At 40.8% G+C, this 72,089-nt stretch overlaps 4 protein-coding genes and 1 pseudogene across 5 annotated transcripts; 3 read left to right on the forward strand and 2 right to left on the reverse strand.

Annotated features, from left to right (window-relative positions):
- Positions 1–431: 431 nt before the first annotated feature.
- Positions 432–14,327, reverse strand: DDX43 (DEAD-box helicase 43; the record flags this gene model as incomplete). The annotated part of the gene is made up of 16 exons (XM_081044402.1): positions 432–548; positions 1,147–1,234; positions 1,852–1,990; positions 2,488–2,597; positions 2,801–2,928; positions 3,970–4,057; positions 5,596–5,696; positions 6,135–6,276; positions 6,626–6,736; positions 7,204–7,322; positions 7,571–7,727; positions 8,704–8,785; positions 9,927–10,055; positions 10,908–11,034; positions 11,706–11,761; positions 14,078–14,327. 16 exons carry the CDS (start codon positions 14,325–14,327, stop codon positions 432–434), a joined length of 1,944 nt encoding a protein of 647 aa, XP_080900528.1.
- Positions 14,328–15,594: 1,267 nt separating this feature from the next.
- On the forward strand, positions 15,595–16,076 carry LOC308495012 (large ribosomal subunit protein uL11-like; annotated as a pseudogene). Its single transcript has one exon. The product of its transcript is annotated as a large ribosomal subunit protein uL11-like (transcript).
- A 7,110-nt stretch (positions 16,077–23,186) lies between these two features.
- Positions 23,187–24,206, forward strand: OOEP (oocyte expressed protein; the record flags this gene model as incomplete). Its single annotated transcript, XM_081042056.1, has 3 exons — positions 23,187–23,373; positions 23,589–23,768; positions 24,127–24,206. 3 exons carry the CDS (start codon positions 23,187–23,189, stop codon positions 24,204–24,206), a joined length of 447 nt encoding a protein of 148 aa, XP_080898182.1.
- Positions 24,207–28,250: 4,044 nt separating this feature from the next.
- Positions 28,251–30,092, reverse strand: KHDC3L (KH domain containing 3 like, subcortical maternal complex member; the record flags this gene model as incomplete). Its single annotated transcript, XM_081042073.1, is given in 7 exon segments — positions 28,251–28,317; positions 28,319–28,401; positions 28,403–28,471; positions 28,473–28,536; positions 28,538–29,291; positions 29,561–29,740; positions 29,924–30,092. Coding segments are annotated over 7 exon segments (1,386 nt in total).
- Positions 30,093–39,140: 9,048 nt separating this feature from the next.
- DPPA5 (developmental pluripotency associated 5) lies at positions 39,141–40,039 on the forward strand (the record flags this gene model as incomplete). Its single annotated transcript, XM_081044561.1, has 3 exons — positions 39,141–39,255; positions 39,351–39,530; positions 39,981–40,039. 3 exons carry the CDS (start codon positions 39,141–39,143, stop codon positions 40,037–40,039), a joined length of 354 nt encoding a protein of 117 aa, XP_080900687.1.
- Positions 40,040–72,089: the final 32,050 nt, after the last annotated feature.

A 72,089-nucleotide genomic window follows, 5' to 3' on the forward strand; every position in this document is an offset into this window, starting at 1 on the left:
CCTACTACAAATATTGCTATAATAAATCTTTACTTGTACTTGCAGACATACTTATAGAATACATTCCTCGAAGAAGAATTGCTGGATCAAAAGGTATATGCATTTTAATTGGTACATTACCAAATTGCTCAGAAGAGGTTATGACAATTTATACCTCCATCAATCCATTACACTCTTGGTCTTTCTGTCCAATTTAAAGTTTATTTTCTCAACTCTGAATTAATACTTCTAACTCTAAAGATATTAACTGGAATTTAGGTAACAAATAAAGAATAACACCTAATAATTTATTATGCTAAAAGACTCAGAGATAATGCTGATTGCAGTAAACATACTAACAAAGCCTCATTAAGGAAAACAGGCATCTGAAAGTCCATGTGTTATGCAAATTTTACCTTCTATAAATAGGCTGGTACCACGTTTCAAAGACATTAATAAGAAAACTTCTTGGGTTTTCCTTGGGATCTTCCCAACTTTTTTTCCATTTCTTTTTTCAGTTTGTTTGCCTTGTATCTCTCAGCCATTGACACAAGATCCTCTGGGATGCTCTGAAACCATTAAATGTGTTATTAGTATTGAGATTTTTCTTGTGGTATAACAGCTTTTCTACAATGTGCTAAAATGCCTCCAAATCATTTCAATCAGAGAATCTTCTCCGTAACGGATTACATGGTATCTTTCAAACAGAATGAAATATGTCTCCCTGCATATTAAACTGTGAATTTACCTTCAAGCTAAGGTATCAGACTGATCTTGAAAACACCCATCATTATACTAACCCATTGCTTGTATAGCCCCCAGTTGCTTCCCAGTGACCTTAACGTGCCTCACCTGGTGCTACTCTGTGCCCTTTCTCATCTCTAGGCCTGAGTATGTTCCCCTGCTGGAACACTTATCCCGTTTTTCTACAATTCTCTCAACCCACTGTTTCTTCCTCAGCAGGCTTTTCAGTGATGCTCACCCCCATTAGATCAGGTTCCGCAATTATATGATATTATAGTTGCTTATCATTGCCCTCATGTTCAATTACTTGTTAAATATCTGTCTTTCCTGGTAAGTAGTAAGCCCCAGTACTTAGAATAAATGAAATTATTTGAACATTAGAAAAGTGACATGAGGTAGAATTCTAATGAATTTTATTCTTACCTGATTTGCTCTTTCCAGAATGTTAATTAATTCGTTGGCAACCCTCCAATCATTTCTAGTGATAAGGGTAACAGACACTCCAGTCCTCCTTTAATGGAGGAAAAAACTCAGGTAATTTGATTTACAATTTATCTTATTCAGTTAGCAACTTAAAATAAAAACAGCAGCAGTAAAACCTCAACTCTTTCACAAGACCAAATATGTATTGTATATCAGGATTTAGCATCATTCAAAAAACAATTTGGGAGAGCATTTGAGATCTTGCTTCCCAGTAGTTGTCGTCAGCTTGGCTTAAAATAAATTCTAATACAAATTTAAAAAAATAAAAAAGCAATTTGGAATCTAAATAATCTGCAGTTGTTTAAACAGCACGTTAGAAGGGGTTTATGATAGTAGTGCTCTCAGGGAGAGAAAAGGTAGTCTTACACAAGCCAGCTTTGACAACGGAGTAACCACTGGTTGTAAATCAGTTTATACTCTAGGTAGAAAGCAAAGAGTGGACGGAAAGTTACATGCACCTGGTCATAGACAGGTCGGGCTGAACCTGGAACAGGCCAACTGGATAGGAATCAAGTAGCAAAGCATGTTCTTAGGCAGCTCAATTTACAGGCAAGAGAACAAAGCCATTTTCTAGGTCAAAATGACTGACGGGAGTAATGAGGAGCCAGGGCTGGCTTCTTTCATGGGCAGACTCCGCTTACTTACCCTGCCCTTCCAGTGCGCCCTACTCTGTGCACATATTCTTCAATGTTGCGGGGAAAATCATAATTATAGACATGTGTGACATCATGGACATCGAGACCTCGAGATGCTAAGTCAGTAGCAATCAGTATTCTCACTTTACCTAAAGAGTAAAGCCAAAAGAATATAGACATTTTCCAACCCTAGACCGATCAGAAAGTCTATTTTCCCCTAATATCTAGTCAGGTGAACTATTATTGCCTTTAATATTAAAGCACTTGAGGAAGTGAAAATGGGAAAGGGATAGTTATTCTTTTTAACTGCTGGCAAGTTACAAGACAATAGATACCACGGTTCAGCAAACGGTTCCTGAATCATCTGAGCCATGTCACAGAGATATAAGCCTTTCAGGTAAATTAATAGAAATAATTGCCCATTGCAAATTATTACCTTGACATCCAGGTCTAAACATTAGCTCTTTGTGTTTGGATTGTTCTGACACTCTGATTAATATTTAGAGCTCTAACAAGGAAAGTTTTGGGACCTGTAAGCTGAGGACAGATCTTAGAAATGGGTTCCATGAAAAGGAGCTATCACTTAGCCAACCACATGCATTTGTATACTCTTACAATGCAACAAATAATAATTGTGGAAATGTACCTGTTTTAAAGTTTTCTAATGCTCTCTCTCGATCACTCTGTTCTCTGTTACCATGCAAAGACTCGACTGATATATGTCGGAGAATCAGGTCACTTGATAAGTGATCAGCACTGAAACAAAAGATAGTCAGTGATTGTAAGTGCTTATTCTAACACCATCATCAATTCACTATTTTACTTTTATTAGCAAAAGTCTGAAATAACATACTGTAAGACATATACATCCCCACTTGAAATTAGCATACAAATAGAAATAATGTTAAATAAATCAATTTGACTGATGATTAAGGATGTAAAAGAAAAAAAATACCTACACAGCTTTTCTGCTGACAAACACTATAACTTTGTCTTTGGGAGATATGCTCTCTAGGAAAGTTTGGATATGAGATCGTTTTTCTTCTTCTGTAGTGACAATTATATTTTGTTTCACAGTACTTACAGCCTAAAAGATTCAAAGATCATAGTACATCAACATCGATGGGGAAATCCCATACCGTGGCTCAAAATATATCTTATTTCTATCATTGGTTAAAGTTTTAATAAACCGCTAACAAGAAAAAAGGCAGAGCCTTGCAAAATTACCTGTTTCTACTCAAGGATTTTCAGCTTGGCCTTTCACTTTTTATTACTTATTCACTCAAGAGATGTTGGAAACTCTTGAATGTTGAAAGTAATTGGTTATCATTATAGGAAAAGAAATAACCATGGGGTGAGGCTAAGCTTACAGAAACATTCATAAATTTTGGGTATAGCCCTTACAATGAAAGATGATTACCTTATACACAAGAATTTCCATTCAATGAGTATTTTGACAATATAATGCAAAATTTCAAAATATCATTGGTACCACTTTTTGACACAGAGATAAAATAGATTTTAATAACATTTAATGAAAGGAAGGAACCAGACATTTATCCTGCCTGTCATGAAACCTAATGAAATGAGCCTAGGCAATGACCCGTTATTATTACTAGTGAGTAAGTAAAAAAGGTCAATTCTCATTAATGATTAATTGAAAGGCAAATTACAACTATTAAGTGAAAGGCCAGAGAAATTCATAGAGGAAGAAAGATATAATGGATATCTTTAATTATAAATTGTATAATTACTAACAACATCTTCACCCACTGATCTATCCTAACTTCACAGAGAACACCAGTTAAATATATGCACAGATGTAGACCTTGTTTAGAACTTGATTCTAACAGGGTTAATTAAAATGAGATATGAAATACGAAGAAAATAAAAACATTGATCGTATATTTGATGGTATTAAAAGATTATTAAAATTTCAGGTGTGAGATAATTGTACTATAGATATGTTTAAACTAGTCTTTTAGACATATATACTGAGTTACAGATAAAATCATGTATCTAGTATTTGCTGTAAAATTAAGGCAGAGGAGATATGCCAAAACAAAATGTATTAAAATTTCTATAATTAATAAGAAACATTTTGAATAATAATAAAAAACAGGCTTACAACTAGATCCAAAGTATCAACATAAACAATCATGGGCTCTTTCAAATAAGATTGTGCAAGTCGACGGACAGCACATGGCCATGTTGCACTGGAAACAAAACATGACACACAAACATTAAATATTTATTGTACGCAGCCATAAAGAAGAAAGAAATCTTATCATTTGCAACAACATGGATAAATCTAGAGAACATTATGTTAAGTGAAATAAGTCAGAAAGAGAAAGACAAGTACTATATGATCTCACTTATATGCGGAATCTAAAGAAAAGAATATGTGAATGAACTAATCAGAAATAGTTTTGAGGACACAAAGAAAAAACCGAGAGTTGTTAGATGGTCGGGGGGGGGGGGGGTTGGGGATAAGGGGGAAGGTGAAGGGATTAGGAAGCAGCTGGTAACCACAAGATGGCCTCAGGGTTTTTTGAAAATTAATTTGGGGAACTTATTCAATAATGTTGTAAAGATTTTGTTGGGTATCCGATGGACATGCGTCCTATTTGGGAGACCACCTCAGGGATACTGTGGATGCCTGATCATGGCATTGTACACCAGAAGCTGAACATTAATGAATGCCAACTATAATTTTATATATATAATGTGATGGCTCGGTGTGAGGTCGGAGGGATAGTGGATGGCAGGAGGGGGGTTCACAGTGTGAGGGATATAAATGATGAACGTCTAAAAAAAAAATAGTAAAAAAAAAAATTTTATTGTAAGTCAAACGTGACTAAGTTTCCCTAAGAATGCTATGAACCACACTGACCATGAAAGACAAATTTAGTATTTTTCCATAAGACAGATTTTACAGAAAATGTATACTTCACAAAAATTTGCTCAAGTACAGTGAAGCTACCGGATAAAACCTTTAAATATGTTTAATAAATAGGTTTATAAACCAAAGGTAAAGGAGACTTATACTTTAAATTCCAACCATTGAAAAAGTAAAATGAATTCAAGTGTTACTTTTCTCTTGGTCTTCATAAACAAAGAAACAAACAAACAAAAAAACCAAAGAACCTTGTATTTTTCATACGTCAGCAGGCAAAACTAAGTGCTTATGCCAAATAAAAACATTTTAAAGTGTACTGATGAAAGGATATGTAAATTCATATGTTCCTTCAAGTAAGTAACCACCTTTTATACTTTCATAGCAGTGACTGATGAAAAGATTAATAAGAAAACAGGAATTTCTGTACATTTCCTCAATTATGTACTATTCTTTTTTATGTTAATGATACAAAGGAGAAAATAGTGCACAGATCACTCTGCATTTAAATAGCAATCATTACTTCCTCAGTTTTATCTTGGGCAAAAACATATTCAGTAATCAAATGTTGACCTCTAAAGACAGGTGATCACTTATTCAAATATGAGACCCCACTATGAAACAGTTTCCCCTCCAGGAGTCCCCTCTATGTTTTTATAGAAGTCTCTATCTGTAACTTAGGAAACCCAATAGTCCTTGTTACACTGTTACATTGAATTGCTATGTAAGTGATGACACGGTATCTTTCACCTAGGGATCTCAAAATACTTTCAAGTAATGCTCTAAAAATCCTGTGGGAAAAATCAACCAAAAAGAACAGATTCTATTCCGCAGACTAGCAATTAGGCATATATCTACCTTGTCATAATAGTCTGCCTGTCTGGGCGCACATCTAATAAAATCTTCGTTATCTGGGGTTCAAATCCCATATCCAGCATCTTGTCAGCTTCATCTAATACCTGCATTAAAAATGTTTGTGGCTAGATTAGATGTGAGAGGTAGCTAATATGTATGCTCTTTCTTCATAACACTAAGAGGTAATTTTTTTTCTCATTTCCCCTATTATCTAAGCCACTGTTTTAATTTCTCTAGGAGAAAAAAAGCTGTCTGTAGCTGTAACATAAATTGATTTTTTTAAGTTGGCTAATAAATTCTAAATCTATTTAATGAAAAAAATTACGTCTAAAATATCTATGTGGATTTTAATAATCTTGATATCTGTATTTCCCAGCTTTTATAAAGAAACATTAAAATACAATTGTCTTAAAATCTTTAACATATGAGAGGGAATGGGAAATATTCCTAGGATAAAAAACCATTATAAAATGGACAGCCATTCTAAAAGACTGTTTCAGTTCTTCCTCCCAGTATCCCACACCCCTACTCCATTTGGTTACCAAGTAGGTTATGCTTTTCAAGTTGACAAAGTTATTCATTTGCAGATCATTCAATCTTCCGGGAGTTGCAATAATGATATCTACACCTTTTGTCAGGTCTTGTATTTGTCCATATCTATCTCCACCACCATATATACAAACACTTTAAAAAAAATAGAGGTTAATAATGTTCAGGTAACAAATATCCCATCACAACTCAAAATCCCAACCAACCGAAGCATTTTGGGTATAACAAAATAAGACGTATATAAAATCAAAAAAAGTGTCCGAAGCCTTTGGTAGTATGTGCCCCTTTTTGAGAACTATCCACAGCCATCAACCCACAATGATGTGTCCCCGAAAGAGCCATATCTGCATCATTGTTATTGACCCCACCCCTGATCCATGCTGAGCCAATCAGATTCTTGAAATGTGTGAAAAAGAATGGGAGAATGAATAAAGCTACAAATGATTAAGATGCTGGTGCAGAGATGGCCAAAGAAATGACTTACTTTTTAAGACCTTTATATGAATACTTAGAACATTCAGCTTGCACTTGAAGAGCTAATTCTCGGGTAGGTGTAAGGACTAACATGCCTGGTCCATTCCTTTTCTCTCTGGCTCTTAGGAGAGAAAACAGATTTAAGTACTTGTCTCAGATACATGGCACATTCCTTCGGTGTTTGAAAATTTGTAGAAATGAGTGTCAAAGTCACATACATTCACCATTAAAAGTGGAGAAATATAGAAAAATAGCCATACAAAAAAAATCCAAGGGCCCAGAGAAAGCCTTTTCATTCAACATGGCCAATGCTTTCCTGTGTCAACCATTCTCTCACACAATTGTACGGGACGTAATTTAAAAAATTTCTTTCCAGTGTTTCACTATTAAGACTTTTGGTAGATACCACCTATTGCTTCCCAAAATGTTTTGTCAATTTATACTTTGATGAGCACAATACAAGTGCATTTCCCTGCATTATCTTTTGACCAAAGCAATATATGAAAGAAACTTTTATTGCATTTTTTTTTTTTGGTATCCCTATCAATTAAACCCCTACAAAGAGAACCCAGTTGTAGAAAGTCTTACACTGGTTGAGAGTCAAGGTGAATAAATCCAGGCATTAAGTAGGACAATGTCTTCCCTGTTCCAGTTTGGGCTACTCCTATAAGATCTATTCCTTGTAGAACTACCGGCCATGCCTGTGACTGAAACAGAATGATAAATAGTAAATTAAGAAGTGCATTTCTTTTTGTTAAGTGTCCCTTTTCTCCCAACCCCTAACTTCTTTCCACAAATATTTTCTGAATGCTAGGTACTGGTGCTGTAGGAGGTGCTGGGGGAGTGCTCATTAGAGACAGTTGCTTCCCGATGATTTAACTTCTAATAATCAGATATTGTTTGGGGGGCAAAAATGGTCAGTGAAATATTAGAATTAAAAAATTATTCAGCATACCTGAATTGGTGTTGGCTTTTGAAAACCTGCCTTTTTAATGTTTTCCATAACTTCAGGATAACATTGAAAGGCATCCTCAAATTTACAAGTAGGATTGGGGATAGGACGTTTCTCACCAACTTTCAAGTCGTCACACGTTATATTATAATTTTCCTTCCTTTAAGGAGAAATAGAACAAACATTAGTGGCTTTGGTCACTTTACTCCTAAGCAAGAAATCTTCCGGCATTAGTTCAGGTCATATCTAGATATTCAACTGCAACTAATTAAAACCAGACTGTTAGTAAAGTTATAATAAAATGTAACTACTCAGAAATAGAAGTGAGCCCATTTTTTTTCTTATCAAAATAGTTGCAGAGAAAAGAAAAAATATTACATTGTATGTATGAAAGGGCCAAGGAAAGTTTCATGGGAAGGTTAAGAATAGAGCCTGAAAAATATACGCTTCATGATTCAAAATCGGATTTGGCAAATACTTGAGGGCCCACAATGTTCCACACGTATTTCCTTAAGTTATCCTCAACAATCCTATGAAGTGGGAATTATTCTCATTTGATAGGTGATCATTAGTTACTTGTCCAAGGTCTGAGCCCTACTCCAACCCCAGAATAACTGTTCTTTATGGTATACCATACTATCTTAGTTTTATAACACATATTAATAGACAAAAAATGTTCCCATTAGGACCTTTTAATTTCAGATAATAAGGACTGACGAGTAAGAAATTATTCTCTTATTCAGATATCAGATCAATTCCTTATGATTTCCAACAGCTGTACAAAAATAATTCTCTAAAACTGTTTGATACAGCAGGCACTCACCACGTCTTTAAATTTAAAATTTTAAATTGAAAATTCAGTTCCTCAATTATACTAGCCATATTTTAAGTGTTCAATACCTATGTATGGATAACAACTACTCTAGCAGACACACAAATATAGTCCATTCTCCATCTCTGCAGCAAGTTTTATTGGATAGCAATGCTCTAAAACATACCATGCAGGATGCAATCAAGTTTTCATTTGAATATGAAAGATATAAACTTCAAATGCAATCATCTCAAATCTTTGCCTACTGAGTTAATTTAATAACATAACTACACAAATACTCACTTAAAGTAATCGAACTACCCACCTCCAATTGTCTATTTGTGCTTGTGACATTGAACTTGTTGTTTCTGACTCCACGTAAAAGTTTTTCCTAATTGGAGGTAAATCTGGGACAAACGTGAAAATTCAAACTCCAATAAATAATGAGAACTTACACTTCACTAACACTTATTCAATTAACAGAAATCAAATTAAAATGCATATCAAGTCTCTTTGCACACATACAGTTTTACACAGTTGCTCTACACTTTGCCAGACAGGCTTATGCCAGACTCTAGGAGATCTCCCATTTTGGTTTGTGTTTCAGTTACGTTTTTTCACCCAAGAAAGAGATCTTTAAGTATAAAATTAATTAAGTATAAAATAAAAGGAACTATGCTTTACAAGAACCATCACAATTGATAAATCTTCTCTCAAACATAGTAAACTGATTTTATCTTTTCTTCAAAGGTCTGTCTCATTACTGTTTAGAAATAAAATATATATCCTTACTCTAATCTCAGAAGCTACTTTGTCTTCTTTCTTAAATGCCTATCATACGTCCTCCAAACTTAAATCCTTTCTCTCGTCTCCCATCCCAAATCTCCCCAACACATATACTGTTGAGGTGGCAATGAAAAAAAATAATGTGCAGACAGGCTGACCACCACAGCTGTATTAATCATCATTAATATTTGTCACATATTAGTGCATTTGCTTTTTTATTTTGAACGATGTTGTATTGCTGCCTCATTCTGACGGTCAAATTTACTCTGGAATTTGGTAACTATAATGTGGAACATTATACTCCATATATTATTCCAAGTGAGAATTTCATTTAAAATTAAACAAATTCTAAAAACCTGTGTCTTCTCAAGAACAGTATGCTCTATTAAATGTTGTTCCCTTTTTATTTTGCACTTGCAAGCCAGGATACTCCAAGATCAACTTTTGCTTATTCACAGCAACAATGTTAACAACTTATAGTCAGAAAGTTAATTCCCTTCATTTTCGACCTTGGGCCCAATTTTCTTTCTATTTTGTTAAACTTTTGCAACCTCAAATAAGGTGTAAATAAGTTTAATATTCTATAGCATAAATCATAACACAGAAAGTATCACCCCCTAGGGACTAATTGCAGCATTGCAAATTTTACTATCATTTTTCATATAGAGTTTATTACTGAAAGTAACACATTTTACAGAGGATAAAAATCTCAATTAAGGGAAACATCAACACTACATGTAAATGTTAGAATGCAGCACTAACCTGCCCACTTTTTTTCCTCCCATTTCAAAGCATCTTCTCGAATTTGATCCCAATCAATCAATGGCTGATCTGTAACACTGCCGTCTGTCCTTACATCTCTTCGAACAGAAGGTTGGAATGGAACAAAATCTGTTAAAATATTTTTACCAAATTAGTTTCAAAATAAATCCTACCAATACAAAATCCCCAAAACTATTTTACTATGTTGTGTTTTAACAACCAGACAATAATGTTTGCAATATTTAGAGTTTTACTGTTACATTACCATGACAATTCTGGTCATGGTTTCTGGCATCAGTTATATACTTCAGGTTTATGAAATGGAAACATTTTTAACTTACTGGAGAAGAAAAGTTAAATAGCATGAGAGCCTAGTGTCTACTAATAAATCACACATTTCACTTAATCTTTACAATAATCCTGTGAGGCAGATGTTACTCCAGGTTAACAGATGAAGAAATGGAGTCTTACAGGCTTCTTAGAGGTTTCTTCCCAAGAAACACTAAGAGTCAATGCTGCCATTTGAACCCAAGACTTTATTCATTTTACTACCTTGTTGCTTCTGGAAGTGGTTCAATAGTGGCTTTTTCTCTAGTCCAAGTAGATCTGAGATTTTTAAAATACCAAACAATTAGGCAATTTTCAAAGTCAGTTATGTCCCAGGGAAGAGACCATAGAGACAGGATGGCAGGACTAATCCTTGCTCTATCATTAAGAGAAGTATACTGGAAAGGTTAGTTTGGTTTTTCACTCATCAGTTGCTACAAGTAAAACTGCTTGGCTTAATCACAGAGATCAAGTGTTTTCATTTGAGGAAAAAGTATTCTGGGATTCCACAGAAAAAAGTCCTACAACAGACTAGATTTAATGATGACAACCTAAAGCTTTGTATCAGTAAGAATATCACCTATAATATGGCTTATAACAATGAATGAATTTTCAAAAAATTTTACAGGGCTCTAATGGGCAAAAATTACTTACCCACTCTGTGTTGTGAGTTGTAATTTTCTTGTTTTTTAACAAGATTATCGATCACTGCTTTTGCTTTTGTCTGCATTATCTTGCTGCCAAAAATTTTGACTTCTGCTTCAGGACACCCTTTTATTATCTAGATATAAGGGGAAAAATAGGTGACTGAAGTCCCTCACCTTTACTCCCTCCAACAATCATTCAACTTCAAATAGTACAAAAGTATAAAGTAAACATAGGATTGCTATCAATCCGTGTCTGAGATACCATGAAAGGCTTTTATACAGGAAAAGGTCATGAATAGCCATAACTTGTATTTTAGAAAAACTGCTCTGGACACAGTGGAGAATAGTCAGAGGACATACACTGGAAGCAGTATGATTCACTAAGGGGAAAATGCCACCAAATGATGTGATTTCCCTTGAAATCATATTTCTATACAGGAAATATGAAAGGACTCAATGATGGACTGGTTTTAGGATATGGAGAATTTCTGGCTTGGGAACTTGGTGAATGATATGGCTGCTACCTGAGATTGGAAACAGGAACAGCTCAAGGTTTGAGGAATGGGGGTCAGGAATGGGGGCATGATAAATAGTCCCCAGAGACCTCATTCTTCAGATTATCTCTAAAAATTTTTACCTCTATGAGTCAAAGGACCTGGAATGCACCACAGCTTAGGTGAGCTCTTGAAAAGAATGGCAGTATGAAGAGCTTTAGCAACTCATCTAACTTAACAGAACTGAGCAGAAACTAGAGTTAGGAATGAACTATATACTCTTTAAGGATTTAAGAACACAGATCACTTACCTCTATTTTGGTATTTGTTGTACTCTGGATGTCTCTTATTTTTGACCCACCACGACCTGTTTTTAAAAATAAAGAATTTTTTTTAAAGGGAGGGGTGTACCTACTTTCCTCAAAGAACCTTCTCTAGTTCTTTCCCAAATCATCCAAACAAAAGCTCCGAAGGTCCAATAATCACTTTTAGTTTGGAAAAAGGGAAGCAAGAGTTTTCTATTCCAAATTTTAGTGGGTGGTAGGAGGCTCCTCTTCTGGAGGTAGATACTAAGGATTTGTCAGCAGCCCAAGCAAACTAATTAGATCCAAAGTGTTGGCAAGAATGTGGAGAAATTGGAAACCTTGCACAGTACAACTTAACAACAAAAAATTCCAATTAAAAAAATGGTCAAAGTTTTTCAATAGACATTTCTCTACAGAAGACATACAAATGTCCAACAAGTATATATGGTAAGATGCTGAAATCATCAGGGAAATGCAAACCAAAACCACAATGAGAAATCACCTCATACATGTTGCAATGGCCATCATCAAAAAGAAGAGATAACACGTGTTCAGGAGGACATGGAGTAAAGGAAACCCTTGTGCGCTGTTGATGGGAATGTAAATTGGTACAGCCACTATGGAAACAGTACAGAGGTTCCTCAAAAAATTAAAAATAAAACTACCGTATGACCCAGCAATCCCACTTCTGGGCATTTATGCAAAATAATGGAAGTCAGGATCTCAAAATGAAATCTGCACTCCTAGGTTCACTTCAACATTATTCACAATAGTTAAGAGGTGGAAACAATTCTAAATGTCAACAGATTATTGGATGAAGAAAATGGGGCATATATGTACACTGGAAGTTTTCAGCCTTAAAAAAGAAATCTTGCCATTTGTGACAACATGGATGAATCTTAAGGACATTATGCTAAGTGAAATAAGGCAATCATGAAAAAACAAATAATGCATGATTCTACTTCTACGGGGTATCTAATGTAATCATATTTAGAGAAACATATCAGAATAGTGGTTCCCAGGGATGGGGATGGAGGAAATGGAGAGATATTCAATGGGTAGGTTCAGTCATGCAAGATGAAAACATTTTAGACAGCTACTACACAACATTACTCTTATAATTAATACTGTACTGTAACTGTACACTTAAAATTATGTGTAAAGTTGAATTTATCACAATTTTTAAAAATTGGATCCAAAACCAACACCCAATGACTTCTGCTTCAAGACACCCTTTTCAGTGAGTGCTCTCTAGCACAGTGCTTGTGCTTCACAGGTGCTTAAGTGATTTTTTTTTTTAAATTTTATTGAGGAACAGTGTATTTTTCCAGGATCCATCAGCTCCAAGTCAAGTCGTTCTTTTTCAATCTAGTTGTGGAAGGCTTAGCTCACTGACCCATGTGGGGCTCAGACCGGTGACCCTGGAGTCTTGAGCACTGCACTCTAAGCAACTGAGCCAACCAGACACCACTTAAGTGATTTTTTTATTGCAAACCTACTGGCTTTTGTTTAAGGAGCATCATTCTTCAGATCTTTGAGACTGAGCCATCTTGAGGGGTCAATTAATCTCTGGCTGTTCTAGCAATCAGTCTTGGTAGTGCTCTACGTAGTAGCAGCCTACATAAGCTGCAAAGCTGTTATTCGTTGGAGCATTGGAAATCCTGCTCCCTAGCATATGTTGTAAATTGGGCTCAAACAAGCTATTATAAAACTTAAAAAAAAATAAAAGAAAGAAAAAACAGCCTACAAAATCTGTTCATGTATTCAAAGCAACTTAAAAGGGGGTAAAATAAAATATTAGATGCCTCCTAATGGGCAAATGTTGGAATTTATCCTGACTTAATGGTAATAAATGGGGCAATTCTAATCCTTTCTAAACGCTTGTCAAAAATGAATTTGTAAGCCTCAAGATATACTAAGAAAACAACAGCCTGTTTTTCAGCAGATAAATCACATTCAAGTTAAACTACGTTAAGTACAAGACATGGCTAATGCTTTGAGCACCCTATAATAATATCATACACTTTCTTATCTTTGGTTAATGACTATACGGTGTTCAGATTGATTTCAGCACCCGTTTTGTTCATTTCCGGATAATCTGTCAAAGGCCTGATCTTTTAGCCCAAAGATTTCCAAAGTCTTCTAAGAATTTGCTCTCCCAAAATATCGTCTCTATAAACATCAAAAGGTGCGTTAAGTGACACCATTCCAGTACCGGCGGGTATTAAAATATCACTGGGAGAGACCTGAGTCTCACTAGGGGGCAGCAGCTTGGAGGTGAGGAGAGTTAGGCGGCCGCCCTTGCTCAGGCTCCGCCCCTGGCCCCACCCATTCTCCTCTCCGGGCCCCGCCCAGCACACCCATCCTCTTGCTCTCACCAATCACTACGCCAACCCAGTCTTGCTTCAATCCAAAGCAGAGCGGCGGTTCCCCGGCACCATCGGCTACAGGCTGCTGGGGGCCGGAGGGATCCCTCCAGCCGCCACCTCTGCCGCCCCTACGGCCGCCCCGACCTCTTCGATTCGGCTCCTCCGCCGGCTTCCTTGCCGGAGCCTGGGACAGTGCCGAACTTCGACGGGAAGCAACGACCCAGGAAGAGGCGTTGGCGCCTGCTTCTTTCCTAGACATGGTTCCGTGAAGAAGATCCGGCGCGTCGGACGTCGTTCCGTCCGGTTCTGCACCACCCTGCTGTGCGTCGCACGGCTAGTATACAAGGGCATCACACAGCCGCTACTTAAGGAGCCCGCTCGAGGCTCGCCCCGCCCCTCCGTGGCCTCACAGCCATTGGCGGACAAGATGTTGTGGGCGGGGGGGCTGCACGGTTTGACCAATCCTCTCTCTTAACCATGCGAGCTCACCGAAATGAGTCAATGCGCCGACGTCTGTACCTTCTTAGGCGTGGGACTTCGCTGGAGGTCTTTGCGCTTTGCCGCACTAAATTCCCGCCCGTGATACTCCACGTCTCAGTGTCTCTGAAACGTTTTTAACTATGAGTCTGAAATATCAGTCACTTTTACAACGTGACCCAACACATACATAAAACATTTGAAACAAAAAGTTGACGAAACAGCATTTGCCATTGCTATGTGAGTAGCACTTGGGTATATTTAAGCCTATATTAGTTTTTTAAATGTTGGTCTTAATCCACAAATTTGATGACCCACAGTTTAAAAATCTCTGGCCTGAGAGGTAAAACTTCAAGGCTTCACACAACGCTTGACTTGAATGTTTGGCGTAGTTTTAGAGCTAATGAAATAAACTGAATAAATGCCTGAAGCACTCCCAATCATTGCAACCTGGCTCTGTGAGTGGACATATACCAGGCAGGCATGCCAGCTGGGAATGCCCCTGCTTTGATTACGATGTTCAGATTGTGTGAACAAATCTCATGTCAGTCATCCATAACAGTAGACGTCTGTTATAATGTTAAGCACTATGGTCTGTGCCCAGGATTGAATCTGGTCCATCCCAGGTTGAATGGATTCACTCACATCGTATTACTATAACTCTTAATATGATCATCTCTGAACAAACAGGATTACAGTACTAACCCTGGGGAGCACCAAGGAAATATATAAAAAGATAAATGTGTTATGTATGTAATTCAATTCTCTAATCTTTAATCTGAAACGGATAATATTAATGATCTTTAGAAAGAAATTTTGTTGGATTACATATGCTAATATTTTATTGAGGATTTTTGTATTTGTATTCATAAGAAATAGTTTGGTTTTCTTGCAGTGTCTTCATCTGGTTTGGTACAAGGGTGACGCTGGCCTCAAAGCATGAGTTAAGAAGCTTTCCCTCTTTTCAGCTTTCCGCTCAGAGGAGGTGGAGCTGCAACTTTTTTCCATCCTCCTGAATCTGGGTTCGTTCGACACCAGCCACCTCCTCCATGCCCCCAAAGTTCAACCCCCAATAAGATCAAAGTCATATATCTGAGGTGCCACATCTTCCCTGGCCCCTAAGATCGGTCCCCCTGATCTGTCTCCAAAAAGGGTTGATGATGAGATTGTCAAAGCAACTGGTGATTGGAAAGGTGTGAGGATCACAGTGAAGCTGACCATTCAAACAGACAGCCCAGATTGAGGTAGTATCTTCTGCCTCTGCCCTAATCATCAAAGCCCTCAAAGAACCACCAAGAGACAGAAAGAAGCAAAAAGACAGTAAACACAGTGGAAATTTCACTTTTGATGACATTGTTAACATTGCCCAACAGTCATAGCACAGGTCTTTAGCTCGAGAACTCTCTGGAACCATTAAAGAGATCTTGGGGACTGCCCAGTCTGTGGGCTGCAATGTTGATGGCCACCACCCTCATGACATGACATCACAGATGACATCAACAGTGGTGCAGTGGAATGCCCAGCTAGTTAAGAACTACAAAGGAAAATATTTCAATTAAAGATCATTTAGGTCATCAAAATGGCGCTTGACGTGAGTCTCTGTAAATCTCCCCTGGAATTTACAACTAATCGAACAACAGTAACTCTACAAAGGACTCCCTGCACAGCAGACAGGCAAGACGGAGAGGCCCACTACTGAATTCACCTAAAGGTGGGAGAATTGCATGAACGGGGGAGGAGGGAAGGGAGAAGTGCGGAGACGGAGCCGCATGGGCGTAGGACGCAGACCTAGCTCAGTGCTCCGAGCTCACTGCATCCCGGAACTACCGCAGCTGCAGGAGAGGGAAGGACTCGGACTGCTAGAGCTCCGCTTATGGCCCACAGGGCTGAGGGGGCAGCATATAACACGGCTGAACCCAACGCTCACGGCAGAGACCTCGGAGAAAAGACTGAGGGAAGAAGGCTGAAAATGGTGGTTTAAGCCCTCATTGCCAAGCAGAGAATGGAAGGCTTAGGCACTGAGACTAGCCGCCTCCTCCCTACCCTCCCAGAGCTCGCCCCGCCCCACCTGCCCAGTGCTAGAAGCAGAACAGTAGCAGTGTCAGATGAAAAGAACAGAATATTTGCTGTTCTGAGAACGGTGGACCGCAAACACAGATTTGCAGCCCAATTAGTTCCAGCAAAGGGGAGGGAGCTGTGGAAGCAGGACCAGCTGTGGTGGTGGTCGCTACCATTGCTCTAGACCACCTCTCACAACTCACCCCGCCCCTGGCCCCACCTATCTGGGCGGATCCCTGCAGGAGTAAACAGAACTGCCCCTGCCCATCTCCCAGGGAATTCCCCCATTGTGTGAGAAGCTGGAATAGTGCAGAGAAAACATAGCACTACTGTGTGAGAGGGAAAAAAAGGCTGCAGCCGGAGAGAAAATAAAACATTCTACCAACAAGTACTGGAAAACAAAAGAAAGACCTCTTCCTATCAACCTGTTGCAGAAGCCACTCCTGTAGATGTCTAGGAAGAGAAATAATAAATCAGTAATTGCCATGAATAACCAAGGCAACAAGACAGCTCAGAAAGAAAGTGAAAAATCTCCAGAAAAAAAACTTAAAAATATGGAAATATGTGATTTAAATGACAGAGAATTCAAGATTGCAGTTCTGAAAAAACTCAACAAAATGCAAGAAAACACAGAAAGGCAATTTAATGAATTCAGAAACGCAATCAAAGAACAACATGAACATTTTACAAAAGAGATTGAAATTTTAAAAAAGAACCAAATGGAATTTCTGGAGATTAAGAACTCAATAGAGGAAATTAAGAATGAAATAACCAGCTTAGTAGTAGAGTTGACCAGATGGAGGAAAGAATCAGTGACATCGAAGATAGAAACCTGGAAATTACACAGATGGAAGAAGAAAGAGACTTGAGACTTAAAAGAAATGAAAGAACTCTACAACAACTTTCTGACTCTATCAGAAAGAACAATATAAGAATAATGAGCATACCAGAAGGAGAAGACAGAGAGAAGGGAACAGAGAATACAGTCAAACAAATTGTTAATGAGAACTTCCCAATCTTGTGGACAGAACTGGATCCTCGAATCCAACAAGCAAATAGAACACCTAATTACCTCAATCCCAACAGGCCTTCTCCAAGGCACATTGTATTGAAGCTGTCTAAAATCAACGGCAAAGAAAGAATCCTCAAGGCAGCCAGGGAAAAGAAGACAGTAACCTACAAAGGAAAGCCCATTAGATTATCATCACATTTTTCAGCAGAAACTCTACAAGCCAGGAGAGAGTGGAACCAAATATTCAAACTATTGAAAGAGAGAAATTATGAGCCAAGAATAATATATCCAGCAAAGATGTCCTTTAGATATGAAGGAGGAATAAAGACTTTTACAGACATACAGAAACTGAGGGAATTTTCTAATACACGACCTGCATTACAAGAAAGGCTATTTGACCACCATCAACCGGGACAATTTGTGGCAACCAAAACTTAAAAAGGGGGAGAGTAAAGGCCTGAACTGGAATATGGGAATGGAGAAAGTAAGTGTGCTGAAGAAACTGGAATACTCTAAATATCAAACTTTCTTTTACATAAACTTAAGGGTAACCACTCAAAAAAAATCCAAAACTGAAATATATACTGTAATAAAAGACGAAACAGAGGGAAACATCATAGAATACCACCACACAGAAATAATAGACAACAACAAAAAGGCAAAGAAACAATGGAGACACAGCCTTACCAGAAAACTAAATATAGAATGACAGGAAATCCTCACGTGTCAATAATCACCCTACATGTAAATGGACTGAACTCACCAATAAAAAGGCACAGAGTAGCAGATTGGATCAAAAAACTAAACCCAACCATACGCTGTCTCCAAGAGACACATCTCAGCTACAAGGACAAGAATAGACTCAAAATGAAAGGATGGAAATTGACACTCCAAGCAAATGGTACCCAGAGAAAATCAGGTGTAGCCATAATGATGTCGGATGAAACAGACTTCAGGGTGAAAAAGATAACAGGAGACAAAAATGGACATTTCATATGAATGGATAAAGAAGTTGTGGTATATATACACAATGGAATACTATTCGGCGGTAAGAAAAGATGATATAGGAACATTTCTGACAACATGGATGGATCTTGAGAGTAATGCTAAGTGAAATAAGTCAGACAGAAAAAGCAGAGAACCCTATGATTTCACTGATATGTGGTATATAAACCAAAACAACAAAAGAACAAGACAAACAAATGAGAAACAAAAACTCATAGACACAGACAATAGTTTAGTGGTTACCAGAGGGTGGGGAGGTGGGGCGTGGAAGATGAGGATAAGGGGGTTCAAATATATGGTGATGGAAGGAGAACTGATTCTGGGTGGTGAACACACAATGGGATTTATAGATGATGTAATGCAGAATTGTACACCTGAAATCTATGTAATTTTACTAACAAATGTCATCCCAATAAATTAAAAAAAAATCATTTAACAACAAAGATTTTTTTTCCTCTGCTATTTCTAGGAAGATATTGTAGAAAATTGGTACAATTTCTTAAATACTTTTTAGAATTTAACAGTGAACATATCTGGGCATGATGTTTTCTGTTTTGCAAAGTTATTAATTATTGACTCAATTTCTTTATAGGCCTATTTAGGTTGTCTATCTCTTTTTGTTGTTGTTGTTAGTTTTAGCAGATGGTGTCTTTCAAAGAATTATTCCCTTTTACTTAAACTATCAGACTCATGGCATAGACTTGTTCATAGTATTCTTTTATTATCTTTTTCAAAGTCCATGGGATCTGTAGTGATGTCACCTCTTTCATTTCTGATGTTTGTGTCTTCCTTCTTTTTTTCTTTAGCCTGGATTGAGTTTTAGTGATTTTACTTATTTTTCCAAAGAACCAGCTTTTGGTTTCATTGATTTTTCTCTATTGATTTCCTGTTTTCAATGTCATTGATTTCTGCTCTAATTTTTATTATTTATTTTCTTCTGCTTACTTTGGATTTAACTTGCTCTTCTTTTTCTAGTTTCCTAAGGTGAGAACTTAGATGACCAATTTTAGATCTTTCTTCTTCTAACTGAACACTTGGAAAGCAAAATCATGGGTAAGGGGGGACTACTGTTGATTGTACATGCAGACCCAGGGACAAGCCCTGAGACTGAATATCTACCTCTGTGAACAGAGGGCAAGGAGAAAAGGCAATTTACATTACATTACATTAATTTACATTAAAAAGGCAATTTACATTAATTACATTAATTTACATTAAAAAGGGCAATTTACATATGAGGCATGTCTTGGGTGTCTGCAAGATGAAATGAATCCCTGTGCCACTTGGCAGTCACCAAAGAATTATGTAGAGTAAAGAGGAGGATAGCCATGGGTACTAGTACGTGAATGCTACCAGGTACAGAAAATTACTTTATGCTTAACCAGGTTAGGTCAACAGCCTGTTCCAGGAACCGGCACATAACAGGAGATAAGGGAGGATTGTTGATTTACATCAGAATGAACATCAATTACGATCAGACAGTCTCTAGGAGGGTTTTGAGGAAAGCAACTTTCCTTCTGGCCCAGGTCCCTCACAGGACAGAGAGCATTCATGTCACAGAACATTCTCTCCTCCACAATTATATTTTGTATATCTTTATATTTCAAATAAGCTTCTTGTAAATAACATATTGTTGAGTATTGTTTTTTGATCTACTCTATCTCTGACTTTTAATTGGTATACTTTGACCATTAATGTTAAAGTGATTACCAATATAATTGGATTAATATCTTCCATATTTGTTTTCTGTTGCCCTTGTTCTTTACAGCAGTGCCCCTTATCTGAGGTTTTTGCTTGGCACAATTAAGGGCTTTACATGTATTAACTCATTTAATCCTCACAACCCTAGGATGGAGGTACTTTTATCACCATCCCCAATTTACAGATGAAAACTAAGGAACTGAGAGAAAAGACATCTCACTTAAGATCACACACAGCTATTAAGTAGTGCCGGGGAGGAGGATTGCCAAAAAAAGAGAAAGGGGGGAGTGGAGCAAGAGCCAGAATTCAGAGTAGTTAGTCATTGTTGACTGCTGAATGTTGAAGAGAGTCTAAATGTACATGTATGTTGTGCTATATAATGGAAATACTTTTTATTGAGTTAGGAAAACACTATGAGCCAGAGATTGTTCTGAGTTCTTTGCATGAATCGAACTTATCTAATTCCCTGAACACCTAGGCTAATACACTTAGGATAAGCGCAAGTGGGGTGGAAAGATCATACTACCTAATGTTCTGCTACTCAGTAGCCTTGTGTTCTGTCTCTCTCCTTACCATCTGATGGTGTGATTACAAGGCCAGTGTTAAGAGTGAGCCTGGGGACTGAGTAGTGTGACTGGAGCCAGCGCACATTTGCTTCATTGGAGAGACACAGGGGCAAGTCCTCCTTGCCATTGTTGTAATGTGCCTATACCTCGCCCATAACCTGCTCAGCAGCCATGGCTTTTGTCTGCATGTCTTGGGCAGCAAACACAGGGAGTCAGAATAGGTGTCACATTTAGGAATGATTAACTGTCAAACTGGAGGTAATATGATCTGTGCTTTATTAATGTATTAATTCATTTTGCTCTTCTCTCTTCCTATGTGTAGGACACGTAAGCTCTATCTACTTTATTATTATTATTTTTTTAAAGGTGGGTGCGGCTCACAGTGAACCATGTGGGAATTGAACCGGCTAGGCTATTTGTTTTTCTATAGAAAAAAACTGCATCTTCTTAAGAGGTACAAACACCATTATATTCCATTTATGTCAATAAGAGCAAAGAATTCCCATCTGCCTCCCCCTCTTGGTAGAGGTATGCTTTGGTACATCTAATCAAGCCAAACCACTGTTCATTTTCTGTAGAAACCATCAAATGCGGCAGAATCTGGATAAGAACAGGAGAGAGAAAGAAAGAGATAGTGAGAGCGAGAGCGAGCGAGAGAGAAATGGTTTCCCCCATCCTTCACTTGGAAAGATGGGAGAAGGGGCAGGGCAGGGACACAGAAGAATGGCCCACTAACAGGCAATTTCCACACCTGAAAAGAGTTGAAGATTATAAGAAGTGAAGTAATGAAGAAGAAAGCTTCTCAGGGAGAAATTATAAAACCAATTCACTCACATATTTTATTGTCTGAATCCAAAGCCCCTCAGACTTTTTCCTCCTGGGCTAAGCAGAGAAAATGAAAGCATACGATCCTCTGGAAGTCTTCCTAGTAGAAGAGTTTTAATAACTTGCATCAGTCACACAGCTAGAAAATGTTGGAGCCAGTATTCAAATCATGCCCACTCCCCACCCATCAGAGTGAAATCCAGAAACTTGCAGATAACGATGATAAAACTGATTCATCTTAGAAGATTCTGCTAACTCCTAATAACTTTGTGATTCTGAAGTTTTAAAGCTGGCATGGCAAGCAAATAAAACTTGAGGCTTGCAAAATGTAGGAACCTTAATATGGGGACTTTGCATAAAGTTAGGACCCCAAATGACTACACTTCCAAAATAAAACTAAATCAGAAATAAATTATGTCATCCAGATGGAGATGGCAAAGGAACTTGTCTTGATTTTGCCTTTCTCAAGTATGTCTTCACCTAATAATTAATTACCACAAACCAGCCTTGTGGCTAACTCTTGCTATATGTAGGAATCTGAAAATTTTCAAGGAGATTTCATTGAATTTTTTCATGAAATTTTCAATTTCATTAAGAATTGCCTCATGTTGGATGCATTCTCAAGAGAATGGCTCAAGTGAAAAAATGATCAAGTTATAAAAAGATGAAGTTATCTCCCTACGTAATGCCCAGTTGTTTTTTTAAAAAAAATTAACCCCAAATGATTCTACAATTTAAATGTTAAGACAGAAACTTCAGCATTCTTAGTAGAAAGAATAATGAATGTCTTTAGACCTCAGGGCAGGACACGATTTCTTAAGCGAGACATGGAATGCACTTACTACAAAGACTGATAAACTGACTATATTAAAATGAAAAATTTACTCATCGAAAGTCACCTTAAAGAAAGTGAAAAGGCAATTTAAACTAGAAGATATTCACAATCAACAGAAATTTAAAAGGGTTAGTAAGAGATTGAGGGAGGATACATGAAAGGGAGAACTTTCACATATTTATGATCCTCAAGACTTTTTTTTTTAACAACGTACACGTATTTTTATGTTGTATTTTAAAATCAAATTGAAGAAATAAAATATTCACTAAAGTTTGATTCACTATCTCCTCTTACAGAGATTATCTGTCGATAACTGTGATGTGGAGGCCTTCGAGGCTGATACCTCATTTGGCGGAGAAAACCACGGATGGACAGCGTGTGAGATCCAGCTGGAGCGCAAATAAATACTAATTCAAGGTCGAAGAGGAAGTCCTGGTGATTGACGCAGCGCAGGGAGCGCCCTGCGGCCCCACCAGGCCTGGGTGCCCAGTATCAATGGGCCCACTGGCCCCAAAGGGCCACGGGCCTCCGCCGGAAGGGGCGGGGCTGGCCGGAAACTATAAAAGGGGCACAGGCCTCGCTGCTCTCTGGAGTTCCGCCCGCGTTGCTTGGGGCTCGGTTTGGGCTACTGGTCGTAGCATGGCGGACCCCGTAGGTGCCGTGGACCAGGGGGACGACTGCAAGCCCGCCAACTCCCCGGATGTGCTGATGAAGTTACCCCTTCAACCACCACGGATTCGCACCCGGCCGTGGTGGTTTCCTGTGCAGGAACTGAGGGACCCCTTGGTGTTTTACCTGGAGGCATGGCTGGCTGACTCGATCTTCGGTGAGCGACCTGGGGTGCGTGGGTGGCCTGGGCCCCTACAGTCTGAGAGAAGCCGGCAGAGCAGCTCATCACAGCCTCTTTCCCAGATTCGCAGGCCACGTTTGAAGCCATGATACCAGCTTCCAGCTCTTCCCTCCCCGGCTGACATCCCCTTCAAACCTAGCTCCTCCTGACCTTCGACGGTGCCTCCCCTGAGTCTCTCTTTTTCTATTTAGGCGCAGACCGAGCCATCATTCCGGACATAGAGTGGATGAACCAGGTCCTGCTGACGGTGGACATAGTAAACAACGGGAACTTTGTCGAAATCACCATCTTTGGACAGCCCCGTGTGCAAAATCGGGTGAAGAGCGTGCTCCTGAGCCTGGCATCAAGGCACCGGCAACATCGTGCCCGAGGTGAGGGTCTGACAACCTGCATGTGGAGGGAGCCACGGGTGAGCCATCTGGCCGTACCTGGCTTCCTCCCAACCTCTCTTACCTTCCTAATACTTTTTGCAGTTTCCCAACTCCAGTATGCTTCACGCAGCCCCTGGCCATCCCCTTGTGAGAGGAATCCAAGTAAGACCTTGGGAGAGTAAGATGACATCTTACGCATTCAGGCCTATCACTGCCCATGCCACCCTCGGCTTGGTTACCCATTATTTGCAGATGCCAGGTTCAGAGCCTCCAGCCTGAGAAATGATATTACCAGCACTTTCCCCTAACCCCCCAGTGATGGAGTAATTTGAAACAGCGAGTTTTTTTCCTTTTGCAGCTCAAAAGATGAAACAACTTGAGGAGTTCTTGAAGGCCCGCACAGCAGGTCTCCATACGGTCCAGCATCCTGTTGCATAAGTATTGTCAGGAGCATTATGAGAACAATCCTGCTTCTGCTGTTAAAGTTGAAGAGAACCAAGTATTCTTAAATCCCTACATTTCTTTTTTCCTTTTTTTTTTTGATGGGTAGTGGTTTGATTATGTTGATGCCAGTGCGAGTTTGTAGGTGCCCATCTAGTAAAGAAATGACTTTCCTTTTTGTGCAATGGCATAAGATCTTTGCTAGCTTAAAATTAAATAAATTTACAAAAGATTGACTGACTGTTCATTCATATCTTGATGTGTAGCATGGGTAAAAGGCGTGAGAGGTAAAGATTTTCTTTTTGTTTCTTAGTTTCTACCATTTTGAAATTACTAACCCTTCTATGATTTTACTGTCAGAGCCAGGCCCTCAAGCACAGGGAGAAGAGATGAAGGGTCAGTTCTGCTTTGGTTTTTTGCATCATTTGTTCTCAAACTTTAATGTGTGGAACAATCACCTTGAGAACTTGCTAAAATACTATTTGCTAGGCTCCTTAAGTGATTGTGGTTTAGTACACTGGGTCCATGAATTTGCATTTCTAACAAGTTTCATGGGTACTGCTAATGATTCTTTGAGGCTCTCACTTTCAAGCTGCTGATTTGAGTGTGGGTTTTCTTAGAGTGGAGCCTTCCTTTGGGCACATGGATGGGTGTTCCAACACTAAATGAGGTGATCAACATTCATCCTGCTGGTGCTGTGATTCACCAGAGAAGAGTCGGAGTCCTGGGCAGTTTGGCCCATGGAAGGCATCTGACCTCTAAACCAGCTGTCTCCTTTTCCCCTGAGGCCTGCACAGGTGTCCTACACGGGCTGGGTGGGTTTTCCATTACCAGTTACAATGCCATGACCAATTTGTGGAAAACAACCCCAAACCCCTTGCTGCCTCCACTTTGAGAGGTTACCAGAGGTCTATGGCTTCAGACACAAAGTTGGAGCTCATTTAACTCAGTTTCTTCTCCCCTTAGCGGTAATAGATTGTAGCCATTTGCAAGGGTTTTAAACATACACATACACAAATCTTTTAAAATGTGCTTATTTGATTACAAGTGATACTAATCGTGTACCTACTTTGCTTCACATTTTTGTAAAACACTTTACATTTTTCTTTATTCCTATCATTACTTCTTTTAACTCTGAATATAAGGACTTTTCTTATCGTTTAAGCTTTTGTAACAAATAATGGTCCATTATAACTGACTTTTTTTATCCATTTGCTTCTCAATTTTTTTTGCATGTGAAAAATATTTATTGTATGTAGTTAAACCAGTTACGTGTTCTGGGTGATTTCCCCTGAACCTCACCCCTTTTAAGCTTAGGAACTCCTGCTTTTTTGCATTCTAAGAAATTTGATAAATATGCCTACAGGTTTTTCCCGTTGGGATGTTTCCAAAACTGTTGAACATTTTGGACTATCATTTGGAGGAAGAGGGTTATGCTTAAAACTTATTCCAATTTCCCCAAAATTATCCAAAATTAAATTACTAAATGATCCTCACTCCTTCCATACTTTATACACATTAATGTGTTGAAATCCTAATACACATTGTCTTAGAATGTGACCGTATTTGGAGATAGGACCTTTAAAAGAGATAATTAAGGTAAAATGAGGTCATATGGGTAGGGTTTTTTCCAATGACTGTTGTCTTTATAAGAAGAGGAAATATGGACACAGATAGGTTTGAGCACAGAGAAAGGACCATGTGAGGACACAGCAAGAAGACAGCCATCCCCAATCTAAGGAGAGTGGCCTTAGAAGAAACCACCCAGTCTGTTATTTTTTTATGACAGCTCTAGCAAACTAATACAACATCTATAAGGTTTTTCTGTGTTCCCTTTCATCCATATGACAATACAGTATTTTTACTACTTCCATAACATTTTAATGTCTAAAAAGGGTAGTTGCCCTGTCATTCTACGTTTAATATTAGCAATATACAGAGGGTGCCAAAAAAATGTATATACATTTTACGAAAGGAAAACTATTAAAATTGTAATACTTCGTATATACCGATAACAAAAAATGTATACAAGTCACGATTGACTTCTGCAATTACAAGAGGTGCTCAAAGTGGTTACCATCAACGTCCAGACACTTCTGAATATGGTGAACTACTGCTTGAGCAGTGTCCACTTGTATACATTTTTTTGGCACCCCCGGTATTAGAGCTTGTATCACATACAAGCCCTTGTGCCAGGCACCTAAGTAGGATGCTTGGAGCATAAGTAAACTTGCTTAAGGTCACAGAGCTAGGATGTGTGAAATTTAAACTGAAGCTAGGGGTGTGTGAAATTTAAACCAAACATTGATTCTAAGATTCAAATCCTTAACTTCTACACTACTTTCACACTTGCTTTTATTTTTCTCTGAAGCTGAATTTAGACTAATTTCTCATTGTTTTGTAATATATGCAGAGGCCGGCCGAGTGGCTCAGGCGGTTAGAGCTTCATGCTCCTAACTTGGAAGGCTGCCGGTTCGATTCCCACATGGGCCAGTGGACTCTCAACCACAAGGTTGCCACTTCGATTCCTCAACTCCCACAAGGGATGGTGGGCTGCACCCCCTGCAACTAGAAATGGCAACTGGACTTGGAGCTGAGCTGCGCCCTCCACAACTAAGATTGAAAGGACAACAACTTGAAGCTGAACGGCACCCTCCACAACTAAGATTGAAAGCACAACAACTTGACTTGGGAAAAAGAAAAAGACCTGGAAGTACACAGTGTTCCCCAATAAAGTCCTGTTCCCTTTCCCCAATAAAATCTTTAAAAGAAATATATGCAGAAAGAATTTTGTCATCACACCTAAATGATTTTAAAGTTCAACCTCCCTTTACTTGGCTCCCTCCAATCTCCAACCAAGGATGTTTACTGTATATTACCATTTACTTTCACAAAATTGTGTGTGTGCGTGTGTGTGTGTAGGATATTTTTGTCAAAAGTTTTGGAAGAGTCACAGAGACTCCTAAATGTTCCATTGGTTTGCTATCTGCTGCTCAGTAATCTTTCTTGCAAAGGAGAGAATCTGACATTCTGGTCATGTGGATACTAAGAGGGGAGGAAAAAACCAAGTCTTAGACAGCCTCAAAAGCCTCTGAAGCCTCAATTGAAACTTTTGAGTACGCATTGATTTTGAATCTTAAATGTTTAAAGTTCACTCCACTTAGGCTTTTCTTGCCTCTTCTAAAAATAGTTAATAAACTATTGTAAATTCAGCTTTGCCTCTTTATTTCCCTTATAAAATAAATGCTTATTTAAAATTGGAGTGATCCTGTTAGTGGTAACCAAAGGGTCCATGACAGTCATACCATTCCACTCCCCTGGTCTTTATAAAGTCAAGTTTCCTTGAATTTTTAAATGAAAGTTTTCCTAACACTGAGATTGATGCGTGCTACTATTTTTTTCGTCCTAGAACCCAGCTGTCAACTGTTGTTTGCTTCCTTCTAGCAAAGGCATCCCCTGTCCTAGCTGCCTGGAGCAGCTAAATGTGATAGAGGTGCTACTTATCACTACAATTGGCAATCATTTGTAAATGTACCAAATTAAAGTGTTTAACACCTTAAATGTACACAATGTTTTATGTCAAATGTATTTCAATTTAAAAGTAACAAAGAGGGCTCCATCGCAGCTTGCTGCTGTGGTTACTAAGGGAAGAGTCGTCGCCAACACTGCTTGCTTCTTACGTCAAACCTCACTGAGGGTGGGGGGACTCAGGCTAGACTTTGTTGGAACCAAGTTTTCGCATCCCATGTCACTTTGAATAGAAACACCTCAGGTTTGGAGAGGTTTCTCAAGTGAGGACGGACTCGATGGCCTTGAGAGGCCTCTCGCGGAAAAGCCAGGTGTGCGAATAAAGAGCACAGGGAAGCACCTGCCGGTGCCTGGGGAGAAATCCGAGGTCTCACTTGCCTCGACATAGATAGAAAGCAGCCTAGAGCAGATACTAGCTTCTGGAAGAATATGCCTCTCCCTCTCCTTCTACCAGCCAATTAACAGACCTTAGGGAAGTTCAAGTCTTTATTATGGAAATACGATTCTTAGAACTTAGATTCCTGTTTGCACGCATTTAACATTGGGGTGAGGTGGAAGGACCAATAACAACCCACACCTTCCCCAGCTTCTGCGCAGAAGCAGGACCTAGAAAAATAGGGCTCCATTGATAAGTTTCCACATGAATCTTGCCTGGCTGTCGCTCCTGGGCCCTGAGAAGGCTTCATAACCTGGGAACCGGTACCAGGATAGTGTCGCGGGAGCTCTGGGTGGCCGCCTCCCGGACAGCGTCGGGGGACCGCTGGGTGGCCGCCTCCCGGACAGCGTCGGGGGACCTCTGGGTGGCCGCCTCCCGGATAGCGTCGGGGGACCGCTGGGTGGCCACCTCCCGGATAGCATCTGGGGACCTCTGGGTGGCCGCCTCCCGGATAGCATCGGGGGACCTCTGGGTGGCCACCTCCCGGATAGCATCGGGGGACCTCTGGGTGGCCGCCTCCCGGATAGCATCGGGGGACCGCTGGGTGGCCACCTCCCGGATAGCATCGGGGGACCTCTGGGTGGCCGCCTCCCGGATAGCATCGGGGGACCGCTGGGTGGACACCTCCCGGATAGCGTCGGAGGACCGCTGGGTGGCCACCTCCCGGATAGCATTGGGGGACCGCTGGGTGGACACCTCCCGGATAGCGTCGGGGGACCGCTGGGTGGCCACCTCCCGGATAGCATCTGGGGACCTCTGGGTGGCCGCCTCCCGGATAGCATCGGGGGACCTCTGGGTGGCCACCTCCCGGATAGCATCGGGGGACCTCTGGGTGGCCGCCTCCCGGATAGCATCGGGGGACCGCTGGGTGGCCACCTCCCGGATAGCATCGGGGGACCTCTGGGTGGCCGCCTCCCGGATAGCATCGGGGGACCGCTGGGTGGACACCTCCCGGATAGCGTCGGGGGACCGCTGGGTGGCCACCTCCCGGATAGCATTGGGGGACCGCTGGGTGGCCGCCTCCTGGACTGCGACCGGTGGCAGCTTGGTCTCGGCCTCCCCGACAGCGTCCCGAGACCACTGAGTCCCGGTCTCCATGGCAGCGTCCTTCTGTGAGCCTGAAAGAGCAGTGTGAAGAGATCACACCTGTCTTCCTTCATCCTTTCTCCACAAAAGGAGTCATCCGTGCGGACTGCGGGGTTGAGGGCCCGGAATCTGAGAGCACGGGGTCAATTGGGCCTTCTAGCTCCCTTGCAAAGAGGCAACCCACACCCCACCCGGGCGACGAAGAGATTGAGACCGCTGCCCAGGCAAGGCCAGGAAGCAGCATGATCCCTCCCGGGGAACCCAAGGTCTGCTCAGGGTGCCCTCATCCCAGGGCCCGTACTTTGCGCGCGGAGTTGGCGGTGATAGTAAGCCAAGTTCATGATCATCTTGGACACATCCCTCTGGTAAGAAGGCCGACCAAACACCAAGATCTCAGCCTCGCTTTCGGGGTCCCACTGATTAACGTGAAGCAGTGTCTGCGACACACACTCGACGTGCGGGATGTGCTCTCCGCCAGGGCCTGCGCAGGAGGCAAAGAGGCCATGAGGGATGGAAGGGGAGGCAACGGGACACGCAAGCAACAGGGGCACTGGATTGCGGCCAGGGCCACAGGAGAGGCTTATCCTGGGGTGCAGTCAACCGGGGCGGGGAGGGGTAGGAGTGGGCAAGGAGGCCCATTGGCTTCCCCTCTCTGGCCACTCACCGAAGATTGCTTCCACCAGCCACGCCTCAAGGTGAACTGTCTTCGGAGTTTTCAGGTACTCGTTGTGGAACCAGCAGGGCCGCTTGGTGAGGTTACCGAGCACCTGGAATAGTGTCCCTTCCCGCTGCTCCAGCTGCACGAGCGTCGGAAATGGTTTGGGAGTGGCCATGCCTCGCAAGGAGCTGCCAGACGGCTGCCAGCCTCAAGGTTGTGGTTGGGCCTGGGCCTTACTTCAAGGGCTTTGGACAAGCCCCTCCCACCGACGCCCTTTTCATTGGACACCAGGCCTCGCCGCCCACACTCCGCAGCCCCGGGGCAATTTCCTGATCCCGCAGGTGCACTGGGGCATCCCAGGTGTGTGTGGGGGGGCAGCTGGGTTCCAGCCCCGCCCTTTCCCAGCGCTGGGAGGGAGGCTGAGCTCCCGAGAGGCGGGGAAGATCCAAATACAGGATGGTATCCACAGAGAAGCAAACTGACATCTGTGGAGACTCGGGTGCTTGTCAGACAGTTCTAATGGGATAAGTTTATCATTTCTGAGGGGCTGGAATAACTTTTTAACACGTGACACCAGAATCAGATATCACATGACCAGTGTGGGGACAGAGCCCCAGAGAGCAGTTTCCAGAGTCTCAGCCTCATGTGGAAAGGTGCTGTCTCAGGTAATAAACTGTGATTGGACGGCCATCAGCTGTGGCTAGTTGGTCGTCAGCTGTAACCAGTGAGCCATTGGCCACTAATATACCTGCTGTGGCTGCACTAGCAGAAAATGGGGGCTAGCAAGAAGATGGTGGCTGGCAATTGTGGAGTGTGGATTGCGGATTCTGTGGCTCCTGCTTCCTGTGTCCCCAACCCAGCCGCCAGCCAGAGTATAGTGACTCCCTGCATGGCACCAGCTAATTTTAGCTCTTGTAAATCGAGCACGTTTGACCATGGAGAAATACAGAAAACTGTATTTACAGAGAAATATTTATTTTCACAACCCAGGATTTGACTACAAAGTCATCTTCAGGTGAACTAACTAAGGAAATCTAAGGTAGTTTACCTTAATATGACATTGTAGTCAAATCCTGGGTTGTGAAAATAAATATTTCTCTATAAATACAAACTGTATTCTGTTCTCCACGATGAATCTTTTACACAAAGTGATGGCTGATGCTACCAACCACACTCGATCACTTATGGAAAGAAGAGTATTATGAAATATTGAGAGGTATGTTGAATTGCTTACAACCTGTAAGATTAGCAGTTGAAGCCTTAAGTAATAGAGAATCTAATATTCTCACAAGTGAAGGAATTTTTAAGTTCCTGTTCAGTAATTTAGAAAAACAGAATTCATCAATGAGCCAAATGCTTTTAAAGGAAATAAAATTTGAATTGGTTTAATGTAGAATTAGAGATCTTGTGTCTCTCACAAAGGACTTGAGCAACGTTAGTTGTCTGTGTGAGATGGAAGAGGAATTTTTTGCCTTGTCAAGTAAGAATGAAATTGCATGATTGGTGAAGTCATTAGTGGAAAGACTTTTTAAAGGAACATTTACAGCAGAAGTTCCAAGAGAAGAAATAAAGGATGTCCTTACAGAGAGTTCTGACATTAAATCACAATCTGATCTGAAGTGTGAACCGACTAAAGCAATATCAATTTTGACATCAAAGCCTAGCCCTATGCATGCAGACAAAAGATTTGCTTCTCCAAGAAAGGAAATGAGCTTATATGAAGCAACGCATTCACGCCCAACTTGAAGATGCTTTTAGATGCACTCATAATTCAACCAACATCTACAGAAAATGAAAGAAATTTTTCCACACCAAGTATATTTGTTACAAAGCAAAGCTCACGATTGTCTGATCAGGCAATTAATGCTCTGTTTCTTAAAGTTTCATTTTAAAAATGACAAATAAAAAGTGAAGTATTTTTTAAATTTTCAAATGAATAATATTTGCATTTGTTTTCTATTAATGTTTAATAAATAAAATATTTAAATGAGATTGGGAATGTTAATACATTGTGTTATGTATGTAAAAACTCACTGTATACTATAAGGTTTGGTTAAATAAAGTTTGTATTAATTATATTGTTTATATTTTGAGAAAACCTGAAATATAACAGAAACCTAGCCAAAATGATACGTAGTGACCCCTGTTTAGCGCTCAGGGCAAGAGATACATTAGTCATGAAATTCCAGTCGACCTCCATTTAGGAAATTTTATTTACTCAAGTTTTGCGTTGACATTTTACATATAGGAGTGCCTTGAAACCTCTGAAAGACTGCCCCGGGGCCGCGATCCCTGATTGCCCCACCTTCTCTATGGCTTTTCTGTTTATTAACATTTACTGTTACAGCCAATATGACAGATGATCAATGAAAATTAAATTAAAAAGATTATTTCGGGAATTCTCGAGAATTCTCAGGAAATACAATTTCCCATTCTCAATTCCCGAAGGTTCCAAAATGTCGGGAATTTGGAAACCCTAACCATTTTACCTTCATTCCATCAATGTATAAGTGATCTAGTTTCTCTGAAAGCTCACCAGCTTTGGGGTAGTCCCTATTTTTTAGTTTAGTCATTCTGATACTTGTATAATGATTTCTCATTGTGGTTTTAATTTACACTTCCCTAATGTTTTTCATGTTCTTATTAGCTATCTGTATATCCTCTTCAGTGAAATGTCTCTTCATGTCTTTTGCTTATTTTCTAATTGTATTATTTCATTTTTTACTCTTGAGTCTTGAGTTCTTTATATATTCTTCAATATTAGCCCTTTGTTTGATATGTGGTTTGTAAATATTTTCTCCCAGTTTATAGTTTGCCTTTTCATCTTCTTAATAGGGTGTTTCACAAAAAAAAAGTTTTTACTCTAGCTGAGGTCCAATTAATCAATTTTTGCTTTTATGGATTGAGCTTTTGATGACAAGCTTTTGATGACTCTTAGCTTAGCCTTAGTTCCCAAAGATTTACTCCTGTGTTTTTCCTAAAGTATTTATAGCTATACATTTTACATTTAATCTGCCAATACCACACAGTCTTGATTATTATAGCTATGTAATAACAATTAAATTTAGGCAGATTGATTTTTCCCCAAAAAATTATTGTAGCTATTCTAATTCCTTAGCCTTTTCATATAAATTTTAAAATAATCTAGACTCTATCTACAAAAAGAATCTCACTGGCATTTTGATAGGAATTGCATTAAGTCTGTGTATCAATTTGGAGAGAAATGGGAGAGGACAAGATGGGAGCAAAGGAGGTTACGTACCTCTGAAGGTAGGGAAGTGTCTAAGATGTAGAGAAAGGGGTGAGGGATTAGATTTGAAGCTTCACAGCTCCTTTGGAAGCAGACTATTTCCTGGAGGCTGAGGACATAGGTGGACCTGGAAGGCACAACATTCTTTGAAGGTTGCTAATTGGTTTCCACAGGCCTGGTGATGTCCACAAGTATGTTCTGTATTACCCACAGCATTTTTTAATCTACCTTTTGAATCAGGTACCAACATTATAAAAATGGGATATTTCATTTAAAAAATCAGAATGTCTGCCAGTTCTGGGGCTCACATCAGGGCATGGCAATTGATCAATGGTAATGAGTAGTCCCCCTTTTATTTGGGGACTGGGAGGAGGGACCTGGTAGGGTCAGAGATAAAACAGGCTGTTTAAAGAATTCCCTCTTATTGAAAAGCTATGGGACCCAGGATGTGAAGACAACACAAGTTGTTATATGGAGCTTGAGAGAGCATTCATTAGAAAACTTGCTAATTACCTCACACTTTTCTGTCTATTGAGTTTTATCTTCTAGATGTGTTCTTAGGCAGATAGTTAAGGTATCGTAACCTTGCTACCCCAAATTTCATCCATTGATTAGCAGTGTCAGCATTACCTGGGAAACTGTTAAACATGAAGGATCTTAGGCCTGCTGCAGACCTGCTGAGCCTGCATTCAACAAGATCCCTGGGTGACTTTTACACATTCAAGCTTGAGGAGCACTTATGTCTAATACTTCAGGGTGCGTTATGTAAAACTCCAGGGAGCAACAGATTCTAGTTCGTTGGAGTATAAATTAAAACCAAATTTTTTTTAAAAATAATGTTTTACAATAAACTAACAACTGAAATCTAGGACAAAAATTGTTGCCAATTCAAGCATCCAATCAACTGATTATTTTCCCCCCAAATGTTCAAGGGACATTTTGAAAAACACTAGGTTAATAAAGAACTAGAGTATTAAAAGTTATCCTGTCCTTTCATCCATAATTCTTTTTGTGGGCATCCATCTTATATTAGGGAGATACTCCCAAATATGGTTCATCAGCCAAACGGTCTTCTCATTTACTTAAGGCAGTATATAAATAGAAGCCAACAATATCTAATAGTAAACTTGGATTTAATATTACAGAGCCGTATAGAAGCAATTAAAAATCTTTCATAAATAAGATGTAAATCGGAAGAGTACCATCTATCCTGTTGGAAAATTCTTACTTCTTGTTCTAGCCAGGTAGTCCTCCTTCTCCCCTCAAGTTTCAAGATGCGGAGGCATTGATTCCACGCCCATGGGTTACAGTGAGGAAGAAATAGGATGTCCCCGATAATCATGGAAGTGTTAGGCAAGCAGAGGTAGGCCTGCAGCAGAGAGTCGGTCAGTCAGTGATTGTCATTGCTCAGGGTCGTTAACGAGCCTTCACGTTGGGCTGTCTGGATAGGCTGGGCCTCCTGGAAGGGGCGTGCTTCTCTCTGAACCACAGCGCCTAGCTCGATCACCGGTCCCATGTTTCCCAGGAGTCTCACCAAAAGAGCTCGTCCTTTCTCTGACCACAGCCTGGGCATGGCCGAAGCCAAGGCAGAACAAATTGAAATAGAAGCAGACTTGGAATGGAGGTACATCATCCTCCCGGGCTCCCACGGCCGAGGAAACTCCACAAGTGTGAGTGGTGGCTGCAGCCCACGCACTTACGGTGTCCGCGGGTGACGCACAATGAGGTGTCGTGTCTGGGGCGCATCTTTGAGAGAGAGTCGGGCAGAGGCCTCTCTCCGGCGGTGGACCTCGCATCCGCTCTCCTCATCACGGTCCTTCCTTGAGTCTCAAGCAATGCTTACAGCCAGGCTCAGCGGGCTCCATTCCACACTGTAGGACCCTGGCTGATAATCCTGCTTGCTCCCGCGGCCTTTTGGGGGATGTGCAGGGCTGCGGGCTCCACCTAGCTCCCAGCCCCGCTCTCCTCAGGCCTGGGCACTGATCTCCTGGAGGGTGCTCTTCTGGAGGGTGCATAAGGCGCTTCTGGACTTGAGAGTGGCAGACCTGCGGGACGACCTGGAGATCACCATTATCGGCGCCATGGCACAGGAGGCCAGTCGAGTGGCTGTTGCGGGTCATGGCCCGCAGGCACCTTGACAACCGCTTCGGAAGTGAGGGCTGGTGGCATGGGCTTCTTTCTGCTACCCAACTCCTCTGCTCCTGCCAGCCAGGGAATCTCGGTTCGGGCGTTGATCGGACACTGTCTTCAGGAGCTGAGTAGCTAGAGCCAGGAATCATGTCCGGACGCCCCCTCCATCAGTGGGTTCCCCCTTCCGCACCTGAGCGGTGTGGGGTCCCTGCTTTGGTGATGGGGGCTTGTGCATTCCCAGCACTGGATTCTCCTTCTAGGCAATGAGCTGCGGCACGTTAATGAGCCATGAGCTCTCTAGGTGAGCACCCGGATCTGGGAGAAGACTCATTGCTGAAGCCAAAGAGGCTGAGCGGATTGGCAAGATGGGCTCTGTGCTCTGTGGGTGTTCCTAGCCCCAAGCGCGAAGCTCACGTGGGTTGTACGTCATTCCCCAGCGCAACCTTTGGAAAGATCCAAGATAATAGGCTAGAACCTTGCACCCGGTGGAGGGAAGAGGAAGCTGGACTGGTCAAGGGTATTTGGCTGCTATGAGTGTTCTGGACATGGGGAACCATTTCCTCGAAACTCCCAGGGGTTGGCGGAAGATCCCTGGCCAAAGAGATGCCGGCCTTGGACAGCAGCTTTTTCCTGAGAAAGGCAAAGGTTGGAATGAATGTTGTAGAGACTGCCTTTCCTGCTGCAGCGTCTCCAACATTCTGTAGCCTTCTTTTTGTTCCGGCTCAGTGTGAGGGGCATCTTGAACAAGATAGAGAGGCCCTGAGGCCCCTTCCGGATAGTGGTCCAGATAAAAGGCAGCTGTGTGTCCTCAGGTTGGAAGGCATGGCACTGGGCCCAGCCATCTGCTCCCGGGGTCTCCTCCGGCCCACCTGGACATGCCTAGGAGTGGGTGGCTGGAAGGAAGCCAGATCCCCGGCTGGTGTAGCTGACTAAGACTTCCACTGAGTTTCCAGAAAGCCAGACGGTGAGCCCTGGGTGCCTCTGACACCTATGGTTCAGTGCACCCAGCACTTACCTGCTTTGCCTCTGAGGTGGGTGGTGGAGGACGTCTGTGAGCTTCCAACCAACTGTCCACCTTCACTTTCCCAGGCCCAGCAACCTAAGTATTCAGAGAAAGGGAGGCTACAGAGGTTGTGATTGCTCCAGAGCCTCTGGATGGGGTTCCTACCTGCTTCAAATAAAAAGCTGCAGGCAGGTAATATTTAGGATTAAGAGTGAATTTTTAGTGGCTTCATCTCATGCATACGCACAGCGGTTGCTCAGGATCAGGCAGGGAAGCTAAGGGTTTGCCAGGAGACACATAAATAGTTTCTTCTGATGAGACAAAATGAAGGTAGGTATCCCCCAAGCAGGAAGGAGTTGGTGGTAGCACCTTTTAGAGGAGGAGCCAGGGAGGGCCATCTAACTCCCCTTAATAAATCACACCACTCTCCAACCAGTTCCCTAAACCAGCAATTTGTGAATCTGAGATTCTAGGTTCAAAGTGTGTAAATGAAAAAGCAATGAGGTATCCTGAGTTACTTATCCCAATGGCAAAGCAAATAATTGAAAATCACTGAAGTGGGGAAATGGGTGGACTCTTATGAAATGCTAATGTGACACAGATGTGCTGATGTCATTGTACATTATTAGCTCTCAGAGGGGACATTAATCATTACTATTGAAAAAATTTTGATGGTCATATTTTTTGAGTCAGCAATGTGAGTCCTGGTTGTTTATCCTATAAATCTGCACAGTTTTACAAGCTTAAAGCAAGACTGTAGTTTTGCAGCCTTTCCTTTTAATGCCCTTAAGTTGGACACAATTCCTGCACCCCTCTATCTGCTTTTTTAAATACTATATTGAACTTCCAGGCAAAGAAATGGTGTGTGTGTGTGTGTGTGTGTGTGTGTGTGTGTGTGATTTAGAAAGCATGATAAGGGAAGTCCTCACTGGGGAGATGGGTTACACTTTTTTTCCCCCTCCCTAAGTTACTTTTTATTAGCTATCTGACACACTAGAACTTCATCTGCCCCATTTCATTAAAATTCAAAACTACAGAAAAGTAGAGAGTTCTGTTTATCCTTCACCAAGAACCAACTTGACATTTGTCACACTGGCTCTCTCTATCTGGTATATACATAGAAAATGGTGGGGTTTCATTTTTTAGGGGGTCAATCTATTTGTAAATGAATTGTAGATATTAATACTTTACATATTTCAGCATGTTTCTCATGAGAACAAGAACCTTCTCTTATATTATCAAAACATCACATTCTAGAAGTTTTGTATTATAGAACATGGAATCAAATACTACTTTATAATATAGTACATATTAAAGTTTCCTCCACTGTCTTGAAATGTCCTTTCTCTGTCTTTGATTCAGGATTTGAGTCACACATAACATTAACTGTGTTTCCTGGAAAATAAGACCTAGCCGGTCCATCAGCTCTAATGTGTCTTTTGGAGAAAAAGTTGATATAAGACCTGGTCTTATTTTAACATAAGACCCGGTATAATGTAATATAATACCCGGTCTTACATTAAGTTTTGCTCCAAAACATGCATTAGAGCTGATTATCCTGCTAGGTCTTATTTTCTGGGAAACACAGTAGTTGTCTCCTTATGAATAAAATAGTCTTCTGCTTTTTTTTTGTTTTCATGACATTGACAAACCAGGAGTGTATTTGTACTGTTATTGGTGATGCTAATTTTGGTCTTTGGTTAAGGTCGCACCTGCCCTTCAAGTCTCTGTAGTGAAGAAACATTTTCTCCTTTGTAATTCATAATTTGTGGAGTAGGACTTCCAGACCTTTTGAATATCCAGCTTCTTAGTAAACTTTCACTTGAGAGTTTTAGCCATTTATCACTAAAATTGGTTACACTAGTGGTTGCAAAAGAATCCCCAGTTTTTGATTGAATGCGATGAAATCTGTCCTAAGAAGTGGTCATAATAGCCATCTGAGGGTCTATTAGATTGTTACCAGAACGTTGGTCTAGGGAAAAGCCAGCTTTATCTCCATCTAGGAAGCCCTAAAACATTGATATCATGCCCTCATCGGGTGAATCTAGTACATCACATCAAGCAATATTTTTTAAATGAATAAAAGAAGTTTATTTAGAGCCAGAAGCTGGACCACACAGCTTGGACGGGAGTGGCCAGGCAGGGCACAGATCCGGGTAGATTCTGAAGTTCCCGACTCAGGGGCTTCAAGGAACTTGAATCGTGGGGGCACTTTAGTATCCCCATTGTGTCCCTTGAAGATAATGAATTTTCGAATCTCGTTTTCCTCTTTGTTAAATGGGAGGAATTACTCCTGAGTCCCCAGAAGTTGCAGGGGTTGCCCTGCGGTATGAAGCACTGGGGTCTGGCCCCCTTAGGCCGAGGGGAAACGGACCACCCTTTGGAACATGGGACGCAGGAACTCGATTTGGCAGCTCCCGGGTGATTCGCACCCTCAAACCTGGGGTCCCACTTTTCCAAGTTCAGGTCCAACCATTCATCCCTACGAGAAAAGTTACCAGCACCTTCGCACCACGCGTTCCCCAAACCCAGTGTTTCTGGTGCAGAAGATACCAGCCAATGCAGGTGGAAACCCTTGGAAGCTCCGAGACAGCGGGGCCCACCAGTGCTCGGGAGAAGGTAACGCGATCGAAGTCACCCCCGGCCTAAAGCGCAGGCGGGTAGGTGAGCGGAGCGCTGCGAGTGCGGGATTGGGCGGCCAGGTGGGGGCGGGGCCTTCCGGGGCGGGGCCCGCTGTGGACCGGGCCCTCCCAGGTCCTCAAAGTTCGCGCGCGCGGGGGAGCGGGCGACTGTGTTAGGCCTCTCCGGAGTCCGAGCGTGATTTTGGTTTCGAGGCACTCATGATGGGGACGCTGCCAAAACGGAAAGAGATCCCACCATGGGTGAAAGTTCCCGAAGACCTGAAAGATCCCGAGGTGTTTCAGGTCCAGACGCGGCTGCTGGAAGCCATGTTTGGTGAGTGAGTCCAGCCCGGACCCCGGTGCCTGGACTTGGGTGTTTCGGCCTCCGGGCGTCCGGGGGTTGGAGCGCTCATCGTCATCCCCACACAGGTCCAGGCGGATCTCGAATCCCGTACATCGAGCAAGTGAGCAAAGCCATGCTCGAGCTGAAGGTTCTGGAATCCTCGGACCTCACCGAGGTCGTGGTTTACGGCAATTACTTGTACAAGCTCCGGACCAAGTGGATGCTCCAGTCCATGGCCGAGAGGCACCGCCTGAGGCAGGAGCGAGGTGAGAGGCCGGTGAGGAGGTGGCCTGGGGTGGGGTGTGGACAGCGTCGCTCCCTCTGCTTCAGTTCGTCTTCTCGCCCCTCCATTTCTCTCCCCTCTGGCACCCACCACCCGCACCTCAGGCATCGCCAGCGAGGCCCGTGGTGTCTGGGCTGTCCCCGAGACTCCTTCGGTGGTACTGGGTCTTAGGGACCCTGATGAGAGGTGGCCCCGGGATGGCCTCACAGGGTAGGGCTATCTGAGGTCTCAACCCAGTCCCTAACCTCCACCCCCAGCTTCTTGGGAGGACGTTGGAATGGGCCTAGTGGCCCCACGTTCTGAGGTTCTCGAGAATCCTAGGATGAGAACGCTTGGCCAAGAAGTCCCAACAAGGAATTTTGAAAGAGGCTGAGAATTGTCCAGGCTCTTACCCTCTTTCCTCACAAACACCTATTGTTGCTTTCTGGTGCAGGGATGCTCAAACTTGAGGAAGCCATGAATGCTCTTGAGCTAGGCCCTTCGATGAAGTGAAGCCAGTTTGCAACCAACGTACCTGGGACCAGGATGTGGAAAGTAGGCTGTGGCCAGTAGGCTGTGGCCAGAGCTGGAGTAGGTCTGGCCTGGTTTAATCTCTGCTCCAACTTGACAAGGGAAAACAACTGGTTTTGGGTTTCTGCCTTTGCCTCTGAGTACTGATGTGACTTTCCCCCAAGGTTGCTAATTAAAGAATAAAATTTTAAATAAATAGTTCCTTGACATATGGTTGAAGTATTGGAGATAACATCACAGCCAAGATGGACCTTGTACTTAACCCTTATTGAAACCCCCAAAGCTAGGTATGGAGATCCAGGAGCACCCTCGGCTAGGTCAAAAAAAAATAAAATAAAATAAATGGGTTTGGGAGCCAAGTTCTGAGATGCAACTCTGACCAAAAAACCAGTCAATCTAGGGGAGAAGGTGATATTGTCTGGAACTGACATGGACTCTTAAAAGTAACCCAATAGTAGATTAACATAATATGTGTAAAATGAAAACCACATATTCTCCAAAACAAATATAGAAGCAACAGTACCTTCTCAGTATAGCAGTTTTTTATCCTTGTAGACTGCTGGCTGTGTTCTCATCTGCATTCAATCTGCTGCAGAATATTTAGGTTGGAGTTTGAAGAAAATTCAACCTTACAGGTAGGTATGTGGAAAAGGAGAACCTCACAGACCCCTTGCACGGGTCTCTGATATTCTTCCACACTTACAGAATTGCTGCACTAGGCCCCCAAAAGGTAAGTGGAATTGGGAGTAGATGAAGGCATTACTGTAGGTAAGGCTCACTCCTGATGGTTGAGGGGTCAGAGCACGGAGACTACAGTTTTCCCTAGTAGAGACTCCTTGGTACTTCAAAACCAGAATGAGTCCTACTTAGGGAACTTTCTGGCCCTATGACCGTAGCCAATTGTTTGACCCCATCTGTCTCCAAATTGAAGATAATAGTATCTGACTCTATGTAAATTTGTGAGGTTTAGCTGTTAATACCCGGCATGCCGAAAAAATGTATACATATGACATGTATTCATCTTTTGTCATTGGTATATATTATTACAATTTTAATAGTTTTTTTTCTTGCTTAAAATGTGTATGATTTTTTTGGTACCCTCTGTATATGTAGGGCATTTAGAACAGGCATCACACATAGTAGTAACAAGTGTTGACTATTTCTTGGAGAGATTGATTCAATAATAGTAGACAAAATAAACAATGAGCTGTTTTCTGCAAGAGACAAATGATACATGTTCATCAAACAACTGTAGGCTAAATTCCCAGAAGGAGAATGCTGGTCCAAAGAGGAAGAACATATATAATTTTGCTAGATATTACTAACTTGCCTTCCTAAGGGATTGAAATAATTTTCCCAGCAGCAATATCTAAGATTGCCTGTTTCCCCACAACTTCACCCAGAAACAATTGGCAAACTTTTTTATTTCCCTGATAGGTGAACAGTCTTCCTGTTTTCAGTACTTAATTGGTAAAGTCGGCTTTATGGACCAACAGTTGTGGCATGCTCAAATTACCCTCAGCTAGTGCACCCTTCAAAGAGTCAGTTGGCAGTGAATGATTGTATGTCTGACTATAAACTGGAGAGTTGTGAACTCTAATTCTGCAGTGTGATTGAAGCATTTGAAAACTGCCCTTGCCCTTCAAGTCTAGAAATTCTTTCCTAAGAGCAGTGCTTCTAAGTGTAGAAAATGGCTTTAGGTTCATCTGTGTCAAAGTAGCAAAATTTGGAAATTTAAGAATGTGCCATAAACCTCATACATGCCCTGGCCTGAAGATTTTTCAACCCCAAACTAGAACAACACAAACAAAGCTTTGAGAAAATTAATAGGAAAAGTTTTGGAAGTAATAGCCTGACAGTTAAAAAGTGGGTTGTCTTAGTTGCTCTTTTTTTTTTTTTTAAAGTTTAAAGCTTTTAACTAGTTTCCCACCAAGGCTATGTAAAAGGATTATAGGAAGTAAAACAAGCTTTCATTGTAATGGAGATGAGAGCCCTAAGGAAGGTCAGACTTTAGGGCTAAAGAGAGTTGGAGAGGAGGTAAAACTAGCGTATAACATAGTCCAGAAAAGGCTGGGCTGCTTATAAAACAGCTATAAAAACAAAATCCAACCTAGTGAAATCCTTGGGCCACAAAGTGTTTAACAATAGCCAACGCTCATTGTCAGTCGGGAACGCCATCTCTTGCATTAACTCAATTCTCACAATATTATTGCCATTTTACAGATTAGAAAATCAAGACTGAACATTCACTCTCTCCCCAGGGTTCATATATTTACATTAAATATATATTGAAATAGAGTCAAATGAAATGGTTTTATACTTTGGATGGAGTGGGGGAAGGGGAGATTCCCAGCCTGTGTAAGCATTCCTGGTGGGGACCCTCCAGCAACAACCAAACTGATCTCACTCCCTACTCTCAGCAGACCCAGACCCATTTCCAGGATTCCCGGGACCAAGGGCCTCATGGGGTCGGGGGAGGATGGCTCTCCACTGCTCTGGCTTCTGGGTGTGCTGTGAAAAGTTTATCAGCCTCTGCAGACAGGCCTGGCCCTCCAGGAGATTTCAGCCTGGTTGGGGAGTTATGTGGATCTAAGAGTCCACTAGATTATGAAGGTGCTGTGTTTTGAGGAGCTGGAGGGTGCTTGGGAAACTGCAGTGGGGATTGGACCTGGGAGGTCAGGGAAGGTTCCCTGAGGAAGTCACTTCTGGGTGAGCGCTGGGTGCCTGGCAGCAGTAAGCCTGGCCAGGTGGAGGGGTTGGACAGCCCTATGAAGACCTGCGGTCTGACAGTAGAGCGCTGTGGCTGCTGGGGCAAGGCCAGAAGAGGAAGGCAGGTTGGCCCAGGGCCCCACACTAAGAAGCCACCTAGAGTTTTAAGCAGGTGGTGAGTTGTCCAAAAAGCTTCTAGTCCGGTTTTCCTAACAACACTTAAATAAAGAGACTGTCATTTCTGTTGTGTCATTGGAATTAACCCCTGGTCGTTTGCAAAAGATGAAAAGAATTCACAGACTCACCCTGAAATGAGGAGAGCAAGGAAGTAAGTTTATTCAAGAAGGAAGGAGCCAGCCTAGACGTTGCCGGGGCAGAGGACTGCACCTAACTTCAGGTTAGCTTTTTCTTATATAGGAAAGTGTAGGAAATTTCCTTATGGCAGGAGATGTGATATATTAACTAAGGTCATTTGATTGACATATGTTGGTTATATAACGCTTCTTTCTGCGCATGCTCTTACCCAGAATGCATACTGAAACGCCCATGGTGCAGGGGAGGGCAAGCCTTAATGTTCATTCCATTCTAACTGCATTATAATTAGGCTAGAGTTCAACTAACAGGCAGATTTTGACAGTTTGTGCATGTGTGAAAAACCAGTTAAAACCAGTTGGGTCTTATCTCCTCTTCTTATGAGGGTTTAGACATCTTAGATTTATTTCTAGGGGATGAGCCTGGGCGTTCCTGGGGAGGGGATGCAGGCCTGGGCAGTCCCCCTTCAGGTTCACTTTTTCTTAACCCTTTTCTGCCTCATCAATTTCTCCATTGTATATTCTTTCCTCCTTATCATAGATTAATTGACTATATAAGCAAGGATTTATTTCTAGGCTCTCTGTTCGGTTCCATTAATCTTTGTGTCTGTCTTTGTGCTAATGCCATACTGTTTTGATCACTATAGCTTTGTAATATACCAGGTTGGTGCAAAAGTAATTGCAGTTTAAAAGGTTAAAAATTGCAAAAGACCACAATTACTTTTGCACCAACCTAATACTTTGAATTCAGGGAGTATGACACCTCCAACTTTGTTCTTTTTCAAGATTACTTTGGCTATTGGGGGTCAAGTTTATATTTGTGGTTCCATATGGATTTTAGGATTATTCTAGTTCTGAGAATGCCATTGGTATTTTGATAGGGATTGCATTGAATCTATAGATTGCTTTGGGTAGTATGAACATTTTAACATTAATCTTTCCAGTCTATGGGCACAGTATATCCTTCCATTTATTTGTGTCCTCTTCAATTTCTTCAGTGTGTTATAATTTTTAGAGTACAAGTCTTTTACCTCCTTGATTAAATTTATTCCAAGGTATTTTATTCTTTTTGATGTAATTGTAAATGGAATTCTTAATTATTCTGATTATTTGTAATTAGTGCATAGAAATGCAACAGATTTCTGTATATTAATTTTGTATCATGCAACTTTATTGAATTCATTTATTAGTTCTAATAGTTTTATGGTGAAGTCTTTACGGTTTTCTGTATGTAGTATAAACCACAGAGAATATAATCAACAATACTGGAATAACTGCATGGTGAGAGATGGTTACTAGACTTAATGTAATTACATTGTAAGGTGTATCTATGTCAAATCACCATGTGTACACTTGAAACTAATATACCATTGTATACCAAATATAATGGATCATTTTAAAAAATATAGAAAATCAAAACTGAGGATTTGATGATAAGCTAATTTTGTAAGCCGATGATCCCTTTAATTTTTAAGTTGTGTTAGTTACTTCAGCACCTCTAAAAACAAGAGCAGTGATCAAAGAAACTTACAACCAAATTAAGTTGTCATTTTAGTGATATGAACATTCACAATTGACCGCAAATGAAATTGTTTTGACATGGCGAAAGAAAAAAAAAAAGCTTCTAGTTCCTCAGAAACACTCAGAGTAGTTTAGTTCCTATCTCCCCTCCAGCTAAGGTTCTCAGTGTAGATCCTGATCCTTCTCTAATGTCTCTGCCTTGCCTCCTCACTGTTCTCATCAGTTCATTTAATCCAGAAACATTTGCTAAGGTGTCTGCTTTGCCACCTCCCCAGAAACCCTGTTCTAGAGAGAAAACAAAACTGACATGTGGCCAGGGAACATTTTCAGGATTTCAGGGAATATTTTCAGCAAAGAAGTGTCTGGAATGTTACTTACATGAAAAATCTGAAACATTCAGTTGAATAGCAACTAATCAGGTAAGAACCCTTTCCGAGGAGGCGTGTAGAGTTTGGAAGTTACCGTTTGTCCAGAGAGAGGCGGCTCTGCCAGGTCCTGTAGCCATGTAATCTCTGCAGCAGTAATGGAAACGCAAGGTTATGCTAACTTGACTGCCGATGTCTAAAGTGGGACCTGATTTGCTTTTCTTTCTAACTTTAATACAAAGCATGTCTATTGTTGTATTGGGGATATATAAGCTTTAACTTTATTAAACTGCCACATTAAATAATGTTCAGTTGTATTGCTAAAAAAGAAAATGTCCAGCCCTTAAGGACTCCTAACCTGAACTCTGTCAAGGCATGGTCTTTAATGGGGGACAAGTAGGGCAAACAAACAGGGTGCTACAGTGGAATGAACTGGGGCTTTGGGTCTGCGGCAGGGGAGGCAACTAAAAGGGGGAACGGATGGGCAATTCCTTTCTTTTTGAGGCTTTAGTAAAGTTTGAAGGGAAGGGTTCACGACCCATCTGTCTGGTGAAGGGTAGAGGATAATCAAGTGTTGGGGCTTAGGGCCATCCCCTGTGTTCAGGATGGTGGTTTCATGGGTGGGATGGGCCAGCAGAGCAGGAGGGCGTCTGGGTAGTGAGAAGGTGTGAGTTGCTCAGGGTGGCGTTTGCCCACCAGCCTCAGGATGGTTCTCCTCCCCAGTCCCATAACTTGACTTTCCAAAATGAACGTTTACTTTAGATTACTTGACTCTTCCCCAGGTTTCTGTTTTAGAATACAAACTGTAATGCTTTTCCCTACTGAGTGATGTATTTTATTACACTGGAGAAAAGATAACCTAGATTGATTTATTAAATCATTTTACTTTCATTCAACAGGATTATATAATACTATATAACATATAATGAAAATTATCTGTCAAAAATTATATGTATTGATGTGAAAAGAAGTCCAAGATATTTTGAGGAAAGTTAAGTTGCAGAACACTAGAGAATGATCAATTTTCATTTATAGTGAAAAGAAATATGTACCAACTGTTAAGAGTTAAGTATGGGAAGTTTTCTAATAACTGGCTCACCATTTAGTTAAAAGGCAAAGGTAGATCTATACCTTGTCTTGGAGAAAGATGACTATAGATTCATTAGAGCATAAAAATTGAAAATATTTTTTCTTTAAAAAAGGTCATCAATGGCTGCGGCATGGGGGATATCTACAATATCAGGACCAACAGATGGCTAATACATGAATAGTTAAATAGTTCTCATCAATCAGCAAGTAAAGTAAATCTTAATAGAACAATCTTCAAAGAACAACAGTTAATTCACCAATGAAGAAACACTAATAACCCATCTGCTCATGAAAGACAGTATTCAGCTTCACTCTTACTTAGCAATTCAAACAGACAGAAATACAATTTTTCACCTCTGAAGTTGGTGAACATTATTTTAAAAGTTAATGCCATTTTGGGAAGTTTTCCTGACATTCTGTATCTCAACATTACAATTCAAGATAACTTCTGGGAACTCTCACAGAATTAAGAGTATACCAGGATGTTCTTTGCAGCATTATTCGGAATGGCTCTCCTACTTTGTTACTGAACCTTTTTCCTGGAACTACAGCAAGGGCTGTATACATGTGGCCACTTTGTTCTGTGGGGCCCATTTCTGGTCTCTGAAATGGCTCCTTGCTTGGGTACTTGGATGGCTGAGTTGTGTTGGGTGTGAAAGAAAAAAGTGTATAGTTTATAGATCTAGAAGCTGTGGGGAATTTTTTGAGGTAGTCATTGTTTATTTAATTTTCACTTCAAAGGAAAACTAGTCTTTTGAATTGAGATATAGTTGTCCAGTAAGCCACCATTTATTTCTAGAGTATAATGTAAAGAGGATTGAATCGTCATGTCCTTCAGGCAAAAACCTCAGTATTTCTTAGGGGAGGACAATTAATTGTTTTATTTAATAAATAAAGCTTAATATTTGAATGATATTCTTCAGCAGGAAACCTAATTATTTTTCAATAATTTTGTAAGAAGAATGATTTGGGTGGAGTGGGAGAAGACAAAATGTTAGTCTAAGATCTTGAAGGCTTGTCATTAACATAAGATGCATTTGACTTATTATTCTGTCATATCCTAGAAGCCAAAAACAAGTCCATTGTTTAGAAGTCTGTGGAAGCAGATTCTGGCTCTTTGTGGAGAACTTACTAACGCTTGTTAAACAAATGTAATTATGTGTGCAGGATGTAAAAGGAGATACAGGGTACTTGAATTTCTAAGGGGGTTTAGTTTAAAGCCCCTGATGCAAAAATATGTGAGTACATTACCTGTAATAACTCATAGCTTAGATGTTTCTGTAAAAGTTGAACATGCCATGAATTAATTTGCTTACATTTAGTGCCTAGGTATTGGAATAATATATGTCTTCAACACTCAGCCCAGTGGGATATTCATACTTTGGGTAACTGAAGGGAATTCTTACTTACTAACCTTCAGTAAGTTAAATTTACATATAGTGCAACTCCAGTGTGTATGCATATGGAACATTTTTATTTTTGGCAGGACACATAAGAAAGCTTATTATATTTGCAGATTGGATGGGGTTCTAGCACAGGAAGATGTTCTCCCCCCTCTTCATTCCATTTGGTATTATTTGAATCCCTTGTCATGCCCATGTATTTGAATATGGACTACGATAGTAAGATAAAATTTTCAAACATTAACACTTCCCAAGCAGCATTAGCATACACTCTTGAAGCCAAATGTGTAATAATAGTAATTGCTACCAATTTTCCTCTAGTGCTGGATTTACGAAGCACTTCCACATCCTTATCTTCATTAATCCACATATCACTATTGTTATGCCCACTGTACCAATGAGAAAATCCAAGTTGAGGGAGTTTACAAGAGTCCTAGGTAATACAGTCAGACGTTCTCAAAGTGGTCCGGGGTCAGCAGTATCAGCATGACCTCCAAATGTGTTAGAAATTCAACCTTGCAGATCCACCCCAGATCTGAAGTAGGGCCGGTTGAGACCCCTCGCAATGTCCGGGCCTCACCTTTTTTTTATTTATAGCTTAACAGTACATCATCTCCCAGCTGCTTGAGCTGGGAGTGTTCCCCTTCCCACCCAGTTCCCTCTTTTAGAAAATTACCCTGCCCTGAAATTTATGATTAAGACCCTTAGGCTTATTGATCACAATCTCTGGTCTAGCATTCTTTCCAAGCTAATCCCATCATTGTTCCTGGGTTGTTGACTCCACCAGAGAATCCCATTGCCAGAGGGAAGTTTCCTTGCAGACCCCCAGAACCATCGTGTAACCTTTAGAGGGACGCCCAGATTTTCCCTTAAATATCCCCAGCCGGTCTGAGAGTATTAAGGCAGTTTTTGGAGGTGTTAACCTGCCTTCTCAGACCACTGGTGCTCTAAACATTTATTCTATGACCCAACTCCTGTGTTGGTCTATTTTCTGAGCAGCGCTGGCAGCACGAGCCTCAGACTTGGCCTCCGGTTTCAGATCTACTCAATCAGAAATTCTGGTGTGGACCCAGCAACCCGTGATTCAGTAAGCTGGGCACTAAAGCTTGAGAACCATTGATTTATATTAAGTCAGTTAATTTGACCCTATTTCCATTTCTAATTCAGATGCTGAGAGAACAAGTGTTCTCAATCCTTACCTATTTTGGGTTCATGAACCCAATTTCATCATGGGGTACAGGAGCTTCCCCACACCAAGAAGCAATTCAACTCAATTCTGACACTGTCTACCCAAAGATAGCATCAGCTTCCACAGGTTAAGCGTTCAGTCCTACAATATTGCCCCTTCACCCCCACTTCAGATGCTGGTCACAAGCCCAGGTGTTTCTGACCAACAGGCTACAGATTGGAGGTTCCAATGACCTTGGACATCAGATGTCAATTGCAAGTCCAGATTGTTACCTGTACTTCTGCTTATAAATTAGAGGTTCCCATGGCCCTTTCCTTGGGTTGGTCTGTCTCTGTCTCTCTTTTTTTGGGGGGGAGTGAGGGGAGTAAGGAAGGGTTTACTGATTGAGAAGGCACGCACCGAGAAGATAGGAGACCACCTAATAGTGCCTCAAATTTCATCTTGCTTGCTGGACTAAGTTAAAGATTTTTTTGGAGTGTTAAGGCGAACAGGTATGCAGAAGTACTGGTGGGTAAAGTTTTAATTGGAGGACCTTGGAACTTGGCCATTTATTGTAAAGAGGTGTCAACATTGCATGCCTTCACAATCTTTTTGAATAATGGACCCTTTGCTTCTGAAAGGGTTCCCATGTTCAAGTTCCGGTTATGTCCTTGTCCTTTGGTTCTGCATGTGTGTTTGGGGGTGGGGGCGAGATGTTGGCCCTGGGTACAGCTGGAGGTCAAAGTCCTCTGCTCGTGCTTTGGCTGCAGGACTTGAGCTTTTGGTTTGTTGTCTCTGATCCTTGGGTTTCTTTAATTTGCCAGTCGACTAACTGAACTCAGGAAATTCTTACTCACTAGATTACTGGTTTATTATAAAAAGATTTAATTCAGCAACAGCCAGATAGAAGAAATACATAGAGCAAAATATAGGGATAGGGCATGGAGTGTCCCACAAGCTGTCTGGACTCTCCTTTTGGGTTATTACAGAGGCTTCATTACATTACCTTGGTATGATTGATTACATCATTGTCCATTGCCAGTTGATTCAGTCTCCAGCCCCTCTCCCCTCCCTGGAGGTCTAGCGGTATGACTGTATGTTTCAACCCTCAAATTACATGATTGGTTCCCCGGGGAACCACCTCCCATCCATAGGTGTGGTCCAAAAGTTACCTTATTACATAACGAGAGCCCCCCTTTAATTGCTCTCACAAAAAATTCCGAGGGTTTTGGGAGCACTGAGCCAACAACTGTGGATGAAGACCTAATATATAATATATGAGAAATATATTTTGATAATCTAAATGAGCAAACATAGATTTATTTTAAGTCAAAATATTGCATTACCATTCACCAGCATACGTTTTATTTAAATCATTCAAACATGAGCCTAAAAAAGAAAAGAATTGCCCTGTTTTTGTTGATGAGGAGAGATTTCTTTGTTCATTCTCTATACAAGGAAATGCCCGAGTCTTATGAAAACTTAGTAGCTGCTTGACCTTGGTCAAGTTATATATGCTCTTTGTGCTGTTAAAATTCACCACAGTAAATTTAGAAATCTAATTGGCTTTATTAAGCAGTTCATGAATCAGGTAGCATCCCATCTAGCAACTGGAAGAGCCTTTAGGGGTTGTACCAAATGGACAATTTTAATAGGAAGAAGGGTGGGGCAAGGGAACTATTGACAAAGAAAGGATTGTTTTTGGGCAGGGACACATCTTTTGGGGAACAGGAGAGGAAGGGTTTTTATCATGCAGATTGTTCTTTTTATGGTGAATGGAGAGGGCCCATGTGACAGATTCCTGGTGCTCACCAGAAAATTCCATACTAGTTGATTAAGATTATGTTTCTGGGAGAGGTTGAAACTGCAATTAGACTGGTATTAAATCTAGGTTTGATAGCATGGGCTTTTAGCATGAGTGATACCATTTTGGGCCCATGTTTATTTCTTTGTACTTTGGTTTCTCCATCTGCAAATGGAGATAATAATTATAGTATCACATGAAATTATGAGGATTAAATGAGATAATAAATTTGAAGGGCTTAGAAAAGTATCAGGCAGGTATTAAGCACTCAATAAATATTAACTATTCTTATTTTTGTTCTTGTTATTTTTCTCATTCTACTTATTAGTTTTTTTTTAATTTAGTAGGTATGTTGAGCCAGTTTTTTTATTGAATTGGACTTGATCCTGTGAAAACAAGAAGTAACTTTTTTTCTCTCTCACTAAATTTGCTCAGATTGTTCTTCCACACCCCCTGAATAAAATCTCAGGTGGATTCCATAGCCTTTTACTTAATTTTGTCACTTTCAGATACTAAAATGCCCAGTCCAATCTCTTATCACCCAGGGACTAGAGGAAGTCATAAATGTTCTGTCAGAGGAAGATTTACCCTTGATGGGGACATAGTTAAAGGACCAGTTGGAGGGATCTTTGAGGAACCCAGAAAAGGACTGAAATATAGTCTGGAATGGACCCTTACACTCTATGGAGCTCTCTTGGGCTGCATTTTTTAAAATCTTCAAATCAATCATCCATTTGGTAATTTTGTGATGTCATTTTTGTGGGTCTTTTTAATTGAGATATAATTGACATTTAACATATTAGTTTCAGGTGTACAAGACAATGATTCAACATTTGTATATACTGTGAAATGATTACCACAGTAAGTCTAATTAACATCCATCACCACACATAGTTATAATTTTTTTCTTGTAATGAGAACTTTTAAGATCTACTCTCTTAGCAACTTTCAAATATACAATACAGTATGATTAACTATAATTAACATGCTATACATTACATCCCCAGGATTTATTTATTTTATAACTGGACGTTTGTACCTTTTGACCCCCTTCACCCATTTTGCCCACCCCCCACCTCTGGCAACCTCTCATTTGTTGAACCAAAAAATCCTTCAGTTTTAGGTATTTGGAACATAAGTATACAAAAAATATATATTTATCTAAAATTAAAATAAAACTGGGCATGTTGTATTTTATCTGGCAATCCTGGCTATGAGGCTTTTTTAAAAATATATATTCCAGACTCTCCTCTCTGCAAGGGTTTCCTGTGAAGGATTGTTTCTGTTAATATGATTACATGTTGTAAATAGCCAATTCTCTCTACATTTAGTTAGGGACTAACTCTACAACAGAGATAGTCAATTCTTCTTGGTTAACTTTTCAGAGTATACCTGAATAACAGAAGTGCTGCCGAAGACAAGACTGAACATTTGATCACGCTTGTTTTACCTAGTGCCCCTTTAACCTAACGTACGGCCATCCCCTACTTTCTGTTAACACTCACATCTTTGCGACTTGGGCAAATTTCTTGTTTCAGGAGTTAACCCCACTGTTGGCCACTAGGTAGAGCTAGAATCCTATTTATGCCGATTATTATGCTCCCTGTTTGTGGGTGTCCCACTTAAGTGGTAAGGTGTCCTTTGATGTAAGAATTCTTAGGGAACTTTTTTTTTTTTTAAGATTTTATTGAGGAAGGGGAACAGGACTTTATTGGGGAACACTGTGTACTTCCAGGACTTTTTTCCAAGTCAAGTTGTTGTTCTTTCAATCTCAGTTGTGGAGGGCGCAGCTCAGTTCCAGGTCCAGTTGCCATTGTTAGTTGCAAGGGGTGCAGCCCACTATCCCTTGTGGGACTTGAGGAATCGAACTGGCAACCTTGGCAACCTTGTGGTTGAGAGTCCACTGGCCCATGTGGGAATCGAACCGGCAGCCTTTGGAGTTAGGAAAACAGAGCTCCAACCTCCTGAGCCACTGGGCCGGCCCCTCTTAGGGAACTTTTTCAAAGCGGTCTTCATCTTAAAATTCCCCACAGATCAAGTATATAAAGGGGTAAGAGGAAAAGGAAGTTTCCAAGCTCATCTACCCATCATGGTTCAGCATAGTAACTATCATTTACGTGAGGACAAGTCTCACAACTGTGCTCAGAGTCTGGGGGAGTTCCGTCTAAGATGATTTAGGGGACTTTGTAGCCAAAGGTGAAGAACACTTCCTTTTCTTTATCGGGTCCTAAACTAATCGATTGTTCTTTTAAAATAGCAATGCGTGTAAGATTGAGAACTTTACAGACATGCTATTCAAAAAAGTTTTTTGGTGAAAGTCCTTTTATTTGCTACTGAGGATATTATCTAGTAATTATCAGATGTTACATTGGTTTCTCAATCAGCCCCCTGCTAGTGAGGTTTTTGTTGAATTGTTTAAAAATTTAGAAAGTCCAAGCCCTTGTCCCCTCTTTGGAGTGGTAGATCTGTAGGAAGAGAGGTTGATTGATGGTCAGGCTCTCAGGTCATACCTGGTCATAGATCTGTTGGGGACGAGGAAACTGCTTCTAATTTTTATACCTGAGATAGTGGGGATGTTCATAACAGTTTATCTCTTATTCAGGGCATTGATATGCTGCCTTTTTTATGCTTTTATAGAAACATTACAAAATGTTCAGTGAGATCGTGGTATATAGAGCAGAATGAAGATTTTGAAGCACTTTCGATTTCCTCATTCCCCCTGTCCTCTGTGCTATGGGTTGTAAGTCAAGTCGTGTAAATTGTTTCAGAAGAGAATGGCTCAAGAATACCATGCTGTCTTAGTAGTTGCTATTTATTAAATCCTTTTCCTCATATACTCATATGTAAGAAGAATTGTCACATGGGGAAAGGCCATGAGTCTCAACCTGTTAAAACAGCCTATACAAGGGCTTCCTGGTACAACAGCTGCTTATAACCTTGGCTCTGCAAAAGGGGAACAGTTACCACACAGTCCTCTATAATTCCAGACAAAAGCAAAGCAAGAAGCACAGCATCAACTACCAGCAACAACAAAAAACACCCCAAACTACCTGGCACTTTTATTTTCCTGAGTAGCTTTATTCTCTGTACCTCTGTTGGGGTTTTTCAGTTAAAATATCTTCCAGAGTTTCATTACCACTTTCATGGATCCCACTTTATGAAGCAGTAAGCTAGGCTGGCATTCAGGCAGATTTATTTCCTCTTTGCATCTAAAAATTACATATTTTATTTAAAACAAACATTTCCTGAAATAAGATGTGATTGGGTTTGTTTTAATTCAGTGAGTGTGTGTTCCACACTGTTCCAGGCACGTGCTGGGTAAGTGAGCTGCACCACTAAAACATAAGGCAGGAGACTCATGGGAGTTATGGTCTTCTTATTACAAGGAAGCGTATTACTCTGTTTAAGGGATTAAAAAAGACACCTTGAGATTGGAGAATTAACTAAAACGTATTGTCATTTGAATAGACTTTTCTTTGTAGGACATGTGCCAAGTTATCCAATTAATGTATTTTTTAACATGCACATACAAATATAAATAGTGCAGAAGGATATAAGATGAGAAGTAAAATTCTCCTTCCAAATCCATTCTTATTCATAACTTACTCTCAGACTCTTTTTTTCTCTCTCCCATACTTGGGCATACAGATTTAAATTATTCTTTTTTCTTAAACTTTCTATTCTAAAAAATTTCAAACATAAACAGAGGTAGAGGGAACAGTGTAATGAACCCCAATCTATTATCCAGCTTCAACAATTATTAATAATCTTGTTCTATCATATTCCCTATAGTGTCTAGATTGTTTTGAGGCAAGTTCTAGACATATTTCATTCGTAAATGTTTCCTGTGTAATTTTTATTAATGTATTTTATTTTTTAGAACAGTTTTAGATTTATAGAAAAATTGAAGAGATATTAGAGTTCCATACTAGATCCCCCCATTTTCCCCTATTATTTTTATCCCCGACTAGTAAGTGAAATATATGAGTATATTGTTAACAAATGTGTATTTGTTACAATTCATGAACTAGTGGTTACACATTATTATAAAATCCATACTTTATCCAGATTTCCTTAATTTTTGCCTACTCTTCCTTTTCTGTTCCAGGATCCCATTACATTTGATTATCATTGTCTCCTTAGTCTACTCTCGACTGGCATTTTCTTAGACTTTTATTAGTTTTGCTGAACTTGGTAATTTTGAAAAATACTGGCCAAATGTATTACAGGCTGCCGTTCTACTGGAATTTGTGTCATGTTTTTCTGATGATTAGACTGGGATTATAGGTTTTTGGGAGGAAGATTACAGAGGTTAAGTGCCATTTTTCTTTTTAAATTTTATTTGTACTTTGTGTGTGTGAATTAAGGTCTACACAATTATGTCACCTATGTTCTTTTGTGTATCCACCACCGAAGTCAAGATACGGAATAGTTTCAATACCACAAGGATCCCACACATTGCCTTTTTTATAACCACAGCCACAACCCTAAAATAGACTTGTGCATATATGGAGAGTTTGGGGAAGGGAGATGGTTGTGGCTATAAAAAAGGCAATGAGGGATCCTTGTGGTATTGGAACTATTCCGTATCTTGTCTTTGGTGGTAGATACACAAACCGACATACGTGAGATAATTGTATAGGCTTAATCCACACACACAACTGCAAATAAAACTGGGGGATAAGGTCTGTATTAATACCAATATCCTGGTTGTGATATTTTACTACATTTTTCAAAATGTTACCATTATGGGGAATTGGGAAAGTGCACTAGGAATCTCTCTGTATTATTTCTTACAACTGCATGTGAATCTACAATGATCTCAATGCAATTAAAGAAATTCTATGTAAATTATAGATTAAATACAAAAGGCAAAATAAAGTTTATAGAAGATAAATGGGCCTTATGACCTCAAGGACAGGAAAAACTTATTATAACAGGACACAAAAAGCACCTACCACAAGAGAAAAAATGGATAAATTGAAGGGCATTAATATTTAAAAACATCTTCAAATGCTATCATTAAGAAAATGAAAAGTCAGGGCAGCCTGTTAGCTCAGTTGGTTAGAGCGAGGTGCTCTTAACAACAAGGTTGCCTATTCGATCCCCACATGGGCCATTGTGAGCTGCATCCTCCACAACTAGATTGAAACAACTACTTGACTTGGAGCTAATGGGTCCTGGAATAAAACACTTAAAATAATAAAAAGTTAAAAAAAGAAAGAAAGAAAGTGAAAAGTCAAACCACAGAGCAGATATTTACAACTCAAATGATGAACAAAGGGCTCATGTTCAGAATATGTAAAGAGCTCCAACAAATCAGTAAGAAAACTACAGACAATCCAATCAAAAAATGGGGAGGGAAAAACGATTACTTCACAGCAGAATAAAACCACAAAAAGGTGTTTAATTTTATTCAGGAAAATACAAAATAGAATCACTGTGAGACACCATTACTTGCCCATGAGAATAGTTAAATTTAAGACTGAAAATACCAAGTTTTGCAAAGATGTCAAAAACATGAACTCTCATTTACTGTGTTAGGAAAAGTATGAATGACAAATTTAGAAAATACTTTGGCATCATTTTATAATGTTGAAAAAATGTATGCTATGGCTTGGCAATTCTCCTAGGTATATCTACCTCCTAGCTAGCTATATACCTATCCCCCAAGACATATGCATGTGCATGTACATGGGCAGAGTGCTACGGACTGTACTGCGTTCTTACCCAAAATTTGTATATTGAAGCTCTACCCATAGTGTGACTCTAGAGAGAGGGATTAATTAAGCTTAAATGAGGTCATAAGCGTGGAGCCCTAACCTGATAAAACTGGTGTCCTTACAAGAAGAGGAAGAGACTGGAGCTCCCACTCTCAATGCTCCATCCTTTCTCTCAGTGCACACTGAGGAAAGGCCATGTAGGACAGTGAGAAGGCAGCCATCTGCAAGCCAAGGACAGAGGCCTCACCAGAAACCAACCCTAATGACACATTGGATCCTGAACTTTTAGCCTGCAAAATGGTGAGAAAATAAGTTTCTGTTGTTTAAGCCACCCAGTCTGTGGTATTTTGTTATGCTAGCCCTAGCTGACCAATACAGAAACATATACAAGAATATTCATTGTAGCATTCATTATAATAGCCTCCAACTGGAAACAACCCAAAAGCCTATCAATATTAGAATGGATAAATTGTGGTATATTTCTACAATGGAATACTATACAAAAATGAAAATGAATGAAACATATCTACAGGCAACAAAATGGATAAATCTCACAAATGAATGTATCCATGCTGAATAAAGTTAGATGGATGTGAAATCATTCAATATGTATTCTTTTACTCTAACATTCATAAATTAAGCAAAGTGTAAGTGTAATATTTAGGAATGAATGCTTAGATAATAAAATCACGAAGAAAAACAAGTAATTACCATAAAAGGACTTTAAAGGAGGGGAGTATTGGGAAGGGGACAGGAGGGACTTGTAGGGTACTTGTTGACAGTGGTCTATTTTTTTAACCAAGACAGTTATTATATAGATGGTCACGTTGTGATAAATTTATTGACCTGTACGTTTGTGTTTTGGGCACTTTTCTATTTGTGTATTATATTTCACAATAAACATTTTTTAAAATATTTCTCGGAATGACAAAGTATCCAAAAAAACCACTTTGCTAGGAACTTATGCTACAACTGTCTTCTCATGTATGTTGTTTATCATAGCAAAAGATTAAGTTACCTGGGTGCCCATCAACTGAGACCAGTAAAATAAATCGTCTTATTTTAATAAGTCATCATACAAGATCTATACACTGGAATACTACTTAGCATTTTAAAATTCAGTCCGTAGCACTCTGCCCATGTACATGCACATGCATATCTCTTGGGGGATAGATATATACCTAGCTAGGGGCTAGATATACCTAGGAGAATTGCCAAGCATAGCACACATATATATATATTGCTTTTAATGGCTAAAATATATATTTTTTATTTATTTTTTTGTTATTGTTGCTATATTTTTTTTCTATTTTTTAATTTATGAGTTTCAGGTGTACAAGACAAGGTAATACTTAGACGTTCATCATTTATATCCCTCACACTGTGAACCCCCTCCCCCCATCCACTATCCCTCCTACCTCGCACTGAGGCATGTATATGTTTTCAACCTTAAAAAATGCCAAAGTTGGCTGGCCCGGTGGCTCAGGCGGTTAGAGCTCCATGCTCCTGACTCTGAAGGCTGCCGGTTCGATTCCCACATGGGCCAGTGGGCTCTCAACCACAAGGTTGCTGGTTCGATTCCTGGAGTCCTGCAAGGGATGGTGGGCTCCGCCCCCTGCAACTAGAAACGGCAACGGGACCTGGAGCTGAGCTGCGCCCTCCACAACTAAGACTGAAAGGACAACAACTTGACTTGGAAAAAAGGCCTGGAAGTACACACTGTTCCCCAATAAAGTTCTGTTCCCCTTCCCTAATAAAAATCTTTAAAAAAAAATGCCAAAGTATTTTCCAAATTTGTCATTTCTACTTTTTCTAACAGGAAATGAGAGTTCATGTTTTCAACATCTTTGCCAAAACTTGGTATTTTCAGTCTTAAATTTAACTATTCTCCTGGGCAACTAATGGTGTCTCACAGTGATTCTATTTTGTATTTTCCTGAATAAAACTAAACACCTTTTTATGGTTTTATTCTGTTGTGAAGTAATCGTTTTTCCCTCCTGCCCCCCAAGTTTTGGTCTCTAATACATAATCTTCTAGAAGGACCTATAACACAGGGAGGGTGGCGGCTTCCAAAATTTGGGCTCTATAGCATCCTACCATGAAGCAAGGAGTGAAAAAGCCTAGTAGACAATGACAAGTTTTGACTTTTTTCATATTTTTGACTGGAATTGGCAAATCTGAAGCCATGAGGCTGTTACCGAGGGCATTGGGACCTGGGGCAGTCCTGCCTCACCATGTTGCAGGTTGGGTTCCTTGGGAAGCAGCCTCTGTGAGAGAGATTCACATGATCTGTGGAGGGGAGGGAAAGGAAGATTGGGTAGAGGGGAAAGTTGAGGTATGATGATGCAGGCCCAAGGAAGCCTCAACTGATCCCCTGGGGATCTCTGGAGCTGGAATAGCCCTCAGAGTTGTCCTGAGTTGGTGTGAGAGGGCCAAGCCTTTATTCCCCTACATTGATCAGTCATTGGATATGGGTTCAGGAGTGTGACCTTGGGCGAGGTGGCTGTCTTCAGATAAGGCTTAGAGGAATCTGAGAACTCCGAGTTTCAGGGGCCTCAACCCAGATGTCCCATGCCATACAGCAAGGTCCCATTCTTTTCCAAACCTTGCAAAGCAGTTCCCCCTTCATTGGAAGTTTAACTTTGGAGCTTGGCTACTTTTTTTTCATTAAGGCTTGAGACTCATCTTTTTTTGCTTTCCTGCTGCAGAAGATGAGAACATCTTTACTCCCAATGAGGCCTTCTGGCTTTCACATTTGACTTTCAATTGTGTTAAGTGCACTCAGCCTTTCACTGAATTTTTCTAGAATTTTCGCCTGGGAAGTTGTTAGAACTACAGATTCAGAATCCACCACTGAATCAGAAATTTTGGGGTAGGATGCAGCAATCATGTGTTTTACCAAGCCCTCCAGGTGATTCTGGTGCATTCTACCAGAATGAGAATTATTGTTGTAGATTAGAGCATCAATCAAGCTTAGCAGTAGCCATCTAATCTGTTGTCATTGTAGTTCCTTGATATTGTACACTATCCAAAATGACTAGTGATGACCCTGTGCCAGAGGCTGTCTGTGCTCCAACAACTAACAGAGATGGTTGCTTCTCATCACTAGCCAGGCAGTAGTCATCCAGCTCCACGTCCCCAACTTATTGTCTGTTTTTTGGGACCACTCCTGACATAATTATCGCAGGTTAAGTTTCGTAGGAAACAGATTTTGAGATGGTGGTAGCATGTAAGGATGTTTATTAGGGAGCGCTCTTGGGAGCAACATCTGTGGATGGGGAGAAGGAAGCAGGACTGGGTAGAGGGAGAAATGGAGCTTAGTGATAGATGAGCTTAGATGCAGGCCAAGTGATAGATGAGCCTCTACCCCCACCCCACACTGGCCTCATTGGAACAAAGATGACCTTTCATAGTTATCCTGAGTTGTGAGGTATCCAGGCCTTATACCCCCACCTGGATCAGGCATTGGATGTGGGATGCCGTGGGAAGGGGGAATGTCCTACTTAGTGAGGCAGCTCTCCTCAGTGAGGCCAGGCCCGTACTGCTGACAGCTGAGGGCTTTCTGCCTCAAGTGCTTCCGTAAGCTGTGGCTGATTCTAGACAGGGGCAGGGACAGGCTTGACATCACTAATAGAGCCTAGAAAAGCAAGGTTTATGTGGGGCCATTCATGAGAGATTAGATAAGTTTTCGCAAGCAGGAAGAGGAATGTGGGAAGGTGAAAGCATCATATGGTTCTTCAAAAGGTTTACATACTGCTCTTTATTATGAGTTCTGCATGCTCATCTTTGTAATCTTTCTTTAGACAATAGAAGAGGCATGGCATTCAGTGCTGTAATTGATAAATGAAAAGTTGAACTTGTGAGTAACACTGTCTATTATTTCAGGTATAAATGAGGGAAGATGGTCTCTTCTTTCTCTTCATAGTTCTGAATTTTGATATAGTTCAAGGAAAGAAATTCTCAAGAACAGACAGTGGGAAATCAGTGTGGGTAATATCTAATTATTACCAATATGTTATGTAAACTATTCATGGGACGTTTTTGGACATCCTCTGAAATATTTGTCAGAGTTCTGAATTTTTCCTTGACTGCCAAAAAAAAAAAAATTCATTTAAGACTGTGCAGGGAACAGGGTCTCTTATTCCCTGAGACATTCTGGTGTGATCTGGCTGCAGCATAAGGCTGGGAATAGGTGCAAAATTCTCACTGGCTACTCAAATAAATGGGTTGTAAGTTGTACCATCTTGAGTAGACATTCTTGCTGAATCATGTGGATAGATAAGCTTAACGTTTTTCGTTGTCTTTTCCCTTTCTAAATATGGTTATCTATAGGAAATTTAAAAAGAAATTGGAATGCTTTAGAAAAAGCCTAAAAACTCTGAGGTAAAAAGCCATTCATTTTACCTTTATGAAACTTGCTGGAATGTAATTGAGATAAATTGCACCCCAACTGGTGGCTAACTTTGGGATCTGCTCTTGGAACCAGGAATTGACCAAATTTGGGAATACCATAATTCTCTTAAAAATAATAATAGAGAAAAAAATCATAATAAGCAGATAAAAGGGCATGGAGGCTGAATCCTGAGAGTCCTTGTACAGTCTTTGTCAGGGGTTTTTGTGAGATTATTGCCAAGGCTTTAAGAGAAGAAAAATAAAACGTAACTAGTTGTTTTTTAGTGGCAAAACAAGCCCTATAGAAATTTAAAGAGAGACAGGTACTTATAATGCAAAGTAACAGAAACAGTCCTTCATAGGTAGTCCTGAAAAGGAGAAGGTCAGAAGTGGTGAAGGAGCCTGATACCCAAAAGAAAGGGCAGCTGTGACAGCAGACCTGGAGTTTGACATCTAAGCCTGGCACATGAGACTGCTGTCATCCGGCAGTGTTTCCAGAGTTCCAGAGAGGAATACCTGGGTGGCTGGAAGGGGGTGGGGATGGGGGGGATTGTTGGTCTTTCCTTGTACTGCAGTTATCAGAGAGAATGAAAACAAATGAGGTAAGCATTCAATTCAACTCCACAAAATAGGGAAAACGGAATAATCTTAAGGAAACCAAAAGCAAGGAATCAAATGGTTAAAGCAGAAACCAATGGAATACAAAAACCAAAACCAAAAGCTGCTTCTTTAGCAGGGTAAACTAGGTGTGGGTAAATGGGTATTTTCTATACATTTTTCCGTAAATCTAAAGCAATTCTAAAAAATTAAGCTTATTAAAAAGAAAAAGATAAGTAGGAAAATTCTGGCGAGACTTACTGAGAAACAGAAGATACAGAGGGGTGAATAATGACAGGGATTAAACAATTAGACCCCTCCCACACGGCCTGGGGCTCTGTGCTACCCAATGGCCAATGTGGACCTCAACGAGGACCACAAGGTGACCTAGACCATGAGCAAGCCGAGACACAGCCTCTGCTGCAGCGCCTCTGCAAGCTCACCAAGCTCATGTGGGACATGATGGGAAGGTGTCAGCTTTGCTGTGTGTGAGCAGTGCGCCATGGGGCTGCTCAAGGTCTCCAAGGGCAAGTGGACTCTCAAGTTCATCAAAAAAAGGGAGGGGACACACATCTGTGCCAAGAGTAAGAGAGGAGATCAGCACAGTCCTGGCTGCCAGGAGGAAATCAGCTGAGCTGCCATATACTGAGCGCCATACCCACTCTGTGCATATAGAATCTTTTCAGGAAAACAAACCATCAAAAAATATTTAGACCATACAAAACTCTTAATATCAATGGTAACCAGACTTCACTGTATGAGATTTTCAAAGGGCTAAGAGAGTAATAGTCAACGAGGATTAGATATGTAGAAAAACTATCCTTTAGGAACATGGATGAAATGATGGCATTTTTTGGGGGTCAAGGGGCTAGAGGTGGGGAGTTAAGAGTTTACCATCTAATAGGCCTCATGAATGGAACCTCTAAAGGATATGCTTTAGGAAGAATAAAAATCCCAAACCAGAGTTTCCAGGGAAAATGGCAGATGGAACAGATATATCTAATTTCACTCCATTTCAAAACCAACCAATCAGGTGATTCCCAGCTGTTAGTACACACAGACCCAGGGAATGGTCCGAGGACTGAAAATCTATGTCTCAGCAAAGGGCAGGGAAAGACTGAAAACAGAGGCTGGCTAGTCCAGTCTGGCATCTGAACCTGAAGTAATTGTCAGTGAACCAGAATGTACCACCTCAGCTGGGCTGAGATGGAATACTTTTATTTATGGTAATGCTCAGAAAAAGTAAATAAAATTATTTAATCCAGGAAAGCTGTCTTATTTTATATAGATTATAGGAATAATGAAGAAACACATACTGATGCTTTTGTTATAGTTGTGTAATAAATTTCATACTCACTGATGATATAATAATAAATACAATACACTTTTTAACTAAAAACTAAGGAGAATGGAATCAGTTTGTCATCGATGTTTCAACATTTAAGCATTCGATTTATAAAGCTTGTTTTACATTAATGAAACAATTTTTCAAAATTAGTACTAATGAAAGAATAAACAAGAATGTTATTTCTTACCTGCAAAAGCTCCTGTTGTGCGGGGTGTCCGGCGGGGCGGCCTGCGGGGTCTCTGCTCCCGCTCCCCACATAAGAACGTAGGATATGGTGAGGCCGAAAAGGAACACCCACGGAGCCATAGATAGGGGAGTCATACCACTATATTCTCACTGGCAGCTGGGTTGGAGACAGGAAGCAGGAGCCACACGATCTGCAACCTGCCGTCCGCTTTTCTGCCAACAAACCAACCCCATTTGCTAGCTGCAATCCTCCGTGCTAACTGCAATCTGCATTTGTCAGCCACCATCTTCTTGCTAGACCCCCATTTTCTGCCAGCGTAGCCACGGCAGTTATATTAGTAGCCAATGGCTCACTGGTTACAGCTGACGGCCAACTAGCCACAGCTGATGGCCGTCCAATCACAGTTGATGGCCATTTACTACCTGAGCCTGCACCTTTCCACATGAGGCTGAGAGCCTGGAAACTGCACTCCTGGCTCTGTCCCCACACACACCTACCTAGTACAAAACACTATGAAAAGCAGAACTGATCTTTTGTAATGCTTAGCCTTTTCCCATCTTGGACCAAGCAAAGAAGCTTTTGTTGATCATCAATACTACTCCCTATATATGCATATATCTTTTAAAAATCTGCTTATTATAATTCATGTTTGTGCAGAAGGGCAGTAGAGCACCGACAACACTTGTTTCCCCTTAGTCAAGGAGCCAAGACAGGATTCAGACTGCGTCTCTCAGGCCAAGGCTCCCGACCCAGCCCCACACCCTGCACCCAGGTAATCACAAAGATCATCCTGTCCTGGGAACAGGTTCCTGGACAGTCTTAATGACCTATTTCCAATGACTGCGTGGCTTCATCCAGTCTGCTCAGCACCATAGCAGAGAAGAAAGCACTGGAATGAACATTCTCTCTTTCAAGATACTTCATGGTTTTCAGTCTGAGCATCACCTCGACGTATGCTACTATCACTAGACCCATTTTATAGGAGACTGAATGAATAGTTTGTCAGTATGCTTAACTCCTGGGTGGGAGGTGGGGTGGGAAGAAGATCCTGCTGGGCAATCTGCATTTTTACAGTGTTCCTGGGTTCATTCTGAGAATCATTGAGTACAGGACTTCCCAGGCTGGAGTTCTTTCTTAGAGAGTGGGGGTCGTGGAATCCTCCCCAACCTCCAATGCACAGACAGGTGGAAAAGGGCTGAGCTAGGATAGGAGTTCCTTAAACCTCTTCCTTCCTTGGGTTTTCTTGCTGCCTCCTATAGTGCCTTACCCTGGAGACCCAGGAATCCTAGTGTCCCAGGATGTGTAGAAACCCTTGTCTTGTGGGAGGGGTATGGTGGAAGTGAAAGATCCCTTAGCATAGCGTAGATCTGCAGCTCCAGAATCTTGGCACAGTAAGCTCCTTGCCTCCTGTCATGCGGGGCGGCCTGCGGGGTGTCAGCTCCTGCTCCCCACATAAGAACGCAGGATATGGTGAGGCCAAAAAGGAACACCCACGGAGCCATAGATGGAGGAGTCATACCACTATATTCTCACTGGCAGCACTATAGTCTCCCTGGAGGCTGGATCCACACTGTCCGCAACCCGCCGACCTAACTGCAATCCGCGCTTGCTAGTTCAGCCACCATCTTCCTGCTAGCCCCCCATTTTTTGCTAGCGTAGCCATGGCAGTTATATTAGTGGCCAATGGCTCACTGGTTACAGCTGACGGCCAAGTAGCCACAGCTGATGGCCAGCCAATCACAGTTGATGGCCATTTACTACCTGAGCCAGCACCTTTCCACGTGAGAGTGAGAGCCTGGAAACTGCACTCCCGGCTCTGTCCCCACACCTCCGTACCTTTTCCTTCGGGATTTTGCAGTCAAGATATGAATCAGCCGTTTGGCACGCTTCCAGGACCAGGGCCTCCCCATGATACTGATTTCAACCTTGCCCTCAGGGTCTGGCTCTGCCATCTGGAGGACTTTAAGCTCCTGTTTGAATGCTGGCCGAAGGACTCTGTTTGGACCTGTTGCAGAATGGAGGGTTTCTAGGGATTAGGCGGGATGGGACAAGGCTAGGTGGAGTGGGGAAGGATGTCACTGAGCTCCTGGCCTGCAGGATACTGGGAACTGCCTTAGGTCTGCAGTGGGTGGCTCAGGGTGGGTACCGGAGACCATGGTGGGGCCTGGTGGTGAAGATTCCAGTGCTCTCGCCGAATACATTTTCCAGCAGACACACTTCCATGTGAAGCACTGAGGACTTCAGAAAAGTACTTAAATCTAAATCTGTATGGAAAATGGGCCATTTCCCGGAATGGAAACTCTTCCTCCTGGTTTCTGGGCTGTGCAATCTGTTCAGGGTCATCCTTAGGCGGGGTGCCATCACTTGTACCCTGGCTGGGATCTGAAGGAAGAGAAAAACCCCATGTAGGTCGGGGCAGGATAAATCTGCTCACAGTCCGGCCAAAGCTCCAGGTTAGTTCCTTTTGTGTGCCCTGCCCCCTCCAGGGGCACTCGTTCATTGGCTCCCTCACCCTGCAAGGGTCTCAGTGGTGCCTAGTGCCAACCTCCAGTCAACCCATTTGGTGATCTCCCGGTCAAGGGTGGAGGAACCTAGATTGGATCAGGTCTTTGAGTTCCATTTGATTCCCCAATAATAAGTGTTACAAAACTGGGGCCTTATGAAAGACACACTGCTCACCAACATTAGGTATAGTTCAGAGACTCATGTCCCCGCCCTGGATGTGCTAGTATGAGGATCATTTCTACAGTGCCAACCAGCTAATGGAACTTTTATTGTGGGCTCAGTACTTTATAACAACCCAATGAGGAAGGTATACTTATTATTTCCATTTTCATAGATTAGGAAATGGAGGTGGTGGGATGGGAACAAAAGTCCAGGCAGTAGGCTGGTGAGTTCCCTGCTAGACTATGGATTTCATTGTTTCTTAGGATTGGCATTTCTGATGTTACCAGAGCTTTGCTTGCCCACAAAATATCAGATAACAGGGCTGCCTGTTAGTATTAAAAAACATCAGGTACCAAACAAAAATTTGAGAAGTGTCTCCATATACCTTGCTGATATTACGGAATCAAAAAACCTAACACCTACTTCAATGGCCATGTCTTTCTAATGCACTTTGATTATAAGCCTCTTTTTCTAAAGATGTTGTTTCAGGAGTTTTAATATTGCTATAGCTATTATTTCATAATCTTTTAGTATATACCCGAATACAGAATCTCAGAGTGTGTGGCCTGAAGGATGCCTGGGAGTCCCTTAGACCCTTTCAGAGAATCTATGAGGTCAGAATTATTTTCATAGTACTAAGATCTTATTAGCCTTTTCTACTCTTATTCTTTCCTAAGTGTGAACTTTTGGGAGTGAACTTTTCCAGAGGCTACAGCAAGCTCCTTACCTCCTTACCACCTAGCCTTGCCCCATCCTGCCTAATCCCTAGAAACCCTCCATTCTACAGCAGGTCACCCCAATATGACTTGTGATATCATGGTTGAATGCAAAGCAGCTCTGAAAATCCAGCTGTCTATTAAGCCAGAAAATAGATTGGCAAAAAATGTAAAATGATGCCTCTCTTCTCAATAGAACATTTTTGTTTTGGAAAAGAGCCATTTTCCATGAAAATGTTATTTATGTTAACATGTAATATGTCTATTTTGTTATTTTAAAAGGAATAAATGAACATTTTAAAACTTACTTTTAATTTCTAGTACAATAAGTATCAATAGGTATAACTCATACACACAAAAGCCCTTTGCGATCCTCAATAATTTTTAAGAATATGGGAGTTCTGAAATCAGTTTGACAACTACTGCTCTAGCAGGAAAAAACAGTAGACTCGGGGTCAGGAAGCTTCGGGTGACTTGCTCACTTACTATTTGAATGTTCTTAGGCAATTCATTTTCCTTTCACAGCTTCAGCTTACTTAAATATAATTTAGGAGACAATATTTGATTGCAAAGGAATGTTGTACAGTCTACTGAATCAAGGCAGGATAACACTTAAATTGTTAAGCACTAAAAAAATGTTAGGAATTAATCTTATTACATACAGTATTTGACCAAAAGCCTGGCTGGGCAGGGGAATTCCGTCTGTCACTGTGATGGGGAAACTGACCTTAAAATGGTTCCCTGCCACGTGGAACTGAGCTAAAATGGTGGCCCCATCGGAGACAGAAGTCCCCAGCCTAAGCCCCAGCCCACTTCCACATAACCCCCTCCAAGCCACACCTTGAGCCAATCACCAGATGACACCTACCCCTTCCCCGACTCAAGGAAGTCCCCAACCCATAAAAACCTGCTCAAAACCTTGCTGAGGGTTCAGTCTTTTGGGAAGGATCCCGCTGAGCCCTCCGGCTTAATAAAGTTGTGTTCTCCCTGATCTCGGTGTGCCGTTTGAGTTCTTGGTCCTTGCCGTTTTTTTCTGCAACAACTGAAGAACATGGATTATATACTATACCACTGAAGGAAGTTTACATGTTTGACTACCTAAAACCTTATCAGAATTATAAGAAAGATAAACCTTATCAGAAAGATAGGAGGATTAGTAATTAACAAAAAATACAAAAACATAATAAAAAACTTAAAAAGAGATGAACTATATGGTGGATTTTCTTCTCACTTCAGAATCACATTTCTTTCCTCAGAGGCAACCACTGTTAGGTTTATTGTTTATCCTTTCAGAAAGATTGCAGTATGTTGGTATAAAGTGGATTCGCATCATATGTATGTTTAAACTTAACCAGAATTCCACCAAAGAAGTAAAGAGTAAAGGAGAGAAGGGGAGGAAGGGAAGTGAATAATTACAAGTGTAGATGAAAAAGGGGGTTCTAAGGAAAGTAACCTCACAGTGTGACCTGATCATATATTCCTAACTGGGCAGGTCATGGTGGGTAGTCACACCCTAGGCATATAACATTTTAGTAAAAAGCTTGTCTTTGCCTTAAGCAAGCCCTGTTCATTGTTTCTGTGCATCTAGGTTAACACACCATTGAACTAAGCAGGAACCACCCTCAAGAGAGCACTATCCTGTAATCTGATCCCTGACTTGCTTTCCCTGAGCTTCAGGTAATCTTCCCTCCTTAATTTCAAATGTGTAAAAGAAACTGCAGAACAATTGTTCTTCGGAGCATTTGAGATCTTGCTCTCTGACATATGTTGTCTGTTTGGCTCAAATAAACTATTATAAAAATTCTCTACAGGTTTGGACGTTCTTTGGTCCACATAAGAAACAATAAACTGTGCAAGTAATCCTCCCTGTCTTTTCTCTAAATGTGCAGGTGTGAAATGGGAAGTGACTCTGTTGTTACCTTGGTTTTTCCGGCCCACTCTGAGCTATTCACCCTGGTAAGTGTGATTGTAATGTTTCAATATGTCAAGTCACCTTTTTACTTAACCACAAACTATCAAAGATTCACTTAGGTGCTGACTTTCGATTCTGATGCTCCACAAAAGATGACATTCTATCATTTATTTTACACAGTGGCAGCATAGTGTATCATTGTTGAGCAGCTCTTATGGTATGAGCTCTTCTCCATTTTGAGCCAGAATCTAACTCTTGAAACTGACCACTTCTTATATAATGACAGTCATCCAATGAGATAAAGTTAGGTCTTATATGTCTTTTCTCTTTCCATTAGCATCAGCCGGAAAACCAGAATCAACTAGGTATTCTGTCACTGAAAGGATTTATTCAGGAAAAAAAAGGTTTGCAGTCCAGTGCATGCAGACATGGTGAATTATGTGCACACACTGAACTGGACAAAGATGGAGGACATATGTAGATGGAAGAGGAAGTTAAGGGAAGGGGTCGTTATAACCATAGAGCTCTATTGTAAACAGAGTTCTTCCTGTAGGGCTGTGTCATGACATAGTGTGAGAACTCCCACAGACTCCAGGTTAAGGTCTTTTCATAAATTTTATCAAGTCTCTCTTAATGTTGAACTATTTCTAATTCCTTTAATCATTTCTTTTATGACTTTGCAATTAAAATAACTTTACATATTTATTGTTGCAAAAACATATGCTGAGTAACTAAACTTATTTTAATTAAAAAAATGAAATATTTAGGGGGAAAAGGGTTGGTAGATGAGGGTAAAGGGGATCAAATATATGGTGATGGAAGGTGAACACACAATGGGATTTATAGATGTTGTAATACAGAATTGTACACCTGAAGTCTATGTAACTTTACTAACAATTGTCACCCGAATAAACTTTCATTAAAAAAAAGAAATACTCTAGCTAAAGTGTTGTGTATTGGTTTAATATGATTTCAAATCTACTTATTTATGACTTAAGTGAAGTTATTTTAATCCACTTGTATGTGACAAAGAAAAAAGTTGCTTTGATATAAGTATAAAGTAAGTTGTGCCAGGATGTCATCATTCTATATCTATTGTCCTTGATAGAGCAGTTAGCAGCCCAGTTAATGAGGGGCTCTGTTGGGGCTTATGGATGAGAGCATGTGGAGAAACAAGTATGGCAAGGGGATATTTGGACTATCCCGTGTTTCCCCAAAAATAAGACCTAACTAGAAAACAAGCCCTAGCATGGTTTTTCAGGATGACATCCCCTGAACATAAGCCCTAATGCATCTTTTGGAGCAAAAATTAATCTAAGATCCGGTCTTATTTTCAGGGAAACACGGTAAATACTGAGAAAACTCTCCAAAGACCCTTGTGGCATTAACTCCTGTCTTGGCCAGGCATTCCTTGTAGACAGTGGTGAGAAACCTCCCAGTGGCCTAATGAAAGAGATAAGCCCACCTACCAACACTGGAGCTTTTGTTCCCTAACAGCTTGCTCTAGCAACAGGGGCTTTTACTTTTGCGCTGGCCCCGGAGATCACCTCTCCCCCTAGTGTCTACTCTTATAAAAAGGTATATCTCTGTTAAAATTTGGACTTTATTCCTCTCATCTCCCTTTGCCTGAAACAATAGTGTGATTCATTAGTCATTTGTTTGGAGTATGTTATTTCTCTGTTTGGTGTATTAAGAGATATTATTGTATATGCTGTTGGCTTATAAAATTATTGTAATTCCCATAGCAAACCTGTGCTAAATAAATTGTTGGCAAAGACAGAAATCAGTCTCTGAGTATAACTTTTGCTGCCTCCCACAACACAAAAACTAAACAATTGGCATAGCTGACAACCGACCCCGAAGTAATAATAATTAAAATTGGTTGGTGCCATGGGATATATCATACTCCATGCCAAATTTGAAATACAGGTTGATAAATTATGTTAAATTCATAATTGACCCAAATCTGGTAAAACCCATTACTTCATTGACAAATTTTAAATTTAATATACAATTTCCCATCTATGGCATCCTACTGAAATAATCAACAGCTTATGAATAGACAAATTTATAGAGTTGTTATAGTTTGAGTGCTAATGCTGGCTGCAATAATTGCCTTCATACTGCTTTCCTGTGTTAAAAGGAATTTATAATGCTCTATTAAGCCTCTCTATAATAAACATTTTAAACACTATTGTAAAAGGCAGGGGAACAATACACAGTAGCAAGTATCTAAGAGGACATGTGCACAGGAATTTACCTGGGGCTTGCAACTAGATCAGCTATTGCCAGTAGGTCAGAAACACAGGATATGACCTGGAGTTTGCAAGTGGAGTCTCTTCGTCTTTGTGCCCCACTGTGGCAGCTCTCAAAAGAATCTGTCAAAAGGGGTCCCTGTCCATAAGGGGCCACTGTCATCTCAACCTTGTTGCTTTACTGCCTGTAGCAATGAAGGGCTTTTATTGTCTTAGACTACTCTGGAAGGGAACCTTTTACGTCTTGTGAGGGCTGCATCCATTGCACTGTCTTGTAGAGAAGCCTCTTGCTTCCGAGGTTAAGCCATAAAAGCCCACGATACCTAATTCAGATTTAATACCTAACCTGATTTGCAGTTTCACCCCCTCAGAAGTGGAATTTTAAACCAATCAGTCTGGAATTTCCTGATCCAGATTAGTGAGGTAATCTACCTGATAGTACCCCCTACCTTCACCTAAGGGAAGGTATTCTTGCTTGAAATAATCTACTCTGAATTTCTCTCTCTCTCTCTCTCTCTCTCTCTCTCTCTCTCTCTCTCTCTCTCTCTCTCTCTCTCTCTCTCTCTCTCTTTGTTTTTTTGCCCTCCTTCTCTCTGAATTTCTTAGTCCCGCTTTCTTCCTGCCTGTAAAAACCTTCCATTCTGTACAACCCCTGCAACTAGAGGGCCCTTTGGGTTTCTATATGGGATGTTACCAGACTCATAAATCACTGAATAAAGTCAATTAGATCTTTAAATTTACTTGGTTGAATTTTGTTTTATAACATTACAATGATATAATTTACCAAATTGCTCTAAGTCATGGGTAGCTTAAGAAGAAAAAAAAAAACTGTAAATCTGGAAGACAAATATGAAAAAAATAACAATGTTTCAAACAAGTCATAAAAATTATAATTATCCTCATCAATTCATTCAGTCCCATATAATTAATTCTTGTGTATCTTGATCTTGTTAGCAGTTTTATGAAGCCATCAGTTTTCCCATTAGACATCTGCAAGTTTTTACCTAGTTTAATGGTGAGATCTGAAAGAAAGTTTATCAGAAACCTGTATTTTAGAGTAATTTTAGAGGTTTGGGGATGGTTAAAAAGGACTGATGGGCTTGGGACTGTTTATAGTGCCACATCCCTGGTCCTATAAAGATTAGATTTGTAAAGGACAATCATTTTTAATTCCTCAAAGAATTCAGTTGCTGCCTAAGTGACTTTGCAGGATGATCCACTTATCTAACTACATTATCATTCTTTACTAAATCCGTTTACATAGTTTCATTTTGGCTTAGTGAGGAGTCCTGAAAAAAATTCCTATCAGGCTCTGATATGTCAGCTTTTATCACAAGTTCAGTCAGACTGCTGGCCTTGTATCTCACCCTGTCTTTTCATCTATCTACTAACCTCAGGAGGTAATTCATTTACAATAACTTTTGAGGGTGCTCCCTGGGTTTAAGAAATTCTTTCACTCAGGTCCTTAGTTTTGCCTTTGACCTAGGAGTGAAAGATATCTGAGGGTAACTGATATGTAACGACAGGGTGGACTGATATTTTTGTGAACTTAGATTTGTATCAGGCATTACGCCTTTAGGATTAATTAGTGTGTGAGTGATTTGAAATCGCAGGGTGGATTGTAGTGTATTGGTATAATATGATTTCAAATCCACTTGTTTATGATTTAAGTGAAGCTGTATTAACCCACTTGTTTATGACAAAGAAAAGTTCCTTTGATATAGGTAAGTATGAAGTAAGTCATGCCAGGATGTCATCGTTCTGCATCTGGTTTAGATAGTCAGCAGCCCAGCTGAATGGCCCTGTTGGGGGCTTATGGATCAGAACGAACATGTGGAGAAGTAATTATGGTAACATTTAGACTA

This window comes from Rhinolophus hipposideros, assembly GCF_964194185.1.
Source record: "Rhinolophus hipposideros genome assembly, chromosome: 3".
Lineage (NCBI taxonomy): Eukaryota > Metazoa > Chordata > Mammalia > Chiroptera > Rhinolophidae > Rhinolophus > Rhinolophus hipposideros.